The following is a 72089-nucleotide window of genomic DNA, read 5'->3' on the forward strand; positions in this document are numbered from 1 at the left end:
AACAGGAGGAGGGCACGGGCACAAGCAATTAAAATACGTTAAAAACTTTTGCTTCCATAAAATAAACAAAACGAAATAAAATCAATAAAAGGAATAAAATAAGGGAGAAAGGTTATGTTTAGGAGAGGGGGAGGGAAGAGGTTATGGTAAGGAACTGATGGAGTGGCTATGTTTTAGGACCGGGACGGATGGAGGGGCGAGACGGATCATCATTTAGGCCAAACAGGTTATGGTTAGGGTTAGGGTTAGGATTAGGATTAGGAATCCATAAAATGAATAAAATGAAATGAAATAAAAACAATAAAAGAAATAAAATATGGGAGAAAGGTTATGTTTAGGAGTGGGGGAGGGAAGAGGTTATGGTAAGGAACTGATGGAGTGGCTATGTTTTAGGACCGGGACGGATGGAGGGGCGAGACGGATCATAATTTAGGCCAAACGGGGCTGTGGAGGAGAGCCTAAAGATCCACTTTCTTTCTGCAGCTCTCCTCTGGACCAGGGACCAACCGACATTGGTCTCTAGACCGGACAATGAAAAGTTGTTGATATGATGTGAGATGAAGTGAGTATAGAGCCGTTTATCATTTGTTCCTTTCTGAATATGGTAAATGTGTTGGTATAACCTCTGTTTAATAGTAGCTCCCGTTTCACCCACATAGATGATCCTGCATAGTTTGCACTGGATGGCGTAGACGACATTGCAGGAGAGTAGTGTGAAGGTCTGCGAGATGGGGACACCGGCTCGACAGTTGAAGATGTACTTCAGGTGCTTTGTTGAGTGCCGTATGGACTAGCATGTCCTGCAGATTTTTATTACGGCGGAATGACATTAAAATTTTAAAAGAAGCGAGTGGGGCGGTTTGAGGTTTGGCAGAATTAAAATATTGTTTTATAGCTTGCTTGAGGGGGCCTAGTTGTCGCGAGAATGTTGTAATGAACGGAATTAACCTATGTTCCGTGTTCTTTTTAACAGGGAGAACGGGCCGGCCTGGCTGGAAGAGGGCGGTCACTTCCCCTTTAATAGTCAGAAGAAAACGTTTCGAATAGCCGCGAGGTCTAAGGGCCTTAAAGGACCCTGGTGGCCTCCTCTACGTGGTGGGGTAGAGAGCAGATGCGGTGGAAACGGATTAGTTGTGACTTGATGATGGAGCTGAAAGTATGCCGGGGATGGTAGCTGGTGTTAAATAATAAGGAATGCCTGTCAGTGTCTTTAAAATAAACCTTGGTGGCTAATGTTTTGTGTCTATCCTTTGTCTCTGTGAAAAAAACTATTGTGTCAAGGAAGGGGACCTGCTGAAGATGGAGGGTGTGTTTGAGTTTGATACGGGGGTGGTGTGAGTTGAGGATATGCATAAAGTGGTTGAATTCCGTTTCGGATTTGTCCCAGAGGCCAAAGATATCATCTAGATAGCGGAAATAAATTAAGGGGCGTGACGGGCATTTAAGAAACGCAGATTCCTCCCAGTCGGCCAGATAAATGTCCGCGTAGGCCGGTGAACATTTCCTCCCCATAGCGCAGCCGCATATCTGTAAAAAGAACGATTTGTCAAATAAAAAGTCGTTACTGGTAAGAGTGATTTCTAAAAACTTTAAAATAAATGTATCAGGACGAGATGGATCAGGTGACGAAGCCAATGCTTTTTTCACAGCCTCAAGGCCCAGGACAGTGTCGATGTTAGGGTTAGGGTTAGGTTTAACCTAAGGTTAGTATGGGTTAGTATGTGAGAAATTAATGAGGGGGACATAGATTGTGGCCTGCGGGTATTTTTCTAGGGTTTTACGGTGCAGTGCCTGGAGAAAGCCCGTTGTCGACTCAAACAGGTTCTCCCTGTGGTTGATGCCCAGAGATAGCACCACAACCTTTGTGAATTGGGGGGGATTTTATCTAAGATCCGTGTGATGTGTTGGTATTTGGCACTGGGGTAGCTGTCATTTTGGACGTCTATGTGTGTGTGTGTGTGTGTGTGTGTGGGAAGGGATCCGACTCAGGTTTGAGTCACCGATGATCACTACGGGCTTGATGGAATGAATTGTCCAATCCCTAACTTTATGCCCCGTAGGATCATGTCTGGTCATTTCGAATATCGTCTTGTTCGGTCGAGGCTTGGGGTCGGTAGTTACACTCGGCCGTCGGCGCTCGGGAGTGACGGTGAGGTGACTTAACGAGGCCGAATTAAGGACGCGGTGGAGTCTAAGCTGCACAGTGCGCTGTGAGGGTGTGCTCGTGGACTGGACGAACAGCGGAGGAGACTTGGTGTTTTTTTAGGTGGCTTCAGATTGGGATTGCTTTTTGGGGCACCTCCCTTTGCTTTGACCCATCATCATGGTGTTCTGTTCAGCCACCTCGTTGAGTCTCTCAGCTGTACCTGTACCAGTCCGGGTCTGTGGTGGGGGCCGCTGCGAGGTGGAATCTACAGGAGGGGGAGGAGGAGCAGAGTGAGTGGGGGATGGATCTAATTCTATTAAGGGGGAGGCTAAGGTGACTATGTGGCTGAGATTATGTGTGTTAATGTATGAGTGTGCAGGTGCCGGTGTTGCTGTCGCTGGGCTGGTGGTGGGCGAACGCTGTGAGGACAACGGGCTGCGCAGTCAGTGTGTGACCATATTGAGGACCCGGAATTTAAGTAACGACAGTCGATTAAGGTAGCCGGAACGGGAGTCGACGTCTTCAATGTTATCCCTAACGAAGGTGTTAAAGGCCTTAACGCAACGGAGTTGGCCGGCGGATCATTTAATAGACACGGTTAAAAGGGGAATAGCGATGCGAGCCTGGGGGAATTTACTTCTGGCTGTCCTAATTAGCCGTCGGGTGTCTTTAGTTATTGTAAGTGCCGTTTGCTCCCTAAGGCAGTTGTTTATACCAACCGATAAAACAATGAGTTTGGTGTCCTGTCTGGGAGACGTGTGTCTAAGTAGGACGGCTGTCATGTGCCTGGAAACATTGTATCTAGTCCAGTTTTACTTTTGGGATACGGGCTGAATTCGAATCGCCCATGATGATAATGGATTTTCTAATCGGGAGTGACCACATAGTGGCTATGCGATTCGTGTAGGGGTGTATGCGGGGCTGGTGATAAGAAGAACTGAGTAGTGAGGAAGAGGAGGGGGAAGGAGAAGATGGAGCCTGATGACTCGGATCTTCCCTTGCTAGGGCAGGTGTAACATCCGCAGGAGTGATCGGTGGAGGCGTGGGAGGGCAAGGGTGAATTTCAGCTTAAAAGGTGAATGGGTTTGCCTCTTCTCTTCCTAAACCTAACCCTTTTTTCTTCCTGCTTGAGTGTTTAAGATGTTTTTTAATATGCCCTGAAATCTGATCTGTAGCTGTGGAACACTGCCGTCTATGTCTGAATGTCACCCAGTGTTTTGGTGAAATAAATGAATCAAATAATAGCAAAGTAATGCATATTTATTACATTTTTTTTAAGTATTAAAACAAAACTTCTTGGCCTTGTTTATTTTGTCTGAAATAGAATGGCTAAAATGTTAACTGTGAGAGAAAAACACTCATATCTTTACACTATAAAGATTCTTAACCTTTAATAACAACAAAGAACAACCTTTTCAGCGTCCCTAGGGGTCATCTCATGGCTTAAAAACATCCAAATCCTAGAGAGTCCAATGTCCCTTTTTTTTGTCTTAAACACAGTGTACATGTCTAGCAGTGGTAATTTCAATGTGTTTGAACATGTGTGAGAAGGTGAAATCCTCCCCCTTCTCACAGTCTTGCATTAGAGAAATTATTATTATATTGTGTGTGTGTATATATATATTGTGTGTGTGTGTGTGTGTGTGTGTGTGTGTGTGTGTGTGTGTGTGTGTGTGTGTGTGTGTGTGTGTGTGTGTGTGTGTGTGTGTGTGTGTGTGTGTGTATATAATTGGGATGTAGGAAATTGGACTTCCGCCACGGTAGGGGGCAGTGTGGTAAGGGAAGCTCAGGATCATGACATCAGGGAATAGCCCAGGGGGTGTTGATAAAAACAGCTGTTTTTTAAATATCTGTAGGTTGTGCACAAGGTGTGGGTATATATGTATTTGGTGATTGTTTATTTAGTGTCATGTTTATTTTGTATTCACACAATGTACTTTCTGTTCAAATATGTAGGATTGGTAGCTCTAGCTAAAGAATGTTCCCCCAAATAGTGGTCTGGCCCATACGGCCTTGATTGGACCAATCATTCCCCTATTTAAGGGCTTCCTCATTTGGTGTTTGGGGGCTGAAGGTGGTGCTGGCTTGATGGGAAGCCAGTACTAGAGAGAAAATATAGATTCACTTTTCTTGTCCTGAAACAATTGCCCTCGTTTTTGCCCACACTCTCTGAATCTGGTTGGCCGTATCCCAGATACGTGGGGAGACCACGCCGGTCCCTCACAACATGTATTTGCCATTGGGAATGGAGAGTCATCCAGGAACTCTATTCTTGGTGATGGTTCCAATCCAGATGGGGGAAGTGAATTCAGTCCTTCCTCCACAGACACGCCAGCCTCACCTTCTGCAAAGAAAAAATGTTCAGCACCATGGCAATGTGTTTTCACAACTAGTTATGAAAAATAATAATTTACAAACCTTCACAGTCAAGGAGTTAGTCCGCCCAGTAGCTCAAAGTGTTACTTTATTTAAGTCTCCTGTTGCTCCGTGGTGGATTGAGGTCAGGTTGGAAGAGTCTCTCAGGTTCCAGAGCAGTCCGCCCCTTTTCAAAGTGGGTCAGGACAGGGGACAACAAAGCAGGGTGAGGCTGCACTGAACTGAAGGGCTGAAAGACCATCTCTGAATCTAAAGAGTGAACACAAACATTGGTTCATTTTGGTGCAGCGACAATCACATTTAAATTACCTAAAGAAAACTATAAAATATTCACTAAAATTACCATCCACCTAAACAAATATAAATTAGAATTTTTTTTTTTTGTGTTGATCTAAAGAATCCCATGTCTTGCTTTGCACATAGCAAGACTGGAATGACGCAGAGGGCAGGTGGCTTGAGCACTTTTAGAAGTGCACAAGACAGGGAAAGGAGAGACGGACATAAATTTGCTACTTTTACAAAAATTATTTAAACACGAGAAATATTGTACAGAGGAAAAACTGGAATGCCACAGGCAAGCTCAGTTAGTGTGTTGGTTAGTTGGTGTGTGTTGTAAACTCTTCAACTGCAACCAACTCCTCAGCCTCTTCCTCAACACATGGTTTGTACAGGTCTGTGTATTTACTGTTGAACAATTAACATTTGCATTTTAAAACCTCTTAAAAAAAATTATTTTTCTTTTCTGTGTAATCAATTAATTAAAATTAACCAAAAAAAAAGTATTTATCTGTCTGTCATGACTGGATTAGTTTCACATGGCCCCAGATCCTCACCATCAGATATTACTATCAGAAAAACAAATTAAAATGTCTAAAACAACACATTGAGAGCAAGAAACATTGCTGGAAACAGGCTGTCACAGTCTGCCTTGATACCTGTCTCGATTGAATTGTTCTTGAATTCCCAGGAAAGTCTCTGAAAACAATACAATTATTACCTTCATGTATATATGGAGATTGTAAACAATAATTTAAAAAAGACACACACAACACACAGAAACCAGTTATGTATTAAAGAAAAAAAAAAAAAACGGGCAAAGGAAACGCGCACACACTAGCCACCCGCCAACTTCCCAAAAAACTAAACACAACATCAGTAGTAGTTGATATTAAGTGCCGTTGGGGTCCATTCCTATCTGCACACACTTCCGGTTGGGGTGGGTGGGGGTGGAGGGGGGGATCCCTATTCACAGGGGCCACTTCCTGTTTATGTTTTATGACGGGTCGTAAACATAGTATAAAAAGGGGGCGACGGCTGCTGTAGGGTCCCCGCATTCATCAAGTTGTCTGCAGTGTTCTTTTCAATCAACATGGACTGCTCATCAGAAGAAACCCGTAGATCAGATAGTGCTATTTGGTTGTATAGGGGCCCTCGTACCCCTACACCATTGTCTTCTCCCGCCATGGACGACTCTGCGTCGAGCAATGAGGACATTGAAAACCAGATGCCTGATGGTATGTCCGTCTTTAGTACGCCTGTGTCTAACTATGTCAATAGTTGTGGAGATGCGGTACTGCTTAATGCTCCACTCAAAAGAACGAGGCCTGTTTTAGGCTTGAGAGACCGGAGGGCCGGGGATTCATTCACCCACGTTGGCGAATACGGCTTGGAGTATGTAATATCATGGGTCGATGGCTGTGTTATTTTGAATGTTAAAGATTGTGCTACAGAGTGGCGGTTGAACGTTCACGAATGGAATTTTTTCTTGGAGAATTTATGCCCCATGCTAGACGGCGTCCGGGGTACATGGCAGGCGGGAACCCATGTATTCCAATGGACCTTTCAGTATGAATCGAGGATTCATCGCATGGATGCAAACTATCATACGAAGAGACCACAGGAGTTCATTTTTTTCAGACGCTGTGTTGATACAGACGAACTACCACAGTGCTATGATATGCACTGCGTCGGTAGCTCTCCTCTACGCACCAGTGTTTTAGAAGCTGCTGATTATTTTGATAATGTCTTTTTCATGCAGTGGGCTGATTTGTCTGCACTACGTGGAATTTTTGCAGAGATTGATTCTATGGCTAAGACGAATGAAGAACCATGGAGCACAGCTGATGATGAATGCCGAATGTGCCTGTTTGAGTCGTCTGGGTTTGATGATGGGGTACATGGTGTGTTTGAGTATGTTTAGGGTTATGCTAGCGTTAGAAAATGTCAGCAATGTATAAGAAGGTGGGGTACATGCTAGTAGTGTTAAGGGATGGTTTATTTTCCTTTTTAAATGTGTTTTTTTGATAGACTATACCTTATATTAATATGTGGGTGTTGTGTGTTTTTTTTATTTTCATATTCTAATGGTATATTTTTGATATGCTATGCAGCACAGGTCAATGATGAACATGTGCAAGGTGGGGGTGTGGCTATGGAGACTGCTGATTTAAAGGCTGTACAACCCGGACCCCACTGGCTTCAAGAGTATGCCATCTATCTGACCGGATTGAATCTGACCTTCCTACACGTCGGAGAGGACAGTGAGCTGGAGGTGGACACTGCTATGAGAGACGACGGATGGCCTGTATCAATACAGATCCGTTTAAACCCTGCATCGCTGGCTGTTCTGCGATTTACCACGGGGCTCTGTGTGGTGGCCATCATCAACCATCAGAAGCAAGCGGACTGCTGGGGATGCCAGTGTGATTGCCCAAGTCAACGACGCCATTCATGCCTTCAGGGAGCGACACATCATCACTACGAATCCCACTACCATGACATTTGTGTCATCCTGGACAGACACCCCTTCCTGTTACTTTTAGAAACTGTTCTAAAGAAGACTACAGGGTTGACTGTGTCCCCCGGAAAAATCTATGGTGTGGTCGAATCTTATCTATGTGATTTAATATGCAATACCTATAATACCGAAAAACTGGATTTAATGACCACCGAAGGTGTGTCCGATGAACATCTGCTTCTGATACATGAAGCCATACAAATGTGGCGTCCTACATTGTCATTAGGCAAACCAAAGCCTGCTGGTGGGTGGCGTTTATAATGGGGGTGTTTTCTTATGCGTATGATGTGGATAGCAAGTATGTATCAGATAGACTATCCGTTTTGATGTATGCTGCCATAGAAAATGATACATATGTCCAGCATAATGCTTATATCAAATGCACGTATATGGGTTGGAATGATCTGGTCATGAAATTCTTGTGTGATAAACCTACTGATCAAATGTTAGCTGAAATATTTACCCATTTCCCCGATGGCGACTGTTTTACCATCGGACATGTCATGTGTATATGTGCTTTTGTATCGGATGTCTTGAAGTTGAATAATGCCTCAAACGCCGAGGGTATTAGAACTGCTAGAATGATGGCTTGTAAAATGGTGCAGAAAAATAAAACTGCATGTAGGCTTTATCTGAGAATTGTTTTGAGTGGACAGACATTTTAAATAAAAGGATGGATAACTCTGATCAGTGTTTCAGTATTCGTTTTTTGTCGCATGCATACGACATGGATAAACGGCTGCATAAGACTTATTATGATCCCTCCGGACCAGGGGGTTACGGCGGCATCAATAAACTAAGAACGGCCCTCGAGCATAGTGAGGGTGCAGTACCTCCACTAAAATATATCAAGAAATGGCTGCTGAAGCAGGATCCCTACACCCTTCATGTACCTGCACCGATACATTTCCGCAGAAATAGAGTATTGGTTAGTGGAATAGATAGACAGTTCCAGGCTGATTTAGTGGATATGGCAGAGTATGCATCCGAAAATGATGGTGTGCATTTTCTGTTGACGTGCATCGATGTATTCTCAAAACATGCATGGGTTCGTCCGTTACCTTCCAAGAGGGCTATCGACGTCGCTAAAGCTTGTGATGATATTCTTGGTGAAGGGCGGTCCCCCGATAAACTGCAGACTGACGCTGGCAAAGAATTTTATAACAAGATCTTTCAGCGTTTGATGGAGCGGTACAATGTCAAACATTTCTCTACATCTAACGAGACCAAGGCCAGTATAGTGGAACGCTTCAACAGGACTCTGAAAACCCGCATGTGGAGATATTTAACAGCTGCCAACTCCAAGCGATATGTGGATAAACTACAGGATATGGTCCATGCTTATAACCATTCATATCATAGATCGATAAAAATGACCCCGGCCAGTGTTGATAAAGATAATGAGAAAACAGTGTTTAATACGCTATACAAAACCACACAAGAGCCGATGGTGGTGTTTAGATACGATGTTGGTGACACGGTTAGAATTTCAAAAGTCAGAGCTACATTTCGAAAGGGGTATGAGCAGACATTTACAGATGAATATTTTGTAATATCGCAGCGCATTGCAAGGTGTCCTCCAGTCTATAAGCTGCAAGACTATGCAGGTGCCCCTGTCCATGGAACATTTTACGAGAAAGAGCTACAAAAAGTTATAGTGTCTAAAAACAAGGTGTATAAAATAGAAAAGATTATAGATAGAAAAAGGGAGGGGTCTAAGAATCTGCTATATGTCAAATGGCTGGGGTGGCCGGAGGCATTCAATTCATGGATAGCTGAAAAGACACTAGTCGATGCGTAAAGAGACATACAAGAGACATACAATCCATTATAACCAGAGTGTACGATGGATAAGGAGGTGTCTGGGGGTTTCTATGTGACTCTAGCGAGTAATGCATCGGCAGGGATCTACCCGCAAAATAAGATATGGAATTTTAGAACTAAATTAGCAAAATCTATACACACCAAGCAGCCCTATGAAGTAGGCCTAATTGAAGCTCAGTACCCATGCAGCTGGCATAGTTTTCCTACCGAGGACGCTACGATGACCGTTCACGATGGTAAAACGGGTCATAGGACATCATGTCTATTAGTTGGTGGGCTTTATGAGAGTATCGGATCGTTATTACTACAGATCAACAAGACTTGGACCAAATATAATCCTGGCAGTAAAGTTATACTACATCATGAAGGTATTAGAAACCGCATTTATGTAGAAGGAGACGATCACCTATCTATCGTCTTTAGAGGAAAACTGGCTGCTATGCTGGGTTTCGATGCAGGTGTCAAGCTACAGGCCCATAAATCGTATGCAGCATATGCCTCCCATCCCACCGATATTCACGGGGGGTGTTACAACATGTTCATATATAGCGACATTGTCGACCATCAGCTGGTCGGAGATAGTTATGTCCCCCTGCTAAGGAGTATTAATATAACCGACACTAGCAGGAGACACTGCATTCACATGTTCGACAAGCCGCATTACGTACACGTAGCCCGAGACCCTCTTGGAGATATTGAAATCGATCTAAAGTCTGACCAGAATACAAATATAAAATTCACATATGGTAAAGTGATACTCAAGCTGCATTTTAGACCTGTAAAACAGTAGAATTCATAGCCCCATCTATAGGGATGAGGGGGTATAGACCGCCTTACGACGAGAACAAATATGTTCAGTATTATTTAAACCAAGCAGGGAGTGGACTACCTGGCTATGAGGGTAGCAGCACACAATATGGTGCTGGCATCGGTGGGATGTTCCGTAGCCTCTTTAGAATGGCTATTCCGTTATTTAGGCGAGGGGTTAGCATAGCAAAGCCTCATCTGAAGACTGCTGCTAAACATATTATAGGCGACGTTATGACCAACATAGCCCATGCTGCATCTACGCCCAAACAGCAGGGGTCAGGCATGAGGGTATATGCCAGAAGAGCAACAAAGTATCCTCCTATAGGTTGTGGGCGTACCCGTGCACCAGCACGACGTAAACAGAATAAAAGATTGGCATCCATCAAAAAGAGAGCCAAACCTAAAAGGATCAGGAAGGGGGCAACCCGTCGTTTTAGAGGGGCGGCTAACGATATATTCATCTAGTATAGCAGGTGGGCTGAATAACAATGGCGTTGCTACATAACATGTCAGACGAATGCATTAAGAGCGAACTGGATCTCTTCTCCCTGCCGATGACGCAGACTTCGATAGAAAAAAGTACATATATTGAAATACCCCCGCTATCGGCGCTAACAGATGGTGGCCCCATAGAGTTCTTTGTATCGGCCAGTAGCGAAGACTATATAGATCTAAACAATACGTATTTACACCTGAGGATCAAGATTACTAATCCTGATGGAACAGACTTGGCGCCGGCGGCACCCGTTGGACTGATTAACTATCCAGGATGCACGTTATTCTCCCAAGTAGATATTACTCTGGGTGATAGGCTTATCACCCAGTCGTCAAACACATATCCGTACAGAGGCATAATAGAATGCCTGCTAAACTATGGAAACGGGACATTAGACACCCAATTTGGCTGTGGTCTATTCCAGAAAGACACACACGGACATATGGACGAGATTCTTCCTGGAGGTCTCAATCTAGGCTTAACGACAAGGAGTGAATATACGGGGCGAAGTCGTATAGCGGAGCTGATATCCCCTATACACGTCGATATGTTTTTTCAGGAGAAACTGATGATTAACGGAGTTGATCTCCGTATGAGATTCATTAGAGCAAAAAATGATTTCTGTCTCATGTCCGATGGTGCTGTGGAATACCGTGTCTCTATAGTGTCTGCAAATGTTTTCATTAAAAAGGTATCGGTAGCACCAGGCGTCAAGCTGGCACATGCCCGTGCGTTAAACCAGGCTAACGTTAAATACCCTGTTGATAGGGTATGTCTAAAGAATGTATCCATCGCTGCGGGCAGCCGTATATGTACACAGGATAATCTATTTCTAGGACAAATACCCAAGATGGTTATTATAGGTTTTGTGAATAACGAAGCATTCACAGGGAGCTATGCCAGGAATCCTTTCAGATTCCAACATTTCGGCATTGAGTTCTTATCCCTATATTGCGACGGCCAAGCATATCCCTCTAAACCCTTTCAGCCTGACTTTAGAAATGGCCTATATACTCGAGAATATTTCCAGCTCATTCAGGCTACAGGTCGTCAGCTCAAAGATAGAGAAATAGCTATTAATCATAAGGAATTCGGGGACGGGTATGCATTATTTTGTTTCAACCTTGAGGCAGATGAGGGCTGTGGACAACATGTATCGCTAGTCAGAACAGGGAATGTGAGGCTAGAGGCACGGTTCAGAGCAGCATTGGCTACAACGGTCAATTTGATATGTTATGCAGTTTATGATTCTGTTATAGAAATATCAAATAGACGACAGGTGCTGTTGGACTATTACTGAAAAAGGCGGTGCGACATGAATACTATAGAGCTAACAGCCGTGTGTCAGAAAATGGCACACAAGGCATATTTTCTCGGCGCGTTACCGTGTAATCACCTACCCCGGGAAATTCATCAGAGGCCTGCTATGATGGTGGTCAACACCGAACCTTCACATATGGCCGGTGCGCATTGGCTAGCCATCTATATTACTGATGAGAGACGGGGTTACTTTTTCGACTCCTACGGCAACCCACCCTCATACTCTGAGTTTCCTGAGACCATACAGCGTTTTCTCGATCAGCACTGTATAGATGTTGATCATTCTACACAACAGGTCCAGGATCCGTCAAGTACAGCATGTGGGCATCATTGTGTTTTTTTCTTGTTTAATATGCAAAAAGGGGTATCCTATCAAAAGTTTTTGAAAATGTATGGGGATAATTTACCCCGTAATGATGAAAAGGTTTATGACTTTGTTAACCGTGTACAACCTAATGTCTGTAATGAGCATGATATGATGTGTGTGCAGTCATGTGTATGCGGATGTAACATGTAGCATGTGTTGTTATGATTGTTTTCTGTATTGATAATAAAAGTACAATAATTTGATTACATTTTAGTAGTACTGTTTTTCTTTTATTTTTACGGATAAAACATACATTTAGATACATAATTTAAAATGGCAACCACTCAGCCACATGCATTCCAGGGGAAGTAATAGATGACAAGGGCTGCTTGCGTTTCCTCCTTTTATCGGATGAGCCAGGGGCGGAGGCCATCGCATTGGCGTCCGTAGTGCCGGGGCCATGCTTATACATGTCTACAGTTTGCCTGAGTTGTTTATTAGGGATAGCCGATAGGGGTATATTATTACTGGCTAAAGATTTCAGAAATACATTCCAGCCCAGTGGTCTGACAGATTCGACAACATTGTAAGGGGCGGTAACATTCTTTAACAAATCAAACATATGGGACCCCTTAATAGTTTCGCCATGTAATATGATCTCCCCCTTGTCCGACCATGAAACATTTTTAGATTTCTTTAAAGAGTCCAGGATATGTCGGGTATTGCTCTTGCTTCTGACGGGTATATGTTTCATTATATCCTTATAGATATGATCGCCGGTGCCATCATCGTCATCAGCACTATGTTGTGCCGCCATAGGCGTATGAACAGGGTCCCCCTCAGCAAGCGACAGAGTTAATTCTCCATGCTCGCGCTGCCCTTGCTTTACCATGGATAGATAACGCTGCAGGACAGCGCCGTACCTGGCCGCTTTTTCATATAGGTCTGTATCGGGAGTGTTCAACACCATCGTAATGGCTTTATCCAGCTCATTTTCAGCAGTCTGTCTAACAGAATCCCTGGGCGGGGTATGTTTTAAGGCATCGAGTTGATGTTGAGGAACTAGATACATCTTGTGCGTATGATCCATTATAATCACCCTCCTCTTGAGAACAGGCTTGTAAACAACGGTATGGCCACAGACAGCAGGGGTAGTAGAAATCCACCAGTCTGATTGATTAGTCTTTTCTTTCTAGATATTAGTACATTTTTATTGGCGAGTATTCTGAGGTCCTTCTTTCGTCTACGCAATTTCGTATGCTGGCGTGGAGTCAGAGGTATTTTGCCTTGTAAAATGTTCAAGGCTATTTCACACAGCGAGTTGATAAAAGTCGGTGTTGGCTGTCCTGAGGATAACTTTACGCTGGGCCGGAGGCGCGCTATATAGCTGCTTAAGACGCTCACGATTTCTACTTATACGTGAGGACATGGTCTTTTGGGCTAATCACTTTGGCTCTCTGAGTGTATACAACATGCCGGTCTGACAATATATCTGTTCTAAGTCTCATGTTGTCGGGGGTCATGGCTTTAAAGTCTACAAGTAGATAGCCGTAAGGCATGTCGGTAGCATCGTTAAAGGCTTCTAGAAAATATTTTGTCTTGCATGGAAACATCTGTTTGGCTATCAACATAATCTGATATTTGTCACGAGGGTTCTTAAACAAAACCATGTAATTGGTATTTAGACTAATTGTACGGCTGGTTTTACCCTGCATAAATAAATTCTGGACCAGATACATACAACTGAGATTACGATGGTGTACATATTTGGTAAAAACGTACTGAACCTCTATATTATTGCATGCATCGTTCATCAAGTCGTCAATAATGAGCAGATTTCTAGTATGGACTGGTAAGATTGCATCATCACATAGAGATTTGGGGATCCCTTCTACAAAGTGAATGTTCCTTATTTTAAGTAAATCATCATATATGGGCTGCCAGCATGAATAAACATATACTATATTCTCAATCTTTTCTGAGAATAACCGATCCATATTTTCAATTACTGTTTTGACAAAGTAGGTTTTGCCGCTGTTTGAAGGTCCCGATACTACCATGCTGAACGGGTGTTGAAGTCTAGGGTCGAACGTTGTGTGTACAGCAGCCATCTCTGCGGTCTGTGTGCATCCCCTCTGATGGACGGATGTATTGTGACCATAGAACCGTGAAACATTTGACAGTTAACATTCTTTATTAACACCGACATGATTATTAGCACAGTCATTCATCATTAATACATGATGCATAAAAAAAAAAATGATTAAAATAAAAAAAAAAGATGAAAGAAGAGAACATGGATCATTTGAAAACAATAAAAACAAAATAGCTAATAGCATGAACATGAAACAATTCTTAACACAATATGCATACCCCCCTCAAAAATATAAAATGAATAAAAACATGGATCATTTGAAAACAATATGTAAAAAGAAGAAGAAGAAAAAACATGGATCATGTGAAAAAGAGAAACAATAAACAAAATGGTTAATAGCCGTAAGGAAGCGTGGTGTAGTCGGGGAAGACCCTGCGTTTGTTGTAAACCACCCTAAGCCGTTTAACTACAGTAGCATTTTTAAGCAGAAACCTAGTCTTATCTCGCTGGATGGTATCTACGGTGGTGGTGATGTCGAGGGTTTGAGGCCGATGGTTGACAAAATCATCCAATAGACATTTCAGGGTCTGCTGGGTGACCACTTCAGCATTTGCTGCATTTAAAGTCACCCCTTTGCTTTTGACGACAGACTTGTGGTCACGGGTGTGGTATGCATAGCTTTTAGGACCTGTTGAGACATATTCGCTAATGTAATCCTCCTGTTCGGTACCATACAGATCACCATCATTTAGCTCGTCGGTCAAGTCGCCCAGATAAGGGCCTAAAGGGGGTACCCAATCACCCTCCTTAGAAACAAAAATGATGCTGTCTGTGTCACAATAGAGGACACGTTCCTGTAGTTTGTCTAGAAGATCGTAGAGCATGAGCCTGGCATGGGCGGTGGTCACAGCCCCCACAATCACGTTGACATCCCGCGCCCTCGCGAGACGTGCATCTACATGTTTCCATTGTACAAGGGCTACTTCATCAGAGATAAAGCAAAAGTGACTAATGTGATAGCTATCGCTAAACATGAGCTGAGTGAACCTTTCAGGGTCAGAAATTAGCTCACACGTGGGTAGGTCTGGGCGTAGTGAAAAGCGACCCCACAGACTGTTTAGAATCAACTTGTTGCAATTACGCATGGCCTTGTTCACACATATGTTGTTGTGATCCAACTGTATACCCTCCTTTGCCAGATAGTTTTGCACATACGCTCGCTGTTTCTCCGCAGTGTCCACTGTGCTGGGGTATCCTGAAGCCTCCTGTTTACGCTTGAGAAACGTTTTGACATACCCTTTAAACAGAGTCTCTGACCGTTTGGGGTAGTGCCACACCTCATGCATTTGGATTAACACGTAACCCATTTCGACCGCTTTTTGTAGCTCAAAAGTCACCCAGGTCCCTGTCAGAGCCCGTTCATCGTTGCAGTGATGACACGCGTCTGTCTGATTGAGCTCAGTGGCACATGTACCACAGAGGGGGAACATCAGCTTCCCATGACACCTGTAGGGGAGCACAGGATGGTAAAGACCTCTGGGGGGCAACACGGTGCATTTGATGATGCCGAAATACCCATCCAAAGGACCAAAATTCCTGAAAATGATCTGGGGGTGCTCTACAGGATAAGGACAGCGGGCCTGTACTGTGGGGTAGAGAGAGGTAAAGTCATAGTAGCGTATTTTCTCACCGGGCACGGCCTTGTGATACATTTTGATGGCGTTGGTGCGACCCCCATAGAGAGAGTCGTGAGGATCAATCCTAGGTTGTATTTTCAGAGTAGCCAAGAATGCCTGCACTGCAGCATTGGTCTTTTTCAGACGGTGCCACTCACACTCCCACATGACCACAACTCTTAAACCATGATCTCTTTTGAGAGCCTTGACTTTGAGGTGAAACTGCACCCACAATTCGCCATAGGTCTTCCTGAGGACAGGGTTCTGGTGGCCAGCGTTGTAGCACTGTTCACACCCATGATAAAAGCATCCTGCAAATTCATAGGCTGTGTTTATAGACGGTGCATGTCCGTCTAGGAAGAATGGTCCATATTTAGCCTCTCCATGGTTGAGAGCATGCCGAATCTCCATGTTATTGGAGTGGGATAGATATTCAAGCCACTGGATGGATGCGCATGAGAACGACTTTTGCTTTTTCTGATAGACACCCTCGTAGGTCAGTGCCAGGACGTTTTTCTTCAAGAACGACTTTTTGAAGGTGGCCATGCACGCCGAAGCCAGAGTGGCATAGGACAAGGGGTCTATAGTGGCACACTCTATGAAATTTTCCCTGTAGATCCTACACGCCTTGTATAGGATCCTCACGTCGTTGACACAGTAGAGACGCAGCTGTTTCTGAAAGTCAAATTTTTTGTGTCGTACAGATCTGTACCAAATAGCGAAATCTGTCTTTTGATCGCTAGTCATGGAATCATATCCATAATATGAGATCTCAGGGTAGGCACCGAAATAAGACTCGTTGGCCCGTGTGTTGAATTTATGCGGAAAATTACCTTTTGCCATATCGTCAAAATCCAACGCCGCCGGTGCATTAGCCAATCGCATGGGCAAGAAGCTAAATGAGTCGACCCATCTCTGATGGTAGGCGTCATCACGCATCAAAATGACTCTGCTACCCTTCATGACTAAAGTGGGTTTAATACCCTGCTTGGTCATGTAATCCAGGACGATATAGTTATCAAAGCCCGACGCGTTGTGTGCAACAAATGTATGCAACGAATACGCCCCTCTTCTGTAGCGTTTCACAAACTCGCTTACACAACCTAGACCTGTAGCATACCATTCTATGCCTTCAGACGTTGTAGCTGCCACACAGTTTGCTTCGTGACGACCATCATGCATGCGCGTTTCGAAATCATAGTATATGTATTTATTAGGCGGAGCGTCGTCATCAGAGTCATCCGATGGACCCCCGCGACCACCCCTGCGTTTCTTTTTCTTTTTCTTTTTGTATGGCTGGATATAGCAATCATCTATTCCATCATCGGGCCTCGGCTCCCCACAGTTACGACACTTTGCCTCGCTGCATACGTGACCATTATCGTCACCTTCCTCATCCTCCTCCTCCTCCTCCTCATCCCCCTCCCCCACCCCCTTCTTCTTCTTCTTCTTCTTCGATATGATATACTGTCTACAACAACGATCGCAGTATTTGAGCTTTTCACAAGGTATCATGTCATGTTTGGCAGAATGCTTCTTGTGTGTGTTGTAGCAGACCAGCGAGCGGCATATACGACTACAGTCCTTGCACTTTATCGTGCGACCTGATAGTCTATCGCACACTGTCAGACACACATTGCAATGGATCGGGCATTTGTGTAATAGAATTCCCTCATGGGCCTTGTAGCAATATTCACACACATATCCCGTAACAAAGAATGCCGTTCTGTTCTCTATGCAATGATAGTGGCTATCATGGAGGTATAGCCATACTGTTTTTGGATGTTGGTCCGTATGTGTCTGGAACATCTCCAGCTTCCTGAATGCATCATTATGATGAAATATCAGGATTTTAACATCTAGATGTCTCTCAAATTTGGAAACATCCGAGAAACCCACAGGGTGATCTGGGGCAAACCCCAGATCCCTGTGTAATTTGCGAGCCGCCTCCAAATTAGTCTCTTTGGCCGCTGTGTCGCCCCCGGTTACCCCCTCATGCAGAAAATGTGTCATGCATAGTGAGAAACACAAATTGTCGTGAGTATTACTCGGTGTGTAGAGACTTAGCTTCTTCTTGTGTATGATTTCATCATAGGGAATGTTTTTTAACTTCAAACGTGCCCCACCCCGTTTGTTGTGGACCCCTGTGACCATCAGCTCTAGCACATCATCCGTCAGACCTGTGTCGTTGCTCTGTATGACTTGGCTAATATGCTCCATAAACAAATCCTCATTGTAATCGTCACCCGTTACGAGCACAGCCTGTACATCAGAGGCCAATGAAGGACCTCTCAGCACCACGTTTAAGACACTACCATCGGCTGCACTTTGCGAGCAGCTTGTTATGACATCTGACAGCCTCTCCCTGATCAAATCAGGGACCTCCTGTAAATTTGCAAGGGATATACTTCTCAGGTCAATGGACTGTCTAACCTCAAAGCCGTTAAACCGGGGAAATAATCTGGTATGCAACTCGTCATTATCTTCCCCCGTTACAGCAGGCACCTGTGTACCATCATAAGCAGCACCATCACCAGCACCTCCATCCCCCACACCGCTACCGTCACCACTGCCATCATCGTCAACAACAGCATCGCCATCACCGCCACCACCACCACCCCCCACGCCACCACCACCGCCCTGTATATTCGACTCTATAGGGACCCCTGCCACAGCCGGGGGGTCCTGAAAACCCTCGCCAATCCCTTCATCACGTTGCGACCCATGCAATACATCGATCTGTGTGGATATGTATAGACTCTTGTGCACTATCCAACCGCCCCCCGACAGCGTTAAGTACATCTCGTGTGTTTGCCCCCGCATACAACACACCCCTTGTGTCTAAATCTCCTGGTGCCTCTAGCCCCACCACGTCATCTAGACATGGTTCGTTCGAAACATTTATCTGTGCTGCCTGATATAGAGCATTAGCCATGCTACGACCCCATGCATCAGCTGCAATTAACACCCGTCTAGTTCTATCTACGCCAACACATATTTCCCGCCTGTCTAAACAACCTTCTGCATACATGCCCCCACCCACCACATGGCCTACGCCCGACAAATGAGACGTATTGCCGGTTGCGTCATACCGCATTGTCATCTCTTCAAGTTCTAAATCCATAATGCTACCCCCACTATCAGATCTACGCCGTCTCTTGGGATTACCGTCTATAGATTTGAATTTCCTTTTTCTAGGGTTAATGGCGTTATGCATAGTGTACGGCTATAGTTTTTTTTAATGCCGATAGATAGAAAATAAAATAAAATTATATATATATATATATATATATATATATATAAAAATTATATTTAAAAAAAAAACGTTAATTAGTCAGATATTAAAAGAAAAAAAGTTTTATTACATGCAGTTTAAAACAAAAAAAAATACCCTCTCCACGAGATAAAAGAAAAAAACAAAAACACAAATCAAATAATAGCATTCACCGTAAGCTTTGCTAGTGTGTCATTCATCACAGACATCTCGGTACACATTGCCCGATAGGCATTGAGGTTAGCTTTGCAAGTAGATTCCATTAACCATAATTTTCGAGCGGTTTTAGAAGCTCTTAACACCTCTTCTGAGCTAATTCTCGCTATGCCCTGCGTGTTGCCACGCACAGCTGCCTCGGCCGCCAAATGCTTACGTTGAAGGACCACAATTGCACGTCCATTACTGGTCTCAGTGTTTGGGGATTCAGCAGTCATACGATCACGCGCATTTTCGAACCTGATAGCGATGAAGGACTGCTTCGTCTGCTCTTCGAGAGCCTGATATCTACTGTCACCACATTTACTCTGACGATCAATGGCTAAGGAGTTTACAGCCACCGTTGCAGTTAACACGGCTAATTTATCAGCAAATTCTTTACGCAATTTAGCATCTCGCAGCACAGCACGGTATTCACCATCAGCAATTGCGGGACCGGCTGGTAGCCGCAGCACCGCTACCTCATGAGCGATGGGACTCACGATACACGGAGAGTCGCAGATAGGGGCTTGAATGGTGTGTAGGGATCCAGATGCAGGACCTGCAGGCTGGTGGTGTTGTACAGGCTCTGCACTGGTGGTAGCCTCTACGGATGTAGCTGGAGAGTCGACCCACAGAGCTGGAGTGAAGTCGCTATGTTCCAGCAGCGATGAATTCCAGGACGCGTCCAGGATGTCGTCAAGACCAGCCCAATCATTGACGGTCAGCCCTGCTGGTGGCGCACACTGGGGATCTCCATGGGCTGTTTGTAATAGAAAAAAAGAAAAGAAATCAGTATCAATCCCATCATAATCATTACACTCTATAGAATATATACATGCTTTTTTTTTCATTGAATTTCCTACCGTGTTGTATAGTCCCATCCGGTTGCACGGTGACGGTCTCTGTAGGCGACTCAGACACATGCACCTCCACGTCCCCGATCACGCAGTGTTTGGCATCAGACCATGTCGCGCCATGTTGAGCGATTTGCGGATTTATGACTGCCTGTATAACCTGGGTAAAATTCTCCGGAGTTAAACCATTATGTGTGGCATCCTTGCGAGCCTTTTTATAAGGAATTTGTAGCTGTTCTATGGTCAGTGGTGGGCAGGGTATAGCCACCACTACCCCCGCCGATCTTTTCAAATTCTTCTTGGACAGTCGATTTGGTCCGGGGGTTCGCTGAATGACATTGGCCTCGATAGGTACTAAACGTGGATCAAAAACAAAATACAAGAGTATTCAGGGGTTAGGTTTGGTTGTTTTAGATGTTAAATTAATATATAATTTATTTTGGTAATACACCTATAGATATATTAATGGCGGACGTATTAACAACTTACCAAAACTACCGCTTGTCAGCACATTAGTCTGGTCTGCTAGAATCGGTCTTTGAATGTTGAGCCGAATATCAGGCAAACCTGTTACACATTGGGAAAACACAAATTTAATCTTTGTTCTACATGAATATACCATAACTAATAATAATAATGATAGAGAGAGTGTTATGGAACTATATATTACACGCTGCTATAAAAAACAAAACAAAAAACATACTTCCACGTGGACCCTGCTGCTGTTTCACGCTCTCGCCTCCGGCACCGCGAATCGCTGTAAAGTAATCGCAGCTACGGTCAGATATAAACAGCTGATTCACATAGAAATAGTCATAATATAATCATAATACACTCATATGAATACTTACAGTCAGTTGGCATAGTTGTGCAGGACGGATCGATGTTTTTTTTTTTTTCTTCCAACTGCTACGACGCGTTTACTATCTTAGAATAGCGTGTCTAACGTCAGGGTCGGAGGTCGTACGCTCCCGTATCAAGGGGCCCCGTATATTTATGCCTGATAGCAGCCCCTCTGTAGACATTCACACCTAAGGCCCCGACGTCATAGACGCCTGTCCAATAGGTACTGGACCCACGCACACGTAGGTACCAAGCCGTCCTCCCCTTTTTATACTATGTTTACGACCCGTCATAAAACATAAACAGGAAGTGGCCCCTGTGAATAGGGATCCCCCCCTCCACCCCCACCCTCCCCAACCGGAAGTGTGTTCAGATAGGAATGGAACCCAACGGCATATAATATCAACTACTATCAGTGACTCAGATCATGGGATCTGGGCCAGGCGCAGAACCCCACGCCGTCCACCGTCTCTACGTTGCCGCCGAAGGGGTGACCTCAATAAAAAAGAACATGACATTATCTTTGAGAGTGCGAGAGCGAAGCGGAGACAATTGTAGGATGATGGAGGAAGAAGAGAGCAAGAGAGCGTCCCTCTGGGAACTAGTTCAATGCAGGCACTGCTTCTCTCTAACACCGTTATGTGCATACTGTGTGGAAATAGGATTACTTACTGCTATACCTTGTGGAAATAGGAGTTTGGACATGCATGTTATTCTATCACGCGCACACAAAAAAAACACTGATTGTCAATGACTTACTCTGTAGTTTGAGGGGGTTCTCTGGGGGGTTCCCTTCACTGCAGGGGTTCCTGCGTGTGGTAATGCCAGAGATGATTTATAAATAACACAAGAAGCCATGTGCATTCCAGTGCAATCACCAGAGATGAAGCAAACCGGTTTCAGAAAACGACAGCACTGGTCCAACCTGCCAGTTCCCCCGCCGTCTCTCCCTGACTCCTGGTCACGGGTCCCCTCCTCGTCTGGGAGCACAGCATCATGCTCGTTAAATTCATGACATCACGTCAGGGACAACATGTTCAGGCACTGACTTACTCTTACATTTGAGCTTTTGTTGAGGGCCCTCAGGACTCCAGCCCCTCCCCAAGCCAACACCCCCTTCTAGGGCTTGAAGGGGGAAAAGAGTGCAGGGACACTCTCCCTAGTCCTACGAGGGTAAAAGAACACACTGATTATGCAACGCAGAAATCCATGAAATCATTGCTACCATCCCTGAGATTTACTGTACACCAAACAAAACCTAAATAGCTGTCGAGATGAAAGGCTTTTAACACTAGAAACGCCGGGCCATTTTTATTTACTTCTAGCGCCACAAGAGGGGTCAAATGACCCCTAAGTCATTTGAATGAGAGGCTGTGCATTTGCACATAATGATCACTAGGTGGCGCCAATGTGCTATTACCGCGCGAACGCCACATGTGTGTTTGCCACAAGCCTAGTCCTCACGATTTTGTCAAATTTACACATATGAAGTACAAACAGCCTATATTTTCACTAAGGGTTTAAGATTAAATAAAGTAATTAAATTAATTGAGATATGCCTATATTGTTATCGTGGATATTTTATCAAAATCACTCCATTCCTTTATCCTTATGAACCAACAGTTGGCTGAGTGGTTTAGCATCTGGCCTGCAATTCGGGCGACCCAGGTTCGCGTCCTGGGCACGTCATTTAATTCTTGCCGTTGGCTTATTTCTGTCATTTCCTTTATATCAGAGAAATTAGGCTTAACAATTTACTTTTTAGGTAATAAATATGTCTTACAGTATCCCTATAACCCAAATATACCTTGCAAAAACTCACGGTAAAGTTAATGTTAATATTAATGTTACTGATGAGCCTTTGTTACAAAGACACTGCATGGGAAATTGCAGCCACATGAATTCCATTCAGGTGAGTTTCGCGGCAGGCAGCCAAGAAACTCACCACTGACCACTTCTGTTGAGTATAAATACTATGGTCAGTCAATTTAGAATATTCAAATAAATGGAAAATAAATGACATGAATAGTTTTTTTTTTATTTCTCCAGTATTCCTTCCTAAAACGCTGATTCGGTGGGGATTGAACCCCGGACGAACGGGTGTTAGAATAATTTGCGTCTCTCTCATAGATCGCACAATCTTTCAACGTCTTTGTTTAATACGACTGCATCACCTTCTCTCTCACATTTCACTTTATCAAGTTAGAAGTCAACTGCTCATGATCATATCGCTGCGTTATCTCTGTGGCATATCCATGTAGCTTACTAATGAATAAAATGCATACAAAAAACGTTGACATATGACCCACTATGTTCTGCTCCATATGCCCATTGTTGACATCGTCCCAGCCAAAGAGTATTGGTATTAATACGTCATTCATTGTCCAAAATAATCCATAATAATTCAAATCGGGTTTTGTTGTGGGTACAAAATAAATCTTGAAGAAAACTCGTCCTAAGCGTCCCCGGCGAAATTATCGTCTATGATTTGATGACTGATTTCAACGATCAATGATAGTAACCCACCACAAACTGTTCACAAGAAGTCACAAATATATAGTACTTAACTTTGCCCTTATCAGATAAAGATTATTGGTGGCAAAGTGCCTGACTTTAGCGTCCTTCACCCATCCAGCCACAGTATATTGGTGGGCATCAGTGCTCTTGAACGCTTTCAAGATATCTCCACTGTATGGGGAGGGGTTGTGGACTAAATAAATATATATTTCATGAAGATTGATTTGAGGCAAGCATACTAATGGACTAAAAAAAAAATAGGGATAACAAATATGGATCGGAGCCTAAAATCGATAATATCTCTGTCTCTCTCTAACATTCAGATGAGCGGTGTGGGCGGTCATACTTGGCGAGATCGGTCGTGCAAATGGCGGCGTTCCAGAAAACGTGACGTAGATGAACCATATGAATACTTTTCCCTGGATTTTGAATGTTACAAACGTGCAAAAACAAATATATATTTATGTGGCATTCAGTGCAATGCTGTTTGTCCCTATAAAACAATAATAGTAAAAAAATAAATACAAAACATGAGGATAACTCTACAATTAAACCATGCAATCCGAAGGCTCTTCTTCACCACTCCCCCTTCTCACTTCCACAAATGCATAGCAAATAGAAGTGAGTAGGGGATTGAGGGCGTAGCCTAACTAGTTTGTGAACGACCCAGAGAAACGCAACGCAAATTCGATGTGAAAATGTTTCAGGCCTTAATAAAATCCCGGACAATTTTGAAATTCCGCCCGGACACATTTTTAGGTCTCAAAAAGAGGACAGGTCAGAACGTCTGGTCACCCTACTGTACGAGGAACCCACTTGAATCCTACCTGTTGTACTGTTATAAAAAAAATAGCGGCGCAACTTGGTGGGCGTTATACTATTAAATGCAAATTGTTGATAAGTAAGTACCCTAGCATAGACAATAGACACTGTGGGTGTGGCTGTTATTATAATTGCAGGTCTCTGCCTTGCATAATTTTTTTTACAATGCATCCTGGAGGCAGAGGCATACGGAGGCACTGGACGCCAGGGCAATTATTGGCCGAGGTACAGAGTATTTCAGAGGGGGAATCTGATGGAGAAGCAGAGGAACTGGCATGCGAGCTAGAGAGTGATGAGAGAGCTGATGATGGAAGTGGCGCTGTTATAGAATCTGATTCAGGTTCAGAATTAGAACCTTAGGCGACCACATCCATGGAAGAGACATCAGCATCCATGCAAGAGATAGCACGAGATGGTACCATATGGATTGAACAACCCCCTGGCCGTTCGAGAGGCAGAGCAACAGAGGCCAATGTCATGAGAGAACCTCCAGGGCCCACACCTCGCGCCAAGGAAAATATCACAGATCCACTGAGCAGTTTACTCTGTTTGCTTGACACGGAAATGTGGGAACAGATTCTAAAGTATACTCAGGCCGAAGCTGACCGAAACAATGCTGATATGTTCAATGCGACAATGGACCAACTAAAAGCATTTGTGGGTCTCGTTTATTTGAGAGGTATTGCCGGCGGGAAAAGCCAGAAACTGGAGGACTTCTGGTCTGCTGAAATGGGAAATCCGGTTTTCAAGGAAACGATGTTTCGCCAGAATTTCAGAGATATCATGTGCTATCTGCGCTTTGTTGACAAGAGCACAAGGGCTGCCTGCCTTCTGGAGGACAAATTTGCAATGATATCGGAGACATTTGATCGATTTGTGAAAAACAGCACTGCTTCTTACATGCCTGGGGAGAACATAACAGTTGGCTGAACAATTGTTCCCCACCAAGGCGCGCTGTCGTTTCACACAGTACATGGCAAGTAAACCGGATAAATGTGGCATGAAATTCTGGGTAGCCGCTGATGTTGAAACCAAATACATGTTGAATGCCCATCCCTATCTAGGGAAAGAGAACAGTAGGCCGTCCGGACAGCGCTTATCAGACAATGTTGTGCCTCGTCTGATGGAGCCATTCCTGGAGAAATGAAGAAATGTAACGACAGACAATTTCTTTACCTCGTTACCACTGGCAAACACTCTTTTGGCGCCCAGAACCACCATTGTTGGCACAATGAATATAATCAGATGAGATGCCCCCATGTACAAAGGCACAGATGGAAAGATTCTCCTCCAAGGTGCTGAGGGCTGGGGAAGCCACACTCACCATTTACCAGGGAAAACCACGCAAAAACGTCAGCCTCCTCAGCACAATGCACCAGACAGTTTAAATTGACAATGGCCCCAAGAAAATGCCCGAAACTGTTTCCCACTACAACAGCACTAAATATGGCGTTGGTGTTATAATAATAATAATGATAATACATTTAATTTAGAGGCGCCTTTCAAGACACCCAAGGTCACCTTACAGAGCATATAGTCATCATAAATCGGAAAAAATAAATAAAAACATAATAAATAAAAAAATAAATAAAACAAAAACAAGACAAAACAAAACAAACAAACAAAACAGTGATCAGTTAGATGTTGTGTGCGAGTTTGAACAGGTGAGTTTTGAGTTGTGACTTGAAGGTTGTAATGGTGTCTGACTATTTTATGTGTGGGGGGGAGGGAGTTCCAGAGCCTGGGTGCTGAACAGCTGAATGACCGGGCACCCATTGTAGTGAGTCGTGATGTGGGGATACATAGTAGTCCAGCGGAGGGAGCGGGAGGGAGTGTATTCTTGGAGGAGGTCGCAGAGGTAACTGGGGGCTAGGTTGTGGAGAGCTTTGTAGGTGAGGAGTAGGGTTTTGTATTGGATGCGGTAGTGTACTGGGAGCCAGTGAAGTTGGATGAGGACAGGGGTGATGTGGTCAGATGATTTGGTGCGGGTGATGATCCGGGCGGCTGAGTTCTGAATAATCTGCAGTCATGGACCAGATGGCAGGCTTGTGTTCAGTAAAGGGAGGGACCAGGCGTTGGCCTGTAGCTGTGTTCTACAACATCCTAGACCTGGCTGCAATCAATGCACACATTCTGTACAAACAGTGCATGGACGTCAACATGACCAGAAAGAGATTAATTCTGGAGCTTGTGAAACAGCTGTGTGCGCCTCAGTGAATGGCCAGGACTGTGTCATCAGGGGCAGCATCAGTGGCACATAGGAGACTTCTGATTGAAACTCCTCCCCCACCTACCAAAAGGAAACGGTGTCAAGTGGCCTGATGTAGTGGGAACGAAACTAGTGACGTCTGTGATTCATGTAGGTGACTTGTCTGTGGGAAATGCTCAGCCTGCTAAAATAATCCGCTGTGAATGTTGAGACTGCTGTCCCGAAAGACATTTATTTTTCATCCAGTTCCTAGTTCATTCAAAGTCAGCCGTATTTTTTTGTTTTCTTTTTTTACTGACTTACTGAATGTCAATGTACTCTATACTCTAATAAACTTGAATACACTCATCTAAAACCCAAGTCATTTGGTTATTTGCAGTGTTGGGCAGTAACGCATTACAAAAGTAATGCATTACTGTAATGCATAGAGCTGCGACGACTAGTCGACCTCAAAAATTCGTCGCCATGAATAATTTGCGTCCCCCCTCCCCCCGCACTTATTTTTGTTGAAGCCCCGTTCTAAACAGCCTACTAGATGAACCCTCACTCCAGTCCAGTGGTATTGGTAAATATGCACCAGAACCAGGGACGGCTGGTATAAATGGGCTAACAGGGCTAAGCCCTCCCTACCTTTTACAGTAAAAATGAAAAAATATTATTAAAAACCTTAGAACATATGCTTTTAAATCTTGGTTAACCTAAAGCAGCAACGGCACCAAAAAGTGACAGAAAAACCCAGGATATATGACATATCTTCGGTTAAATGTATTCAGCCCGAGCGGAGTAGCGTAAGCTTCCATTGAATTTTGATTGACGGGTATCGTGACACGGCCCCTTCATATGCTTCCCATTTGGGCTAGTCATTCAGCCCAAGCACAGTAGCGTAGGCGGACATTTTATTGTGATTGACAGGTGTCGTGACACGCCCCCATTTGGGCTAATTTCATTTAGCCCAAGCGCAGTAGCGTAAGCTTCCATTGACGTTTGATTGACAGGTGCCCTGTCACGCCCCCTTCATATGCTTCCCATTTGGGCTAAAATAGTTTAGCCCGAAGGCTGACCTAGCACAGTAGCTACAGTACAGTGACCTTCGACCAATCACAGCACAGTAGCGCAAGTGCAGTATGGCGGGCGTTAGCATGAAAATTAACAAAGTGGATTATTTACTTTCTAATCGGTTTTCTTTAATGACTTTGGAGAAAAAAATTGGAAGTGAAGAGATTGGGGACACATCAACCAAACGATGTACAGATTTACTGTCAGGAGTGCGGTCAGAATATGGCCGGTAATAGTGCATTTGTAAGCGGGTCAAGAACGTTTCGTATCGAAACATTAAAAAAGCTGTCTAAATAACCCAACATGACGTGACAAGTGTGTAGAGAAAATGGCCCCTCTCCCAGCTGCATTTCAGCGACAGGCAGTAACAATAAGGTTCACTAAGGAATCGGAAATGATGTAATTTAATGTTGCATACAACATTGCCAAAGAGGAGTTGCCATTCACTTAATTTAAATCCGAAATTATTCTCATGAAGAAAAATTGATTAAACGTCAACCCGACGTATAGCAATGGGATGGCATGTGCACAATTCATTGCAGTAATAGGGGACACCTTAAAGCAAAAGACGGCTGCGGACGTCGGAAACGCCACATAGGCCTACATGTCCTTCATGATTGACGGCAACAGAGACGTCTCTACCAAAGAGTGTGTGATCGTCTACAGCCGCAATTTGCGCAAAGGGAGACCGGTCAACATTTTAATTGTGTAATACTTGAAACACAAAGTTTTCTTTTGCTTAATGGTTTAGTTCGAAATGTTCAATTTCAGCTCAGTGAAGCACTTTAAACACCTTATTTCTTTTTATTTGTAAAATTACAAAACGACAAATAAAAAACAAACAAATCGGGACCTCGGTAAGGCCGGCAGGCTTGCCTGGACCTGCGGTGCCGGCAGGCTGGCCTGGACCTGCTGCAGGCTGGACTGGACCTGCGGCAGGCTGCAAAGAGTTAAACTCTTTTAGTACAATTCAGGAGAAGATGGAGGGTTTTTATGGTTGATTTAGGGTGTGCTGGGGAATTTAACACTACTATACTTTTCCAGGCTGGACCCCTGCATGAGCAGCTTCGTCCTCCCGGCCTGCATGGCGCGGCGCTCTGACGCCTGCCGCTCCAGCTCCTTGCCCATCTGCGCCCTGTCCGCGGCGCCCCGGACAGGGCTCCAGAGTGCGACCTATTGGGTTGCATATGAGACATAATTTCGTAAGGTGCAAGTAAAAATTGAAGGAGGTCGCTCCGGTGCTACTTGCAGGAGGACGATTGAAAAAAAAAAAAAAAACATTTGTTTTTCTCTCCCCACTCCCGCGGTTGTGGTTGATAATAAAATCTTACTTTCTGGCTCATTCCTGCGAGTCCAATACTCTCTCTCGCTCCCTGTCTCTGCCTGCCTGTCTGCACCTTTTACAGTCTATGGTCTGCACACTACACGTGCACAGTCTTGCTGCGCACGCAGCACGCACAAAAAAGTAAACAAAGCAGATACAATATGAAGCGGTCGATAGTCGATTATTTTAAGAAAAAAAATGTGCCAGAGGAAACAAATGAGGCTGTTGTTTAGTGGTGCAACGGTTCACGGGTTTCCCGTGATCCGTACGGATCAACCCTTACGGTTCGGGACGCAATTGATCCGCGGATCGGCTGATAAAAAAATAAGCTAATTTTTGCACCGGAAGCGGTCATATTTATGTTTGGTTGGGGTCTTTTCGCTCTGTTCTCCGTCAACGGTAGGGCTAGAACCGAGCGAAATGACCCTTGCAATGAGCAATGAGTCTTCCAACCAAAATCAATGGATTTACAAAATGCCAAATAAAACACCACAAACTGTATTTCGCTACCATACTTGATGAAAAAAAAAAGATGATGAGGATGTCTGCATTATCTTGGGAGAGTGTAGACTCTAAACTCTCCCCAGGCAATGCAGACATCCTGAATTTAAAGTTGTAAATCCAGAGTTAGGGATTATTTACTATCCATGTTAAAAAGAAGAAGGAATAATGCCTCAGATTGCAATTTTTTTAAATATTGACTATGCTTAAAGGAAGCAGGATTATTACCAATTTTTTTACTTTATTTTGTTTTTACACATTTGAAGATTTTATTTAAAGTCACATTTGTCCCGTTATCTTTTTTGCTGTTGTTGATCCGAAAATGATCCGACCCGTGACTCAAAACCGTGACACGATCCGAACCGCGAGTTTTGTGATCCATTGCACCCCTACTGTTGGTGGTGGTGGAGAAGGGTTAGCAGAGAAAGCGACAAGAATCTCAGATTCTTCTTCTGAAGACGACAGTGACAGGTTGGCGAAAAAGGCGGGGGGCTGTGGGGAGAACAACAACAATGGCTGGTGCAGTTCCCGTGGTTACGATATGAGGGACAAGCCATGGTGTGTGTGTGTACTGCAGGACATGTGGCCTGTCCGTGCAGGCAGGACACATTTTGTAAATGGATCTACACAATTCAAAGTTCAGTCATTAAAATTACACAACGAAAGCCAAAAGCACAAGACGTGCAGGGACCGCTGCATCACACGAAGCTCCCAGCCCCTCCCCACCTCATTTAATAGGATAGATGAGAGCAATCGCTCGGCGGAGAATGTAGAAATGATCATCAAGTTTAACACCGCCTACAACATCACTAAAGAGGAACTCCCGTTCACAAAAATAAATAAATGGTGCTACCTAATTAGGGGTCCAAGCCAACAGGTTGGAACCCTATTGTTTTTGTAAGGATTTTTTTTATTAGGGGTCCAAGCCAACAGGTTGGATCCCTATTGTTTTTGTAAGGATTATTTCCTATTATTATTCTTACCTCCCTCAAAGTGGGACCACAGCCCAAACCGTAAATGGTGCCGACACGCGAATTGCATGACTAGATCCAGATCTCTTCGGACTACGCAGACGACAAAATCCAGACACGCCGGTCACTAGGTGGCGCTATAGCAAGGGAAAACTCCTCTATGAATGATAAACAAACGCAATAACTTTAAGTTCATTCATTCTTTACTTTCAACTTTTTTAGCAAACATGAATTAAACATGTACATTTAATGTACTTTACGTGCAAACAATGCAAAGTTATAACAAATGTAAATTAACTTGCACATTAGGCAAACATTTAAACAATATGTAATTGAACTCAAGTGCAAATAATGGAAATTCACCAAAAATAGATCAAACACAATCACATTCCGCACTATATCTAAATAGTTCACAACAAAATAAATTCAATGGGCAAAGGAATAAGTGCAATTGTAAATCATTTTCGGTCGAAAAACTAATTAAACAGTCCGTTAACAATGAACATACTGTAAAGACACAATAGCACCTTTCTTTACAGTTAGAACACATGTACATTCACTTGCACATTAATCAAACATAAAAAATCTGGATAAGTGCAAATAATGCCCACTTAACAAATAAAAAATACATTCACTTATCTTCACTATAATATAGGTCACTGCAACACAATTAAATGGGAAAACATACTGTATAGGGACAATAACACCCTTCTTTGCATTTAGATAACAAAATAATGCATGGCTATGGCTAATTTATGATCAGAACCAACACAACCCTGACTTTGGTCAACACTGGCCTACTGTTTCAATCCTATGGCAACTCCTTCAGCTCCTTAATCTTATCTCCTAACTGACTCTCCAGAGTCTCAAGAGACCTCTCTTTTTCTTTTGCAGCCCTCCGAAGTCCATTCGACTTGGAAACAAAGCTAAGGTTTCCAAGTGTCTCTGCTTTTTCTGCATTGCGATCAGCAGACGTGCTCAGAACCTGAATGTCTTCCACCAACCGCTTTTTCTTTGCTTTTAATGCTGCTATCTCCTCCATTACTCCTTTCCTTTTTTCCAACTTTTTCTCATCCCTCTGTAACATTTTCTTTTCGTCCAGATAAAGCTGATACTTCTGTCTAGCAGAAGCTGCTGAAAGTAGTAGTTCTTTAGTGTAGGCTATGTTCTGCAATCCCCCAACACTCTTCACATGGTCAAGAATGACACGTTGGGCCACGAGGGAGTGCTCTTGCATGTTCTCCACCACCACTACTTTATTCACTGAAAAACCTCTTTCAACAGAGGCTTGGCCATGTGAAAGGATCAATAGATCCCTCACTGTCTTCCACAGATGGCACCACTCTGTTTTGGTGGACAACATCTCATGGAAGAACTCATCCAACCTCTCACTCTGTGGGTTGAAGCTCCTGAAACAATCAGACTTCAGACTGTGGTCATAGAACTGACTGAACTCCTTCAGAACCTCATCACATGTTTTTTCATGGATGCGTCCAGCTTCCACAAGAATTTGAAGAACACAGGTGAGCTTCCTTGTGCTCGTTTCCTTGTTTTTGATGAGCACCCTTGGGTCCAGAACAGAAAGATGTCTCACAAGAGGATACTTGATTGGAGCCTTCTCAAATAGCTTGGAGACCATCTTCATCAAAAACAGCTTACAGTTCTGTCTGAACTCCAGCCTCAGCCTCTGAGCATTTGGGTGCTTCTTTCTGTGCTCTTCTAGTGCTCTCTCCGTCACAAATCCAGCTTTGATTTTTGTTACTTCAACATGGTTCTCTGCATTTTCATACTCAACCTGTAAGAGTTTCAGTGTGTTGGTAGCACTCTGTATGACAAGACTTGGCTTTATGAATTTTTCGAGTAATCCTCTCAGCAGACTGGCAAGGTCCTCATTCATGAATGGGAGCATGGGTTTATCAGACTGGTACGACTTCAGGAATGGAGTCATTTCCCGTGCAACCATGAGAAAAAAGTTGAGTTTTGCCGGGAAGAGGTCATCTCCAACAATTTTTTCTGCAGTCTTGAACGACTTGGTGGATGGCTCTGCTACAGTTCCCTGTTTTGCAGCACTTATGTATGTATTCAGGAAGGGCAAGATCTGTAGTGCACGCTCCGCCACCTCAACATTTTCTAGCCAACGATGACTACAGAAATTAAGGGGGAAAGATGAGGAACCAGTTACCTCTGTATAGTCCTCCCTGCGTGCTGGGACATCCTTAAATAACCACTTGAGGCTAGACAAGGCATTTCCAAGCTCCCATTCAGTTGCTGCACAGCCTGCTCTGAAGGAATTGTGCAGTATGTGTAAACCACAGCTTCCAACATCCACCATGTTCTTTCCTGTTTGATCTTTAATGTTTTGTTGCAACAGTCTCAAAAGCTTTAAGTTCACATTGGGCCCATCCATTGAAAGCTGCATGAGGTTGTGGAACCCAATTTCTGAACAAACAGTATCCAGTTTTTCGTACATTTGTACCGCAGTGTGATGACCCATGAAAACCGAACTTAGATATCTTGTTTTAACATGGTTATCTTGCCAGAACCGCACGTGCACATCAAGCTGGCTTTTCCTCATTTCCCTGTTCAAGCTTTCATCAAAGAGAAGCACGTATTGATCTTTCTTGACTTTTTCTTTCATCAGGGACAGGAAATGAGGGGCTATCCCAAACGTGGAAAGATATGCTGCTTTCTTCTCCCCACAAGCAAACTGTTTTGCAACCTCACTGTCAGGAAACATGGTTTTGAAAACCGCTCCAATATTCTCACATGACTTGTAGGAATAATGGCTGGTTATCATTTTTGTCGTCCAACAAATCTCAGCCATCAGAGCTGGGTTTGTGCTAATGAAAGGTCTCATGGTGTTTGCTGAGGTGTCCTTTTCACAACTGGCTGTTGCTGTAGTAGCTTGGGTTGCACCGTTTGATGTTGAAGTTGAGCAGGTCACGTCTCCATTGCTAGATGCAGTATGTGGCTGTTGGAAATAAGCCCCCAGGGAAGGACCGGACCTATGCTTTAAATGGTCTTGATGTTTCCTGCCTGAGAAAAGGGAAAAACAAATCAAATGTTATTGAGAGAAGCAAATTCAAGAGTATGGCCCTCAACAGGCCTTTATCAGTTTAGTTCATATGAGCAAAATTACCATCTATCAGGTTAATAACAACATGACTATACCTATACCACTCATAATCAATAGCTCTAGATGTATGCAATACTATATCAATGCCATACTCATAATCAATAGTTGTAGGCAATAACTTATTTCTCTCACACACACACACACATTGAACTTTGGTGCTCATGTTTATTAATGTGTGCTGTCCTTTCTAAATAAAGAAATCTAAAAACAAAACAAAAATACACACACACACACACACACACACACAGTGTGAGTGTGTGTTTGTGTGAGTCACACTTCAAGAATAACTAGGGGCAAATAAAGCCTTGGCACAGAGTCCCTCTTCTCCCGGCTGAATAATTGCATGTAAAAAAAGTATATGTAAAAATTACAAGAGCTACAAGTAGCTCTTGTACCATAAACTCCTAATAGTGCTAGGTTGCTAGGTTATAGTTTGTGTATGTCGGTGTATTGCCAAAAAGTGATCCTCTTCCAAAAAGGTATTTTAGCCATAATACGTCCATGATTTCAGTACGTACAAGGGACTAATGGCGCATTTCCGATAGCACGGCAGGACACAACACGACACGGCACGGTAGTTTTCGGGTGTGTTTCCATTACAACGGAGTACTCCCGAGTGCCTCCTCGACGTGGGCGGGGTCGTCATAATACGGCTGCGCGAAAGCCACGCACAAAACCGGAAGACCAGAACAACAACAACACTCTCTTCGGCCACCAAAGAGAGGAACGTCTGGACCTCCTCGACCGACCATGGCGTGTTTTTTTTCTGCGACATCTCGTATAGAAGCGGGGTTTTAAAAAGTGGTGTGGTCGAGTCTCGTGTTTATTTATTTAGTCTAGTCGGTTGTCGCGCGCTTATGACGCTTCCAGTGACGACACTCGTCGGCCAATCAGTGGAAGGCAGTCGGCTGACGTCACGTTTTAGTATCGCTTCGGCTGGCTTGGAACCGCGGCTGAGGTGATACCAAAATAGTACCTGGTACTACGTGCTAGTGGAAACACGCAAATACCGTGCCGTGTCGTGTAGTGCCGCGCTAGTGGAAATGCGCCATAAGTGGGCTCTGGTCCAATAAAGCATCGGTACACATAACTGGGCCCGACATAGCGTTAACATGGTGCTGGGACCGTGGACTGAATTCACTTTTTGGCAGCACGCCGCAACGTCTCAGCCAGCAAATACCGTTCTCGACTTCGACAACTTCACAAAATTAACATTTTGGATCTTGGTTCTGCAACTAATGTTACCAACCGCATTGTCCGGGGAACATGGGACCCTTTTTCTGAAAAAGGGACCTATGTTCCCCGAGCGGGGAACATAGACCAGCTAATTGCTAACGGATTAGAGCGTCAATTTAGCAAGCTATTTCTTTGTATCGACAAGTCAATAACACACATAAACTCGGAATTTGGTGTAACTTACAAAGGAGAACATGAATGAACAGTCAACCAAAGTGAAATTGTCCGATATGATTGAACGAAAACTTTGTCTCAACTGACTTACCTTTCGCATGACTTGTAAGTGCCGATTCCCCCATTGTATACAGCTTGATGTCTTTTTTGCAGACCGTACAGTATCCCTGCCGGTCATTTGGTCCTCGTCGTAACCAATTTTTATATTTATCATTTTCAAGCCAGTGAGCATTGAAACGGCAACCTGGCATGGTGGTTTCGGGAGCGATAGGTCCTTGTGAGCAGCGACGTGGTTCTGGATAATTGCTGAAGTGATCGCCATGTGAGGCGCATGCGCATGGAAAGAAAACACGGGGAGCAGACGGCGGAGAAAAAAACATTCCGACTTAATTTTTAAAAAATGTACAGAATAAAAATATTTTGTAGCCTATTTGTTAAAATACAACACTGATCAATATAGAGAAAATCAAGCATTTTCCAGCAGTGTTCAAATTTCAAGCACATTTCAAACCTTGAAAACACTATGGTTAAAATCAAGCATTTTCCCGACTTTCAAGCATCTGTACGAACCCTGGTATTCACACGGCAAGCAACCCTACATATAAACAATCAGTTGCTTAAACAAATTATATAAAGCAAAACCCCTCTTTCATTTTAAAATAGTGTGTAAATAATAGGCCTCCATCTGTGTTATTCTTTTAAAATGTCCACCCCTCTTTAATTTTAAAATAGTATGTAAATAATAGGCCTCCATCTTTGTTATACTTTTAAAATGTCCCTATATAGCCTATGCGAAATGCATCCTGGGATATTTGACGGTTCCAGCACAGGCACACAAGTACAGAAAAGAACACGAATTGTGAAACATTCCTTTTTGCATGGGCAATTTGTGTAAATATGAAACAATATCAGATGTTTGAGTTTTTGTTGGAGTATACAAATAAAAAAAACACACTATTTACAACACCACACTATATAAAAAAAATCACACTATTTACAATATCTTCGTTTTACAGGGGCCTGGAGTGTTTTCAGGGGCCTGGTAGTGCAAAATGTATCTGCAAAATGTAAAGAAAAAAGTATTGGTTTTCCGAGCACATGGACATAAAGCCTGCATGTATTTTTATAACCACGACATTTGAAAGATGAAGGTGTACCTCCGTTCCCGTTCTCGTCCATGTCGTCAATCATTGTCGAACACAATGGCTGGGACGAATCCGTATCTGATGGGAGGAAAGATCGTTTCCATTATTTTTTACATTTGGCTAATAGGTGTTATACATGACAGATCAAATCCATATTTGAAGACAATCTCTGATGGGAGGATGAGGAATCAGTATCCGATGACAAATCAAATCCATATTAACACCATGTATAGTCATACCTTGGGAGGCGGTTGTGCGGTTCTGGTTGTCGTGTTCTAGAAATGAAAGCAAATGTTAATATTAATTAGTAATTTGGATGGGTATGCATTTGTTTGCTTGTGTACGCTAGGTTAATTTGTAGAGTATAGTCTAATAGGTAAAATAAGACTAGAAATCTCTAACCAAATTAAAACACATGTTGTTGGGTAATTTGCATTACCTTGGGAGGCGTTGATAAGTTGGAGGTCATCCAGTTCTAGATATGAAGGAAAGAAATGTTAATATTCCATTTGTAATCATCCTTTGGATTGGGATGCACATTTTGTAAGCTAGGTTAATAAATGAGTCGGTTGGTTGCGTTGGTAATAAATGAGTTTTCACATGTTGGGTAATCTGCATTTTTTTTTAACATTTTGTGTGGCGTCCAGATTTGTCTGCGAGGCAGACAAGCTGGCCTCGGATGCCGCCAGGTCCAGTTCCAATTGGTGGATAATTTTGCCACGTCTTTCAACCTCCCTCCGAAGGAATTCCACTTGTTTTCTGTGTGCCTTCTCCCGCTCGGTGTAGTGGATGGTCTTTTCGCACACCAGCGTACCGAACCTGTACGCATGGTCCACCTTCTGTTCCCTGGTGTAGATTTCGTCTACACAGATGTGCTATTACAAAAAAAAAAACTAAGTTAGTATTAAATGGAATTTTCTTCATTTAGGTTTGCAAAGACGCAAATGTTGATAACTTACATAGTTCATGCTTGCTTCAGCCTTCATGGCAATTGTCTCGGGGTGGTCCGATGCTGGAAGGTCCGCTTGGGACTTTCCGGCCATTTTCTGTATTAAAGAAACATTACAATTAGATGTTAACGCTGGTATACATACAGCGTTACGCTGTATTTATAATATATAACGCGCGAAGATAAATACAAATCCTTTCTGTACGGATTTCGAGTGTGCGGGAGCGATGCATGTAGGGAAATGTATTTTCAATTATACGCCCGCCAGTTCCGCTCTCGTGAGCCCAACGGCAAAGAAAGAAATGTTAAGCTTGCTGGTAGTTCTACCATGAGGACTCAAAATCACGCGCGGCTGGCCACCAATCACCAATCACCAGCTACCAATCACCTGCCTACACCTGCTCTATAAAGAGTAGTCTAACATGTTTTTGCTGCTCAGGTCTTCGTTCGACGCATGCTGCTGCTTTACTGTGCTTCTGATTATCTCGCATTTCTCGTCGCTTAGTTGCTACGTCGGTTAATACACACCAAGAGGTCATAACTTTGGATTCGTGCTGGTCGGCCTACTACTTCTGGTCCGGGCAAGTGAGCGCAGAAAGCCGTTCATTTCGGTCCCCGGTATCCTCAACAACACCACCAACAAGTTCCCAACACGGACATCCGCCTGGTTCTACAAACCCTCGCCGAGTTGGTGCAAAGCATTGGCGCCAGGATGGACGCCGTCGAAACACCATGCGGAACTCCCGGACGGGTCCAGGCCCCCAACCCGCTGTCGTCAGTCGCCACGGCGCCTTTCTACTTCCAGCAACCATCAGGCTCGGCTTCCTCCGCCTTCACAGGCTACGCACCTGGCACTTGCCCTGCTACCATGGCTACTGCAGTCCCCGCGTTAGCCCCCGCGTTAGCCCCCGCAGCGTATTCTCTCTCACAGCTCTACCAATCCAGCTTCAGGATGCGGCTCCCTCGGTCGGGTTAGGGGGTTTCTTCCAAGGGCAATGGTTTGCTGAGATGGCCAGTCGAAGCTGGCACGTTTGCCCTCGGGTCAGAGTCGTCTGCGCTGTTCGAGCTTTACCCTATCGTAGCAGCTAGCGTTCTGTGGGGCAAAGCATGGCGGCGTTAACGTCTAACCATGTTTTGCGATAACAAAGCAGCGTCAAAACGGCTGGGAAGGTGGTCTTCCACAGCATACGGATTTTATGTCCGGTTGAATTCGGTGAGTTCATTGCACACGTCGGTGTGGTACAACACAGAACTCTAGGTTCGCAATCAAAGGTTCATAATTATCTTTATACTGTGTACTAAAATGTGTACGTTTTCTCTTCATAACGCCACCTCAAGCGTTTTATTAGCCGTTTTCTGTTATTACTTTTTGCTGGAGAAGGAGGGGTGGGCAGCTGAAAGGAGTCGTAGCGAGACATGTTGTTTCGGCCTGGCATTCGAGAGGGCCTAGTGCACTGTTCGGTTAACTTCTTGTGTCTGAGGTTTTTCTTTTCACTTTAACATGAATGAAGTTGATGGGTTTTAGGCACTGTGGTAACTGAATATCACTAAGGTTTTTATTGACGAAGGGACTTTTAGATTGGTTCAGCTGCTGCTCACTAACTCTCACGTTCCTCTGCTCGCGATGCGATTCACATATCGATCAATTTATTGATTTATTTATAAATAAAAGATCCAAAGACAAAGAACAGGTACATTATGGTATCATTTTATATTATTACTTAGTCTTATTGTTAATGGCTTCAGTCGCGTTGGTATTTAATTTTTCATTTGCTCGTTTATGTATGACAGTTAACAATGTTGGTGTATTACAATTATTTACGCGTGTAGGCCACTCCAACTCTCTATTTCAAATAGATTAGTGTGCTCTCTCAGAGCTGGGAGATTTCATCCTTATTTTAACATATTACTCGAGACGGTGTTTCTCACAGCGTTCTCGGGTTCATGCGTTCTCGGGTTCATGCGTTCATGCGTCCATGCATACACGTCTCCTACTCAGACTTTTCCCCTACACGGGGTATTTAATTTTTCATTTGCTTGTTTAGCTATGTATGACAGTTAACAATTTTGGTGTATTACAATTATTTATGTGTGTTGGCCACTCCAACTCACACTCGATATTTTGAATAGATTAGTGTGCTCCCTCAGGGCTGGGAGATTTCATCCTTATTTTAACATATTACTCGAGTCAGTGTTTCTCACAGCGTTCTACGGGTTCATGCGTTCTACGGGTTCATGCGTTCTACGGGTTCATGCGTTCTACGGGTTCATGCGTTCTACGGGTTCACGCGTTCTTGGGTTTATGCGTTCTTGCGCAAAGGCGTACACGTCTCCTACTCAGACTTTTTCCCCTACACGGGGCCTGACTTTCGCCGATGTCACCTTCTCTTTCTTGCAAGGCATTTTTCCATCTAAAAGCGATAGCCTAGGAGCAGCTGTTACTATTATCATTTCAAGAATCAACAACTCCCTGTCCTTACGCTTCCATGTTCCTTTATCTCAAGCTTCGGCAACGCACGTCCCCGAATCACCTGTTTATTTGCGGCCTGCCAATGCCTAAAGGGTGGTTCAGAGTCCATCTCGCGATGGTGGTAGAAGGGTGCGGCCTACCATCTCCCCTCTACACTGGCCACTCCTCCCGGATTGGAGCGGCAACCACAGCCGCTGAACAAGGGTTGCCGGTCGCGTCTATCAAACGGCTGGGAAGGCGGTCTTCCACAGCTTACGAATCCTACATCCGGTTGAATTCATGGTTCTTCCTTCAAGCGCACACGATGCTCTAACGTCGGTTAAGGCAGGTTCATCACGTTTGCTACTACAGCTGTTTTTGGCGGCCTGTTTCCATTCTAGTTTTAGTCTTGGTGTCAAGGTGTCATTTTTGTGTTTATTAGTTTAGTCACGTTCATACTCTTTCCAGTGATATCGAAATTCCGTTTAGGTATTATCAAAGATACAAGTGCGTAGATTTGTTAAATAAGGTAAACGGTCGAAAATTGACGTAGTTATGTCTCAACAGTTGAAGTTCCAGTTGGACAAAATAACGTTATTAGTTTATCGCCTAGTTTAGGTCAACGGAAATTAAGACATTTTAGAAGTCTTATTTTGTAAAACACTTTCAGTCTCGTTTGTATTCGCCAACAACATTGCACTACATATTTAATCATAGTTATTGTCATATGACCAGCATTGTTCTCCTCACGCGATAAAGGTTCGTTGATGACGACATTTAGTCATAATTTTCGGTGTCAAAAGCAACACTATTTGCAACTACTGGTGGTGGTGGTGGTTTATCAGGTACTAAACTCATAAAGCAAAATTTGGCTATATAACTCAAGGTTAACCTGCAGCAACCCCGGCAAGTTTGACCACGTCGGTGGATCATCTAGAAAACACTCTTGAGTTCGGTGTCACGTTGGTGGCATATCATGGAAAAAATAGAAATAAAAAATAAAACTCCCCGGTGAGTGCGTTGGCCAAAGCGCAGCGGTAACAACTCGGGCACTCGTAACTATGACCACGTCGGTGGCACGTTATCTATTACTCATGGTTGACTGCAGTAACCCCGGTGAGTGCGTTGACCATGTCAACGCACAATTGGGGCACAACTCAGGCACTCGTGAGTTTGTTGCACACGTCGGTGCGGTACAACACAGTACTCAACGTCCTACATCCGGTCGAGTTCTAGGTTCTTTCTTCAAGCGCACACGATGCTCTCTAACGTCGGTTAAGACAGGTTTTACACGTTTGCAACCATAGCTGTTTATGGCGGCCTGTTCCTTTCTAGTGTTAGTCTAGTCTTGTGTCAAGCTGTCATTTTAGTTTTTATTAGTTTTAGTTACATTCATACTCTTTCCAGTGTTATCGTAATTCCATTTAGATATTATCGAAGTTACAAGTGCGTAGTTTTGTTAAATAAGGTAAACGGTTGAAAATTGATGTTATGTCTGGAACAGTTGAAGTTCCAGGTGAACAAAATAATGTTATAAGTCTTTATCGCCTAGTTTAGGTCAACGAAAATGAAGAGACATTTTAGCAGTCTTATTTTCGTAAAACACTTTTTAGTCTTGTTTTATTCGCCAACTATATTGTACTATGCATTTAATCACAGCTATTGTCACACACCCAGCATCCACGTTGCGTCCAGTCTCGTTTTTCTCACGCGATAAAGGTTTGTTGATGACGACTTAGTCATAATTTTCATTGCCAAAAGCAACACTATTCGCAACTACCGGCGGTGGTGGTTATCAGGTACTAAATTCATAAAGCAAAATTCGGTTTCATAACTCAGGTTAACCTGCAGCAACCCCGGCGAGTGTGACCACGTCGGTGGATCATCTAGAAAACACTCTTGAGTTCGCTGTCACGTCAGTGGCGTAACATAGGAAAATAAAACTCAAGGTTGCAGCGGCAACCCCGGTGAGTGCGTGACCACGTCGGTGGCACATCAAGGGCACTCGTGAGTATGACCACGTCGGTGGCACGTTATCTAGTACCCATGGTTTGACTGCAGTAACCCCGGTGAGTGCGTTGCCCACGTCGGTGGGAACAACTCAAGCACTCGTGAGTTCGTTGCGCACGTCGGTGCGGTACAACACAGAACTCTACGTTCGTTGCAGCAAATCCGGTGAGTGCGTTGCCCACGTCGGTGGGAACAACTCAAGCACTCGTGAGTTCGTTGCGCACGTCGGTGCGGTACAACACAGAACTCCACGTTCGCTGCAGCAACCCTGGTAGTGCGTTGACCACGTCGGTGGGCACTACTCAGGCACATGCAAATTTAATTACCACGTCGGTGGCATAATATCAAAAGCTCAAGTGCAGGGCACTCGGAGTTCATTGACCACGTCGGTGTTTAACACGGAAGTTCACAATATTTGCTGCAGCAACACCGGTGAGTGCGTGACCACGTCGGTGGCACAGCAAGGGCACTCGTGATTTCGTTGACCACGTCGGTGTTTAACACGGAAGTTCACAATATTTGCTGCAGCAACACCGGTGAGTGCGTGACCACGTCGGTGGCACATCAAGGGCACTCGTGAGTTCGTTGACCACATCGGTGGTTCAACGCGAAAGCACTCGGGTCACGCAGCGACCCCGGAGAGTGAATCGACCACGGCAGTTGGTACAGCACGAAAGCACTCGTGGCTCGCTGCGTAACAGCTGCAGAGTGCTCTAGATTTAAATTGATCTCGCTGATGGTATTTTTAAGCTCAATTGCTTTTACGTGATTCATCGATCCCGCTGACGGTTTTTAAGCTTATCGTTTTACGGGATTTATGATTGACTCTTAATATGTTGTATATTGGGTATGCCTTTTTATTATCTTCCAGAAGCAGTATAGATCCTTGTCCACTTCTTCTACGGCGGGTATGTATGCTCTCATTACCCCCTTTCGCTATTCTATTTTTGGGGTCGGCTCCGCCCCTGCCAGTCCCGGCAGGACATGCCGAGTTATCACCTATTTCCGGCGTAGGCCTACGTCCTCTCTTTTGGGGAAGGCTCCGCCCCTGCTATTCCTGGCAGGATACGCCGAGTCCGCACGTCACCCTGGATCAGTGACGGGGCTCATGCCAAAGATTTACCATGCAAAATATTCCCATGTCGTTATTTAAATAAATCCTGTTCATACTTATCGGTGATCGAGTCTTTATGGGAGAAATGTTAAGCTTGCTGGTAGTTCTACCATGAGGACTCAAAATCACGCGCGGCTGGCCACCAATCACCAATCACCAGCTACCAATCACCTGCCTACACCTGCTCTATAAAGAGTAGTCTAACATGTTTTTGCTGCTCAGGTCTTCGTTCGACGCACCTCCATCCACCCCACCACCACCAGGTCGGCCTCAGTCTACTTGTCCAGGGGAAGGCTCCGCCCCTGCTATTCCTGGCAGGATACGCCGAGTCCGCACGTCACCCTGGATCAGTGACGGGGCTCATGCCAAAGATTTACCATGCAAAATATTCCCATGTCGTTATTTAAATAAATCCTGTTCATACTTATCGGTGATCGAGTCTTTATGGGAGAACTGAACATAGATGAACATTGAACGTAGATGATCGCTAGGCTAGCTATTATTCAAAGCCACAATCCAAGTTATTATTACACAATCCAAACATTGACGGATGTCCAAAACGGGAAGACTGAATTGCTTGTTGCAAGACAGTTGCATGTTTTGTTTGCGTTTGATAGAACCGTCAAATATATATGCCGGGAAAAAGGGACGCGATTTCAAATAAAACCATACACGGAGTTCTCTGCCTCTCTGTACATGGTTTGATTTGAAATTCGCGGGCTTTTCCCGGCATTCATTGCGGTTGTATCACATTTTCACGCAAACAAAACAAACCAACTGTATTATTCAGTCTTCCCGTTTTGGACATCCGCCAATTCGTTTATTTCAATTCTTACAGAAATTGCAATCTTACCTTTTGAACTTTGAGAACAAAAAAGCTGAGACGAGGCGGGTCGAGACGAGACGAGGCGGGACGAGGCAAGAAGAGTGTAGGGGTGTTGTCCAGAAGATTGCTCAGGGCAAGTGATGTTTTACACAGTGGTCTCCTGACTGTATCTGTTCAGGTGTGGGCGTTGTTCAGGTGTGGGCGTGGTGTACGCCCTTGAGTGCGTGACGAGGTACACACTGTAGGCTAGCTATTATTCAAAGCCACAATCCAAATCATGCAATTAAGGTATTTCCGAATCCGTGCATGGTTTGTTACATTGGAATAGTCATATGGAATGCCAACTGTATTATTCAGTCTTCCCGTTTTGGACATACGTCAAACTTATCTTATTTATTATCTTTTTTTATTTTCAAATAGGAATGCGAAATGCAGAGCCGGACAGTAACGGAGTACATTTACTTGAGTACAGTACTTAAGTACAATTTTGAGGGATCTGTACTTTACTCGAGTATCATTTTTTGGGAGTACTCATGACTTTACTCAAGTACATTTGAGAGGCAAATATTGTACTCTTTACTCCGTTACATTTCTATCCATAACCGTGAGTACCCGTTACTCCTTCTGAAAAATAAAAAATAAAAGGAGAAAAGAAAAATCACGGAAACCCTCAATTTGTTTTTTCCCTCTCAAACGTGATTCCCTCTCAAACTGATTAGGACAGCCTTCAGCCTATCAGCAATCACCTTTGCTTTCCGCCAAAGCCAACTCCATGGTCAGAATTAGATGAGAGACGATTGTTGATTTGATTGATAAAAAAACGGAGAAACTCACACATACATAGAATTGTTAGCTGAATTTTCTTTTCTGATATTGCATATTTATGTAAGCTGAGCAATTGTTTTTATGTTCTTGAGTATACTGTTATACTGTATACTATTGTGCTATTGCCATGGTAAAACATGAAAATTACTTGATTTTACTTTCAATTCCTTTTACATTCTCCAAGGTGTTAACATTTTTCATAACTCCATGTAGGACGTTTCTATACATAAATGTAAGCACTGTGGCAGTAGTAATGCAATATTTAGAAAACATACTCTTGTACTCTTGATACTCAAGTACTTTTAAAAACAAGTACTTCAGTACTTTTACTTAAGTAGACATCTGACTGTAGTACTTTTACTTGTACTTGAGTAAAATTTAGCAAGGGGTATCTGTACTTTTACTCAAGTAAGGAAGCTGTGTACTCTGTCCGCCTCTGGCGAAATGTATCTTGGGATATTTGACGGTCCCAACGCAGGCACACCAGTACAGAAAAGAACGCGAATTGAGAAACACAATCCAAATCATGAAATAAAAGCTTTTTCCGAATCCGTGTATGGTTTGTTAAATTGGAATATTCAATGAACGAACCATACACGAAGTTCTCTGCCTCTCTGTCCATTGTTTGATTTGAATTTCCGGGCTTTTCCCGGCATTCATTGCGGTTGTATCCATTTTCACGCAAACAAAACCAACCAACTGTATTATTCAGTCTTCCCGTTTTGGACATCCGTCAATCTTATCTTTTTTACTTTGGCGAGCAAGAAGTCAGGAGATGTTGTCCAGAGAAACACATCTACAACATCTGTACAGGTGTGGGCGTGGCATACTCCCATGGTGCTTCGCGAGTTGCACACAGGGAATGACTCTCGTCAGCAACGACGCACTCCAGCGATTTATACAATATAAACACATTATATAAAGCAAAACCCCTCTTTCATTTTAAAATAGTATGTAAATAATAGGCCTCCATCTTTGTTATACTTTTAAAATGTCCCTATATAGCCTATTTTATAGCTTTTACACTGATATTATCAAACAGGAATGCGAAATGCATCCTGGGATATTTGACGGTCCCAACGCAGGCACACCAGTACAGAAAAGAACGCGAATTGAGAAACATTCCTTTTTGCATGGGCAATTTGTGTAAATATGAAACAATATCAGATGTTTTTGAGTTTGCGATGGGTTTCCTCCAGCAATTAATACAATATAAACACATTATATAAAGCAAAACCCCTCTTTCATTTTAAAATAGTATGTAAATAATAGGCCTCCATCTTTGTTATACTTTTAAAATGTCCCTATATAGCCTCCTCCATCTTTGTTATACTTTTAAAATGTCCCTATATAGCCTATTTTATAGCTTTTACACTGATATTTTAAAACTTTGGCGAGCAAGAAGTCAGGAGATGATGTCCGGTATGAAGAGCAGAGAAACACATCTACAACATGTGTACAGGTGTGGGCGTGGCATACTCCCATGGTGCTTCGCGAGTTGAATGACTATCGTCAGCGACGCACGGCACGGCTCACTCTCTGATCGGATTTTCTCTGCTTGAGACATCTTTGTTCAGATAGACCCTTTTGCTCTCCTTTCCACGGATTAATATTGTGAGCGGATTCATTCGAGTACGTTCTGTCTTTCAACTTTGCGGTTCAACCAAAGAACTTCGTTGTCAAGGTAAGTCCTTATGAAATGGATAATTATGTTTATTGTATTAATTTAGCATGGTTGCTTTGGCGGTTTGTTGATGCAGTTATGGCTTAAGCTTTCTTCGTGAGTGCCCGGTTTGTTGATATGATGTGGTGATGGCGGCGTCTAGGCGGCCATTTTACCACAGAAAGGCTTTCTTTGTCTAAGTCAGTGAAAAACAACGTAATCGTGCAGCTTAGTTGTGTATCACGGGTAGGCTACTAGCTACCCAGTTTATTGTATTAAGTTGGCATGGTTGCTTGGGCGGTTTGTTGATGCAGTTATGGCATAAGCTTTCTTCTTTCTTCGTGAGTGCCCGGTTTGTTGACATGATGTGGTGATGGCAGCGTCTAGGCGGCCATTTTACCACAGAAAAGCTTTCTTTGTCAGTGAAAAACAACGTAATCGTGCAGCTTAGTTGTGTATCACGGGTAGGCTACTAGCTACCCAGTTTATTGTATTAAGTTGGCATGGTTGCTTTGGCGGTTTGTTGATGCAGTTATGGCATAAGCTTTCTTCTTTCTTCGTCAGTACCACAGAAAAGCTTTCTGGTGGATTCTGTCCATACAATGCAATGTGTTTTAAATGCTGAAATGTCACGTTACATTCACTTTTAACACGCACACATCCACCCTACAGTCTAAACTCTACCTCTGTCCACCATATGCAATGTGTTTTAAATGCTGTGCTGTTGGTCATGAAACGGGAGATCGTCCGCCGTTCAACTCAAGGTGAGGTGCTAGTTATATTACTAATGCTGGTTTTGACTGCATTTGCATTTTAGTTTTCCATCAATACATTTTTTTGGAAAATGGTTAGGGTGTGTGTCTGTGTGTGTGTCTGTCTGTGTGTGTGTGTGTGTGTGTGTGTGTGTGTGTGTGTGTGTCTGTGTGTCTGTGTGTCTGTGTGTCTGTGTGTCTGTCTGTCTGTCTGTCTGTCTGTCTGTCTGTCTGTCTGTGTCTGTGTCTGTGTCTGTCTGTCTGTGGGGCTGTGTCTTGTGTGGCTGTATACTGATTTTCAGATTGTCCAAGCAAGGTAGGTCTGTTGGTCATGTGTTGAAAGGAGAAACAGGAGATCGTCCGCCGTTCAACTCAAGGTGAGGTGCTGGTTATATTACTTGGTGTTGGTTGGGTTTTCACTGAATTAGCATTTTAGTTTTCTATTAATAGATTTTTTTGGGAAAATGGTTTCTGTACTGCCTATGTCATTCAATTTGGCTTTAAATTTGTTCTTTGATGAAAGCTTTATAAGTTGGCTGTGATTCGGAAATTTTAAATGCTGAAATGTCGTGTTACATTTCCTTTTTACACGCACACATCCGCCCAACAGTCTAAATTCTACCTCTGTCCACCATATGCAATGTGTTTTAAATGCTGTGCTTTAGCCCATATATTGATTTCACATGAACACCTTGTGCATGTGTGTTTTTATTGCACATATCTGTTCTGTTTAATGTTCATTTCATATGAAAACACATGGTTATAATTACATAAATACATCTCTGTACATGCAGCCTTTCTTGATGTATATTTGTAAAGGGAAATCTTGTACCTATTTTGAAACATTCTATTTTTCTTATTGTGAAATCATTAGATGCCTCGTGCCTCGCGCGCTTCGTCTGCAGCCAAGATGAGGTGGAAAGGGATTCTTCCCATGGCAACGACTCTGGCCAGAGGCTTCGAGCCTGGTATGTAGTCGTAAAGATACAATGATGCATGTTTTCAACTCATTTATATTCCTCAGAATTCTATTGCATGAATGTGTGATGTTTGACTTTTAGATCAACAGCTCGAGATAAGTTATTCATTTTAGTTTTGCGTTGAATTTGTCTCTTTATTAGTGCATGGCACTGGAGCACGTCACCGTGTCAAGCCTTGGCCTGTCTCTGCCCACACTGGGAAGTTCAACCGATTGGATCTCCCTCCTGAGTCTCCAGATAAGCAGGTAAACTTGTCAAAGACCTTTCAGAAAATAATGTATAATTTAGCTGTGGAATATGTTTGGAGTGGAATGACAACTTTTTATTTGTCCTTATTTATAGTTTGTGCTGTTTGTGGGCGACTCGCATCTGCGTGCGTTGGTTGACTGAACGCAGACATCCCCAGAACCCCCGACATCGTTTGCTTGCTGGCTCCAAGCAACAACCTCACGGCGACGCCCGGCATCGAAGCGGCTGGAGTTGCCTTCGATGGACTTCTGAGAGCTGCCCGCAGTCGATGGCCTAAGGTAGTTTTTGTGTTACAAAATAAAGTGTATTTTCAAGGCAGACTATTGAACAGAATTGTATAGTGTGTAATCCAAAACTTTTGTGTGGATCAGGTGTTTGTGCTCGATTTCCCTCCCCGGCTGGCGAGTGAATTGGCACCGCAACAATTCCTTCGAGAGGAATTTCGTCGCGTTGCAGCAAAGAACGGTATGTAAAAATGATTAAGAGATAATGTCAGTATAGAATATCTTTGTAGGAAAGCTTTTAGTGTATCAACACCACCTCTTGGTACCACGTGTAAAATATGTATATAGTGTATGGTTTAATATTTGTTTTCTTCTGCAGATGTAAAGTACTGCGTCACAGCTGACCGCTTTCCGCTGGACTCACGTGCCTTGTGGAGTCGTGATGGGGTAAGTCGTGTTATACCTTGGCACGTGAGAAATTCATGTAATGTCATTTTTATATGGCAAAAGCAGTTTATTTCAATAATAACCCGTGCTTCTCATTATAATAGATCCACCTGAGTGACGATCTGGGGATGCCGCTTCTCGCGAAGCTTCTGTGGCACTTCTCCTTTCAGCAGCTACAGTCACCTCTGCCTGTTACACCTCCGCCTGTGTCTCCTCCCAAGTCACCCCCGACTGTGAGACCCTTTGCTACCACCGTGGTTGTGAAGGGAGAGGTTTCACGTCCACGTCCCCTTGACCCCTTCAAGGAAACTGTCGTCGGACGTCGCGGAAAGGTAAAAGTTATACAATTTTGAAGAGCTTTAGTTTTAGTTAGGCCACATTTATTGAATACTAATTCCCCCTATGTGTTTATAGCGCAGCCAACCTGAGTCCTGGGATGCGCCTGAGGACTGGGATCAGTCTTCCGTGCGGATCCTTCCTCATGAGGTTTGTACATTGGTATGATAGCTGATAGGAAATTAAACCGTAATGATGCGTACATTTGTTGTTTCATTTAAATGCTATTCCTATAAGGCAAATGGTCAATGGCTCAATTCTGGGTTTTTTTCTAGGTTTGTGTGCCTCCTCTGGTCCTGAGGGAGTGCTTTGTCGTGCTAAACCCTATCCGGTTTAGCACTGACAAGTTGGCTGCAATGGATCGCATTGTTCCATCCAACCTTGACGTCCCCATGGGGAATCGCTCAAAGGTAATTTGTGTGATTTTAATATTAACTGTTTGTGAGTGCATACATATTAATAGCGCCTGTAATCCTATATGACAAGCTTTACATTGTATGGTACAGATAGTTGCATTGATAACAAATGTGTTATATTTCATTAACTGTTGTCATTTCCGTTCTCTTCCATTATGATAGAAACGGAAGGTGGCACATGGAACCACGGCTGTGGTCTCCAAAGGAAAGAAGGCCCGCCTTGAGGTTGGTAATTTCTCATTGAAATATGTACTTTTTTTTGGTTGAAACACAGGAACAACTATTTTTTGATTTCGCCTTTACTACAAGAGATAGTCCAACATTCTCTGTGTAGGTATTGTTTTGCCAATGATTTACAATTATTTTCCAGGCACTTCAAACTCCAGCAAGGATTGCTAAACCTTCGAAGCTGGTACCTCCCCCTCGACCTGTGCCAGAAGCTGCTGTGCCAGCCACTCTGGAGGGCGTACCTCCTCCTCGACCTGTTCCAGAAGCTGCTGTGCCAGCCACTCTGGAGGGCAGCGTCTTTGTGCCTTCGAGCAAGGTAATTTGCATACAACATGTGATGATTACACACATTCAGTGAATAGAGTGCGGTTCTCTATTCTTTTGATATTTTCTCTAAGTTCCCTTTAAGAAAATGTAGTTTTGTGTTTCCATTTCTCAATTGTATTGTACATATAATTCTTACTATGTCATTACAGTTTGCTCAACCGGAGGGGGATGACAAGACTCTGTGTGATGAGTGGCCGTTTCTTCAAACAGACTTTTGTGAGGTAAAGGAATGGGGCAAAAAAAGAGCATCTTGTAATATTTGGGTTTTGTTGTTAAATTTGTATGTAGCGCCACAAAATACAGGCATGCACAACACTGTTTGTTACTGTTTTAAATAAACTACATTAGCAGTAAGTTCTTTGAACTGCACACTTTTCAATTTTCATACAATTGTATCTCTCATGATAATTTTGCCTCCTTACCTCATTGTAGAAGGTGAACCAGCCAACTGCTCGGGTTGTCTCTGGACAGAGAAAACAAGAGGAGCCAACACCTTGGGGTCCAAAAGTTGTGATGGCCCAGGCTGATAAACCAACAGCCAATGAGACCAGCTTCTTGGGGTGTTCAACCAAGGTAATGACAACAATATAAAAAATGATTTGCAAATAAGCAATCAATCTGTTCCAGGATCAGTATCTAGTAACATTTACATTATTACTTCATAATTACAATCAACATAGTTTAACTGTTTTTAACATGTTCTTGGTAATATCTACACACTATGAATTGGAAATGTCAAGAAGGTTGGCTGATGAACTTGTTGTGCTCATTTTAATTATTTAAACTGAACTGAAATAAAAGTTTTCTTTGTCCTTAATTCTGTTCACCACAATACACTAAATGTCCCCTTTTCTATGGCTAATGAGTTTGCATGTAGGGGTAAACCTCAATTTTTTAACATTCGTAATGTTTGTGATTGCAGATGACACACATTGAGGACCACGAGCCGTGGTCCTCAACGAGCCGTTTGAACCAGCACCTGAGGTCACTGCGAGCAGTCAGCAGGTATGTAATTACTAGTGGAAAAATTGTATACCAACGGGAAAAGCCACAGCTTAAGAGACCCATTTTGTTTTGATGTGTTTATTCTTTTAAAACATTGATATGGTGTAAGTGTGCAGTTCTGACTAATTTGCCTATACTATGTACATTTTCAAATTACTTACTGGGAACCAACATGCTTTTAAAAACACTGAATTGTCATTTCAGCAGAGCCCGCCTGAGGACAATGGCCAGCTTGAAGATCCTCATGTAACACTTGGCAATCAGAAGGTACTTATTTTTAACATGTTATTCCCTGTTCCTTGTGAGTTTTCCTGCCATTTATTAGATCTGGGAAATTAGTTAAAGTAATGTTCATATCATGTACAATTCCATTTTCCCATTATACACAGCCATGAACTACAGCTGATTGATTCCTAGCCTTTTTTATGAATTCCTTGTTAATTTCGATATAAACTATTGGTTACACTCCTTTTTGATTGAACTACTGATGTGTTTTTAGGCACCCTGTGATTTTGCACCTGCCGGAGCTGCTACATCAAGTCATGTGACTTATGACAACCCTGGGTGTCTTCAAGGATCGTTTGACCAGAGCAGCCACATATTCGGGGAAAATGCAGGTAAGCAGTGTGCTACAAATGGCATAGCGGCGATTATGACCCACACCACCCATAGCGTTCTCAAATGGAAAAAAAAGAACATTCATCATATTCTAAAACTAGGCAATGGCTTAGTGTGTGTACACATCTATGCTAGAAAATAAGGAAATCAGTTCAGCCAAAACCAGTGGCCATATTTTCATTTCCGAGTTACCCAGACACTGCAAATTACACAATAAATTATTTAGTTTGGAATATTTTGATACACTCACTGGAAGTCTTGATCAAAAGGATGATTATGACGCTTCTTTGCAAAACATAGCCATGCCTTTAGAAGAGGCTATTCAGAAGACACTGCTGCAGACAGACACATGCTTGCTCAACATCCAAGAAAGTGTCTGTGCCGTTTTCAAGGTCGAAACTGCTTTTGCAGTTTTCGATCCTCATTCTCGTAGTACTTGGGGTTCGGTTGCACCGGATGGAACCAGCATAGTAGCGCACTATGCTACTGTGTATGAGTTATTTCACCATATTGAGAACCTTGTCAATTCCTTATACCAAAATCATCCACATGCTTTTGATATCCCAAACAAGGTGTTTGAAGTCACTGGTGTGAAAGCTGTTGAGGTAAACTCACCATTTACTGCTTTAACTGCACAGCCTGAAGCCAGCACTTCGGCACATGACGGTACTTTGGACACTGACAGTGACTCTGATCTCTGTGTCCTTTCGGTAACGGATAGAAATTCCTGTAAATTCCAGCCTGTAGCAAACACTTCTACATGTGACACAACTGTAAACATTGACAGTGATCCTCCAATTCACACAGAGGGTGCATCAGATGTCTGTTTAATTTCTGTAATGGATGGCCCCAATATAATGTTTACGGGATTGACATTAAGGGAAAAAAACAGGATCTGCAACAAACTGAATATCGTACCAAGTTTAGATCAAGATATTGCTGTACAAACCTTCGATATGGCACATCCTGAACCATGCCGAACAACATCCATTGAAGGTGACGGTAATTGTTTCTTTCGTTCTCTTTCGTCAGTATTGAGTGGCTGCGAGTCACATCACAAGGCCTTTCGTAAGGCTGTAGTGAATCACATCTCAAATAATCCACTTCATTACATTACTTGTCTAAGACGGCAATTTGCTTCTGTGGAGCAATATCTCATGGACTCAAAAATGAAATATGTTGGATCTTGGGCAACAGAGTTGGAAATACAAGCTTCAGCAGATTTTCTCTGTGTTGATATTTACACATACAGTCAACAGAAATGGCTTACGTTTACGGCAAACATTGAACCAATTTCAAGAAAAGGTATATATCTGAAACACTGCAATGAATGCCATTATGAACCAATTGCATGTGTCAAAGAAAAAACCTCTCTATCATGCTTTTGTTTAACTAGCTTCTGTGAAATGTCGCACAAAATGTCCAATGCAGACCTCATTTCACCGCGTAAAAAATGTAGTGATAAAGTAAAAGATCTAAGGAAAAGGAAAACGTATGCTATAGACACAGAATATAGGCAAGTTCAAAAGCTAAAAACACGACAAAGATATAATTGTGATGAACAGTATCAAGCAAAAGTAAAAAACAGCAGTATCAAACGATATGCTAATAATGAACTGTTCAAAGAACAATTAAAAAACAGCAGTATCCAAAAATATGCTAATAATGAACCATTCAAAGAACAAGTAATAAACAGCGGTATCGAAAAATATGCTAATAATCCTGCCTATCGTAACCAGTTGAAACAAAGAATTGTCATCAAATACAGAGAAGATCCGGCTTATAAGCCCTCTTTAATTGAAAGCAACTGTCAAAAGAAACTAGAAACAAGAAGAGGTCAAACATGGACCAGAACATGTTTGTTGTGTATGTCACAGATTATTGTTCCGTAAGCAAGTTCGATTATGTGACCTAACTTCATATGAATCCAAGGCTTCAACTGTGTCAGCAATTGCAAAACAATGCATTACTACAACATATCTCCATCAATGTGATAACGCATGTTTAACGCCATGCACACTAAAACAGACAGTTGCTGGGAAATTGTGGATATGTTTCAGTTGCAACTCCAAGATACTCAGTGGTAAGGTTCCCCAGCTGTTAACAATATGGCATTGGATCCAATTCCTGACGAATTAGGCACACTGAACTCATTAGAACAACACCTGTGCGCATTGAATATTCCCTTTATGCGACTTGTGGCATTGCCACGAGGTTCTCAGAATTCTGTCCATGGGCCGGTGACTTGCGTTCCATCAAACAGCGATGTAGTCACTTCGGTTCTCCCTAGGCTAGAAAATCAAGATTTAATGATCCAAATAAAACTGAAAAGAAAACTTACTTATAAGGGGCATTATCAGTATCAATATGTGCACACTCAAAAAATCCAAAATGCGATTGCATGTTTAAAGGACATGAATAAATGGTATAAGGACATAGACTTTAACGCAGAATGGGAAAATCCCTTGCCAGAAGATGCGTGTTCTGTTTTGAAAGAATGCAACCCAGTTAATGACACTCCATCTGCACCTGAAAGCAGTGACATTACAACTCAATCAGACCAGGTGTCGGATGTTGAAGAAGCTGACCACATATATGAAACTGAAACACACAGGTTACTCTTGGTCACATGTTTGCAACCAATTGATATCGCACAAGAAATATTTGATCAGCATTTCGAAAGTGTTTTATCAATAGCTCCAGCTGAGGGCAACAGTCCTGTTAGGCTGCTGACAGATAAGGGCAATGAAGCAAAATGTTTTCCAACCCTTTTCGGGTTCCCCCTTTTGGTGTCCCGACTTGATTCTGTTCATTTTCATGTGCTGATTTACGCTGGACTGAACTCATCGATGTTTTCATGAGACTACAGAAAATACAGGGAAATGTCAACGACCTGGACTGGTCACAGAGGTGCAATTTACTCAAAACGAATCCGGTTACCGCGGCAAGAATGTACCAACACAGGTTTCAGACTTTACTAAATGACGTCATCAAGTCACCAGCTAACCCCATTGGTAAAGTTATCGAGACATTTTTTAGAGTTGAATTCCAACAACGCGGCTCACCCCATACTCATTGTCTGTTCTGGGTAGAAAATGCACCGAAAATAGGCAAAAACACAGACCAAGAAGTCACACAATTTATTGATAAATACATCAGTTGTGTACTCCCGCCAGCAACCGACGCATTGCATGAAGTTGTTTCCAGCGTTCAAAAACACAGCTCCAAGCACTCAAAGAGTTGTAGGAAAAAAGGCACAACATGCAGATTTAACTTTCCACGTCCTCCAAGCAACCACACCTTTCTTTGTAGAAGTAAAACAGACGAGAACCAGGAGGTTACAGACGCCGATCCGATAGACGTCTCTATATTAGAAATGCGAAAAGAAAAAGAGGTGGCTAAAAGTGTCATGACAAGGGTCAAACATGCTCTTTCAAGTCCAGACCTAACCTTCGACACTGTGGATCAGCTATTTGCTTCCATTAACATCACCCAGGAAATGTTTGAAAATGCCTACCGATTGACAACCAATAAAAACGCGGTTGTACACAAACGCAACCCATCAGATGTTTACGTTAATCAATACAACAAAGACCTTTTGCGTTGCTGGGATGCCAACATGGAGAGTTCTGTACGGGAAAGAGCAGCACAGCAAGGGCTCTGTTAAACTGGAAAATAAAACTGGCTTTGTTAAGATGAGAACTAGGGGATCTGATGCTGTTGCTAGATACGCTCGTTTCTCACAAACCAAATATCCAGAAAAACACTACCAAAGTTTGCTACAATTGTTTTTGCCTCATTATTCAGTTAAAAAAATCATGGCAGTTGGTGACTTCTTCCAGCTCGGCCCTGTAAAGGGAACACCTCTTTACCACGAGCAATTGGTGACTGATCTGTGGAACAATAGAGTTAAAACCTCCACCGTACAACAGTTATGAGCAGTTTTACAGGACCGGTTCCATCACTAACAGCAGCAATACAACGCAAAGTGTTAAGGAAGTTGTAGATTTGAACAGATCCCTGTTTGAAGTAGATGCAGATGAGCTCGACAGATGGCAAGAGGTTGCAGGGCACCACGGGGCTCACGACGAGGCAGACCTTTGCCCTGAATCTGAGTTGGAGCGATTAGAATGTCAGGAGGAGATGTCTAACAACAACGACACAAATCAAAATGAAAGAGAAGCCATACCGGACTTGCAGTCGGACACAAAGGCAACACTGTCTAAAGAATTTCCCACACACTCGATACAAAGAGCTGAAGGTCTGTCCATTATGCGCACGTTAAACGAACAACAGACTGAAATTTTTTACAAAATCCGCGCATGGTGCCTTGACAAAGTCAATGGCAAAAACCCTGACCCGTTTCGCGTATTCATTTCAGGAGGAGCAGGCACGGGAAAGTCCCACCTGATTAAAGCTGTGTACTACGAGTCATGCAGAATCTTTGCAAGAATGTCCATTAATCCAGACGACACTCATGTTTTGCTAGCTGCTCCTACAGGAGTAGCAGCATATAATATCAACGGAAGCACAATACACAGCACCTTTGCTATTACTACCACTGCCAAACTGCCATATCAACCTCTAGGAGATGAAAGAATCAATTCGTTGAGAGCCACCATGAAAGACTTACAAATACTCATTTTGGACGAGGTGAGTATGGTTGATCATAAAATCCTGACGTATGTCCATGGCAGACTACGACAAATAAAGCAACAAGGAGATTATGCATTGTTTGGGAATGTATCAATCATGGCAGTTGGTGACTTCTTCCAGCTCGGCCCTGTAAAGGGAACACCTCTTTACCACGAGCAATTGGTGACTGATCTGTGGAACAATCATTTCACTCACATTGAGTTGACAAAGATAATGCGATAAAAAAACAACGAGTTTGCTGAAACGTTAAATCGTCTTAGAAAACACAGAAAAGGAGAAAATCTTTACCAGCGAGATGAAGTCTTGCTAAGACAACGCGAGACCGGCGAGGGGGAACTGACACAGGACCTTCACATTTTCCCCAGAAACGATGAAGTGGCAGCCCATAACATCGCCATGTTACACAAGACGTGTACGGATTTGGTGCAAATTAAAGCTCAAGATACTCAGAGAAACCCTACCACAGGACAAGTAACAAGAAAAAATAATCCAAAAATTGATAGTCAGACATGCTTAAGCAGAACGTTAATCGTTGGTCCATCAGCTCGCGTAATGCTCATCAAAAATATAGATCTGTCAGATGGATTGGTCAATGGTGTATTCGGTACAGTTTGCAAAATCACCTTTGAAGGGAACGTTCAGTTTCCCAAAACCATTTTGGTTAACTTTGACAATGACACAATCGGCAGGAAACTGAGGAGTAGGTCTATATGCTTTGAGCCTCAATTTCAACAAGCAACACCCATAGATGCTGTGGAAGACAAAGTAATGACTGGTGGATCTAGACGCCAATTCCCGTTACGCCTAGCATGGGCCTGTACCATACACAAAGTTCAAGGTTTAACTTTAGAAAGAGCTGTAGTGTCCCTTAAAAGGATATTTGCAGCTGGCCAAGCATATGTAGCATTAAGCCGAGTAACGTGTGAGGAAAACCTGATCATTCAAGACTACTCAGCCAAAGCCTTCTATTCGAAACCAGACATCGACATTTCCCTGCAAAAAATGGAACCATTCATTGCAACTCCACCAGCAGAAATAACTTCAACCCTCAAAATATGCCTCCACAACATTCAAGGTCTATGTCAACACATGGAAGACCTTAAACATGACCAGAGAATCTTGAGTGCTGACATCATTTGCGTGACAGAAACATGGCTGGAACAAAACACCTCAGTCGATTCCATTGAAATGCCAGGTTGGACTTTTAATCACAAACTCCGGTCCCAATCCTACCATAACATGACCCAATTCCAAGACTTGGTAAACAAACGGCACGGTGGAGTGGGCTACTACCACAAAGACCACATCACTTGTAACATTATACACATGCCATGCAGTGACTTGGAAGCCATCATGTTTAATGTTCAGCCTTTGAATTACAATTACATTGTGCTGTACAAACCGCCATCATATAAACTCACCTTATTCAAACAAAATCTCGCTTTGGTGATGCAACACTTTAACCAACTTTCAGGAGGAAAGGTAATTATGGGTGACTTCAACGACAATGCCCTTGTTTCTAAATCTGCAGAAAATTTCATGCAACAGCAAGGTTACACCCAAATTGTCTCTTCGCCAACAACAGAAAATGACACAACAATTGATCACGTATACATTCGTGACATTAATCCCACTGATATAAAAGTGTGAATTCTGTCCACGTACTACTCCGATCATGAGTGCCTCTGTTTAGATTTCCTTCTGTAACTGGTTAGCTCGTTTGGCTCGCAGGTTTTAGCACTACCCAATCATTTGAATGTTTTGTCTGTCTTTTCTATTTTTTCAAATAAATAATAAATATTAAATATATATTTTTAATTTTCTATTTTTTCTAACAAATAATGAATTTTCTCCCCATTTTTTTTATGGATTTGCCCCTCTAAACAAAGCCATAGTTATGGGGTTTTTTTTAGCACTACCCAATGTTTTAAATGTTTTGTCTTCGTCTTTTCTATTTTTTCTAATAAATAACAAATATTATCCATTTTTAACTTTTGGATTTTTACTTAAAATTTTCTCCCCATTTTTATTTTTTTATTTTTTTTATTTGCCCCTCTAATAAAAGCCATAGATATTTTGTCCCTTTTCAGCATTTTTTCCCTATTCATCTACAACTTACAATTTACAATAAGGGTACATTGATAAACTATTTGTTAATGCTTAGTTAATAACTCATAGCTAACTAACCATTTCTAAATACTTGCGTAATGCTTGATAAGCATTAACTAAGTCAAACTAACTGTTATCCTTAGTTAATGCTAATCTAAGCATCAACCAAGTGAAACTAACTGTAATGCTTAGTTAATACTTATCTTAGCATTTACTAAGCATTACAGTTAGTTTTACTTAGTTAATGCTAAGATAAGTATCAACTAAGTACAACTAACTGTTATGCTTAGTTAATGCTATAGTAAGTATAGTTAACTAAGTATACTTAATGCCTAACCAATCATTACTCAACATTAAATAGTGTTAAATACGCATTAACAAACCATTGATAACATTACGTAAGTATTAATCCACAGATATATGATGTACCCTCATTGTAGTATGTTAGCCATGGATTTAGGTTACCTTTTTATTCAATCTTTAAAATACCATTTGGATTTTTTGGATTTTTTCAAAAAAAATGTGCCTCTCAAAACCCAACCCCTCGTCCACGTTGTGAGAGGCGGAAACAGTGTGTCTGTATTCCAGGTCCATCCAAGACGCTGTCTGAATGGACCTGGAAACATGCTGGCCAACGGGGCTCTGGTAAAGCAAACCAATCGAAACGATAGCGGACAAGGCGTTTGGGGCTATAACTCCCACACCGAACCTCCCACAGTCGAAACCTTTGTATCCACAGGTTCGCGGTAGCGTTTTGAACACATGCTTCGCGTTCTGCCGGCGAAATGCACATTTCTTGTCGCGTTGTGCCGGCGAAATGCACACTTCTTGGACCCCTGCATAACTGCTTGCAGTTCTAGTTAGGGGTCCAAGCCAACAGGTTGGATCCCTATTGTTTTTGTAAGGATTTTTTTTATTATTAGGGGTCCAAGCCAACAGGTTGGATCCCTATTGTTTTTGTAAGGATTTTTATTAACCCCCGTAAAAGTGCGACCACAGCCCAAACCGTAAATGGTGCCGACACGCGAATTGCATGACTAGATCCAGATCTGTTTGGACTACGCAGACGACCAAATCCAGACATGCCGGCCACTAGGTGGCGCTATACCAAGGAATACGCATTTGGGGCTATAACTCCCACACCGAACCTCCCACAGTCAAAAACTTGTACCCACATATTCACTGGAGTCTGCTGCATCTTTTGGCCTAGGCCACGCCCATTTGCGTCAATAATTTTTTTTCGCAAAATCGCGAAAACCGCTAAACTGTTTTTTCGCTACTCCTCCCACATTTCTTGACCAATCAACACCAAACCTTGCACACGACATCTTCAGAGGCAAACGAAAAGAATCCATGGAACACATTTTTGATCCGACCGTCGATGACGAAACGGTAGCATTTTGAATATTTGTTTATTAGCTACGTTTTAAGTCAAAAATCAAAAATCCAGAAAAAAAACAAAATTAGACATCGGATCGAGTCCAAACTTTACACACATGTTGGTGCTAACCTTAACGGCGTTCGATAAAAAATTCGGAAAATTACGCCCTCAGGGGGCGCAATAAACGAGGAAATTGTATATCTTCTAATTGGCCGAAGGAATGTTCTTCAAACTCAAGGGAAAACATCAAGGGGCAAACCCGAGTCTATATAGAAAATATGGCCAAGAATTATTAATGTGGGCGGGAGTTATTTGGCAAAGGAAAATTGTTTTTGGAAAATTTCGCCACAGGGCAGCGCCAAAAAACCGACGACATTGTCTATCTCCTATTTGGCCAATGGAATGTTCTGAAAACGCGTTTTAGGCTATAACTCCCACACCGAAGCTCCCACAGTCAAAACCTTTGTATCCACATGTTGTTCACGGTAGCGTTTTGAATACTTGCTTCGCGTTGTGCCGCTGAAATGCACATTTCTTGTCGCGTTGTGCCGGCGAAATGCACACTTCTTGTTATTAGGGGTCCAAGCCAACAGGTTGGATCCCTATTGTTTTTGTAAGGATTTTTATTATACTAACCCCCCTAAAAGTGGTACCACAGCCCAAACCGTAAATGGTGCAGACACGCCAATTGCATGACTAGATCCAGGTCTCTTCGGACTACGCAGACGACAAAATGCAGACACGCCGGTCACTAGGTGGCGCTATACCTAAGAAAACGTATTTGGGGCTATAACTCCCACACCGAACCTCCCACAGTCAAAAACTTGTACCCACATATGCACTGGAGTCTACTGCATCTTTTGGCCTAGGCCACGCCCATTTGCGTCTATAATTTATTTTCGCAAAATCACGAAATCCGCAAAACTGTTTTTTCGCTACTCCTCCCACATTTTTGACCAATTGACACAAAACTTTGCACACGGCATCTTCCGACCTACACGAAAAGAAATCCTGCATTACTTTTTTGATCCGACCTTCGACGACGAAACGGTAGCGTTTTGAATATTGGTTTATTAGCTAAATTAGACATGGAATATCAAAAATCCAAAGAAATCCAAAATTAGACATCGGATCGAGTCCAAATTTTACACACATGTTAGTGTTAACCTTAACGTTGTTCGATAAAAAAATCGAAAAAATTCGCCATTAGGGGGCGCAATAAACGAGGAAATTGTATATCGTCTACAAAATTTCACCGCGAAAACGCTACACTGACTTCTCGCTACTCCTACCACAGTCAAATCCTTTGTATCCACAGGTTCAGGGTAGCACTTTGAACACATGCTTCGCGTTGTGCCGGCGAAACGCACATTTCTTGTCGCGTTGTGCCGGCGAAATGCACACTTCTTGGACCCCTGCATAACTGCTTGCAGCTCTAGTTCTTATACTTCCTTCCGTAGAAGTGGTACCACAGCCCAAACCATAAATGGTGCCGACATGCGAATTGCATGACTAGATCCAGGTCCGTGAGTACTACGCAGACGACCAAATCCAGACACACCGGCCACTAGGTGGCGCTATACCAAGGAATACGCGTTTGGGGCTATAACTCCCACACCGAACCTCCCACAGTCAAAAACTTGTACCCACATATGCACTGGAGTCTGCTGCATCTTTTGGCATATTTTTTTTCGCAAAATGGCGAAAACCGCAAAACTGCCTTTTCCCTACTCCTCCCACATTTCTTCCCCAATTGACACAAAACTTTGCACACGAAAAGAATCCATTGAACACTTTTTTGATCCGACCTTCGACGACGAAACGGTAGCGTTTTGAATATTGGTTTATTAGCTAAATTAGACGTGGAAAATAAAAAATCCAAAAAAATCAAAAATTAGACATCGGATCAAGTCCAAATTTTAGACACATGTCGGTGCTACCCTTAATGGCGTTCAATAAAAAAATCGGAATACCTCACCATTAGGGGGCGCAATAAACGAGGAAATTGTATATCTTCTAATTGACCAAAGGAATGTTCTTCAAACTATAAGGAAACCATCAAGGGGCAAACCCGAGTCTATATAAAAAATATGGCCAAGAATTATTAATGTGGGCGGGAGTTACTTGGAAAAGGAAAATTCTCTTCGGAAAATTTCGCCACAAGGCGGCGCCAAAAACGACGACATTGTATATCTCCTAATTGGCCAATGGAATGTCCTGAAAACGCGTTTTGGGCTATAAATCCCACACCGAAGTTCCCAGAGTCAAAAAGGTTATACGCACAGATTCACTGGAGTCAGCTGCATCTTTTGGCATAGGCCACGCCCATTTGCGTCAGTATTTTCTTTATGCAAAATCGCGAAAGCAGCTAAACTGACTTTTCGCTACTCCTCCCACATTTCTGGCCTAATTGACACCAAACTTTGCACATGACACCTTCAGACGCACACGACAAGAAATCAGAAAAACTATTTTGGGCCGATCATCGTTGACGAAACGGTAGCGTTTTGAATATATGTTTAAAACAGAAATGCGAAATGCATCCTGGGATATTGGATGGTCCCAAGTCCACACAAGCCACATAATATGCAGGCTCAGTTGCGATGGGTTTCCTCCAGCGATTTATACAAATTATATAAAGCAAAACCCCTCTTTCATTTTAAAATAGTATGTAAATAATAGGCCTCCATCTTTGTTATACTTTTAAAATGTCCCTATATAGCCTATTTTATAGCTTTTATACTGATATTTTAAAACAGGAATGCGAAATGCATCCTGGGATATTTGACGGTCCCAACGCAGGCACACAAGTACAGAAAAGAACGCGAATTGAGAAACAGGAATGCGAAATGCATCCTGGGATATTTGATGGTCCCAAGTCCACACAATATGCAGGCTCAGTTGCGATGGGTTTCCTCCAGCGATTTATACAATATAAAAACATTATATAAAGCAAAACCCCTCTTTCATTTTAAAATAGTATGTAAACTAGAACTGCAAGCAGTTATGCAGGGGTCCAAGAAGTGTGCATTTAACCGGCACAACGCGACAAGAAATGTGCGTTTCGCCGGCACAACGCGAAGCATGTGTTCAAACGCTACCCTGAACCTGTGGATACAAAGGATTTGACTGTGGTAGGAGTAGCGAGAAGTCAGTGTAGCGTTTTCGCGGCTAAATTTTGTAGAAGATATACAATTTCCTCGTTTATGGCACCCCCTAATGGCGAAATTTTCCGAAATTTTTATCGTACGACATTAAGGTTAGCACCAACATGTGTGTACAATTTGGACTCGTTCCGATGTCTAATTTTGGATTTCTTTGGATTTTTGATTTTCCACGTCTAATTTAGCTAATAAACCAATATTCAAAACGCTACCGTTTCGTCGTCAAAGGTCGCATCAAAAAAGTGTTTCATGCATTCTTTGCGCGTGCGTCTGAAGATGTCGTGTGCAAAGTTTGGTGTCGATTGGTAAAGAAATGTGGGAGGAGTAGGGAAAAAGCAGTTTTGCGGTTTTCGCGATTTTGCGAAAAAAAATTCTAGACGCAAATGGGCGTGGCCTATGCCAAAAGATGCAGCAGACTCCAGTGAATCTGTGCGTACAAGTTTTTGAATGTGGGAGATTCGGTGTGGGAGTTATAGCCCCAAACGCGTCTGTCCTTGGTATAGCGCCACCTAGTGGCCGGCGTGTCTGGATTTGGTTATCTGAGTAGCGGTGCCGGACCTGGATCTAGTCATGCAATTGGCGCGTGTGCACCATTTACGGTTTGGGCTGTAGTCCCACAAGTACGGGGGGAAGTATAACTAGAACTGCAAGCAGTTATGCAGGAGTCCAAGAAGTGTGCATTTCGCCGGCACAACGCGACAAGAAATGTGCGTTTCGCCGGCACAACGCGAAGCATGTGTTCAAAACGCTACCCTGAACCTGTGGATACAAAGGATTTGACTCTGGTAGGAGTAGCGAGAAGTCAGTGTGGCGTTTTCGCGGCGAAATTTTGCATTAGATATACAATTTCCTCGTTTATTGCGCCCCCTAATGGCGAAATTTTCCGATTTTTTTATCGAACGACATTAAGGTTAGCACCAACATGTGTGTACAATTTGGACTCGATCCGATGTCTGATTTTTTATTATTTTGGATTTTGGATTTTTCACGTCTAATTTAGCTAATAAACCAATATTCAAAACGCTACCGTTTCGTCGTCGAAGGTCGGATCAAAGAAAAGTTTCTTTGCGTATGCGAATGAAGATGCCGTGTGCAAAGTTTGGTGTTGATTGGTCAAGAAATGTGGGAGGAGTAGCGAAAATACAGTTTTGCGGTTTTCGCGATTTAGCGAAAAATATTCCTAGACGCAAATGGGCGTGGCCTAGGCCAAAAGATGCAGCAGACTCCAGTGCATCTGTGTGTACAAGTTTTTGGACTCTGGGAGGTTCGGTGTGGGAGTTATAGCCGCAAACGCGTATTCCTTGGTATAGCGCCACCTAGTGGCCGGCGTGTCTGGATTTTGTTATCTGAGTAGCGGTGCCGATTCTGGATCTAGTCATGCAATTGGCGCGTGTGCACCATTTACGGTTTGGGCTGTAGTCCCACAAGTACGGGGGGAAGTATAAAAAAAATCCTTACAAAAACAATAGGGATCCAACCTGTTGGCTTGGACCCCTAATAATAAAAATCCTTACAAAAACAATAGGGATCCAACCTGTTGGCTTGGACCCCTAACTAGAACTGCAAGCAGTTATGCAGGGGTCCAAGAAGTGTGCATTTCGCCGGCACAACGCAACAAGAAATGTGCGTTTCGCCGGCACAAAGCGAAGCATGTGTTCAAAACGCTACCCTGAACCTGTGGATACAAAGGATTTGACTGTGGTAGGAGTAGCGAGAAGTCAGTGTAGCGTTTTCGCGGCGAAATTTTGTAGAAGATATACAATTTCCTCGTTTATTGCGCCCCCTAATGGCGAAATATTCCGAATTTTTTATCGAACGTCATTAAGGTTAGCACCAACATGTGTGTAGAATTTGGACTCGATCCGATGTCTAATTTTGGATCTTTTTGGATTTTTAATTTTCCACGTCTAATTTAGCTAATAAACAAATATTCAAAACTCTAACGTTTCGTCGTCGAAGGTTGGATCAAATAACTGTCTACCATTTCTTTGCGTGTGCATCTGAAGATGCCGTGTGCAAAGTTTGGTGTCAATTGGTCGAGAAATGTGGGAGGAGTAGCGAAAGAACAGTTTTGCGGTTTTCGCGATTTTGCGAAAAAAAATTCTAGACGCAAATGGGCGTGGCCTATGCCAAAAGATGCAACAGACTCCAGTGCATCTGTGTGTACAAGTTTTTGACTGTGGGATGTTCGGTGTGGGAGTTATAGCCCCAAACGCGTCTTTCCTTGGTATAGCGCCACCTAGTGGCCGGCGTGTCTGGATTTTGTCGTCTGCCTAGAACTCAGGGACCTGGATCTAGTCATGCAATTGGCGTGTCGGCACCATTTACGGTTTGGGCTGTGGACCCACTTCTAGGGGGGAAAAATAATAATAGGAAAAATCCTTACAAAAACAATAGGGATCCAACCTGTTGGCTTGGACCCCTAATAATAATCCTTACAAAAACAATAGGGATCCAACCTGTTGGCTTGGACCCCTAATAATGGGAAAAATCCTTACAAAAACAATAGGGATCCAACTTGTTGGCTTGGACCCCTAATAATAATAGGAAAAATCCTTACAAAAACAATAGGGATCCAACCTGTTGGCTTGGACCCCTAATAATAGGCCTCCATCTTTGTTATACTTTTAAAATGTCCCTATATAGCCTATTTTATAGCTTTTACACTGATATTTTAAAACAGGAATGCGAAATGCATCCTGGGATATTTGACGGTCCCAACGCAGGCACACAAGTACAGAAAAGAACGCGAATTGAGAAACATTCTTTTTTGCATGGGAAATTTGTGTAAATATGAAACAATATCAGATATTTGATTTTTTATTGGAGTTTACAACTGAAAAAAAAACACACTATATAAAAAAATCACACTATTTACAATATCAGGATGAGGAGGAAACAACTACACTATGTAGTCGTTTTGGAGGGGCCTGGTGTGTTTTCAGGGGCCTGGTAGTGGATCTGCAAAATGTAAAGAAAAAAGTATCAGTTTTCCGAGCACATGGACATAAAGCCTGCATGTATTTTTATAACCACGACAGTCATTTGAAAGATGAAGGTGTACCTCCGTTCCCGTTCTCGTCCATGTCATCGACCATCGTCGAACACAATCTCGGATGGGCCGAATCAGTATCTGATGGGAGGAAAGATCGTTTCCATTATTTTTCACATTTGGCTAATAGGTGTTATACATGACAATTCAAATCCATATTTGAAGACCATCTCTGATGGGGGAATCAGTATCTGATGACAAATCAAATCCATATTAACACCATGTATAGTCATACCTTGGGAGGCGGTCGTACAATTCAGGTTGTCGTGTTCTAGAAATGAAAGCAAATGTTAATATTAATTAGTAATTTGGATTGGTATGCATTTTTGTTTACTTGTGTAAGCTAGGTTAATTTGTAGAGTATAGTCAAATAGGTAAAATCATAAGACTTGAAATCTCTAACCAAATTAAAACACATGTTGTTGGGTAATTTGCATTACCTTGGGAGGCGTTGATGAGTTGGAGGTCATCCAGTTCTAGATATGAATGAAAGAAATTGTATTATTCCATTTGTAATCGTCCTTTGGATTGGGATGCACATTTTGTAAGCTAGGTTAATAAATTAGTTGGTAGTTGGTTGAGTTGGTAATAAATGATTTTTCACATGTTGGGTAATCTGCATTTTTTTTTTTTACCGTTTTGTGTGGCGTCCAGATTTGTCTGCAAAGCAGACAAGTTGGCCTGGGATGCCGCCAGGTCCAGTTCCAATTGGTGGATGATTTTGCCACGTCTTTCCACCTCCCTCCGCTGGAATTCGACTTGTTTTGTATGTACCTTCTCCCGCTCGGTGTAGTGGATGGTCTGTTTGCACACCAGCGTACCAAACCTGTACGCATGGTCCATCTTCTGGACCCTGGTGTAGATGTCGTCTACACAGATGTGCTATTACAAAAAAAAAATCTATGTTAGTATTGAATGGAATTTTCTTCATTTAGGTTTGCAAAGACGCAAATGTTGATAACTTACATAGTTCTTGCTGGCTTCATCCCTCATCGCAATTGTCTCGGGGTGGTCCGATGATGGAAGGTCCGCTGGGGATTTTCCGGCCATTTTTCTGTAGAAAAGAAACATTAAAATTAGATGTTAACGCTGGTATACATACAGCGTTACGCTGTATGTATAATATATAACGTGCAAAGATAAATACAAATCCTTTCTGTACGGCTTTCGAGTGTGCGGGAGCGATGCATGTAGGGAAATGTATTTTCAATTATACGCCCGCCAGTCCCGCTCTACTACTGAAGAACTACAGTTCCCGAACATTCGCTGTTGCGATCAGCTGCTCGGCTCGTGAGCCCAACGGCAAAGACAGAACTGATCATAGATGAACATTGAACGTAGATGATCGCTAGGCTAGCCTTACTTCTCGAATCCTTAAATAATGATTGAGTAATCCATTTTGAGTAATCGACGTTCGGAAGACCGTTCTTACTTAACCACCTCAGATGACGTGAATCAAATGACGTGTCAATAACTATTATAAATAAATATATAAACGTCACATTTAACGTCACAGTACATCTTCAACCTAAGGATTTGCGGTGATATATTAAAAACAATTATTAAACAATTATTAAAAGCACTGCTGCTGCGGCTCCCCGTTTAGCGCCATTGCTTCCATTGTTCTTTTGAATAGACGCAGTGCATTCTGGGGCGGTTTGATAAAACCGCAATGTATGCCGGGAAGAAAGGACGCGAATTCAAATTAAACGATGGACAAAGAGGCAGGCACGGAGTTGGGACTCGAACGGATCATACGACCAGAGCTCAAGGGTAAGTTGTCTTGCCATATATAGGATAGAGTCGTTTGATCTGTTCTTGCCCCGTCTGAAACACTCGGCAGCAGGTAAAGTGTCTCTTCGATCAAACGAACCAAAATTATAGATAAATGAGCGAGTGAGAGATACGGGGGCTCCGGGAGAGATTGACGTGCGCGCGCACATATGCCATAACGCGTTCTGTGGTTCTAAATGACCAAGACGCTTTGTGGCTCCCTATTTTGACACGAGTTGTTGTTATTGGTGTTTTGGTGTTTTGTTCAAATAGGCCTTCTGTAAAGTCCTGTGGCTGTCTTCTGAAGGAAGGAAGGACAGTGCAGTGTTTTGTTTAAATAGGCCTTCTGTAAAGTCCTGTGGCTGTCTTCTGAAGGAAGGAAGGACAGTGCAGTGTTTTGTTTAAATAGGCCTTCTGTAAATTCCTGTGGCTGTCTTCTGCAAGAAGGAAGGACAGTGCAGGTCCGCAGGTCGGTTGAAGTAGGCCTACCTGTTGGATGACTGAGAGTATCCCAGAAAGCTGGGTTGGAATTCATTGCCGTTGATGAATTCATTTTTATTTGAGAAGGGCTTCCGTGGGATACCGACGGGTGAATTTTAGATTCTTTGCTTGGACCAGTTGGACTGCAGAAAAGGGGGGATTTTTAGATTCTTTGCTTGGACCAGTTGGACTGCAGAAAAGGGGGGATTTCTAATTCCGGTCTTGGTATCTTGAGAAAACGGGCTTCTCGCACTTTTGAATAGATACGTTTCTTGGTTGGAGTACCGCATGAGTTGGTATTTTGAGGAGTTTCTTGTTTGTTCGTGATCTGGTCGAGTGTGTATGTGATTAGCCATTATTTTGAAGGAATAGACTAGTTGTGCGAAGCATCGTTTGTATGGGTTCAATGCCCTAAACGTGATTCAATTAAGCTGCAGATATTGGATCTGGAGGTGGGGCTAGTCTTTAATTCTGATCTTGGTGCTTTGTGGCAATCATTCTTGTTTGAAATTCTGGTTGATTCATTATCCATCCGACTGTTCATGTTTTAATCAAAAGGCCAGTTTCGGCACTCAGTCAACTTTTTCTTTGTAATTAATTACAAACAATTCGGACATTTTTCAATATAATATTAAAATTGTATGAATCGGTTTATTGTCTGTATTTAAGTCGTGTTAGGATTAAGTTACCTCGGAGGTTTTTACGACCCGGTTCATTTTTTGTTGTTGATTCTGTCATAAATAAATTAGGCGGACAGAGAATAGTTAATTTGTTTAAAGTAGTTGATAATCATAAATAAATTAGACGGATAGAGAATAGTTAATTTGTTGAAGTACTGAATAAATGTGTAAATCTTCTTTGACTTAAACATCATCTCGCTGACTCTAACTGCACGTGCACGAGCAAACACACAGGGTACGAGCAGGAGCCTGCAGGCCAGGGTTAAAGATAACAGTGAAGGGTGGGGGCCAAATTCCAACCGTCGGGAGGGAGACGAGCGCTTGGGAAGAGTTCACATTTGTAGCTTAGAGATAGTAAAGTATAGAAAATAACTAGTAGAATAAACTCAAATAAATTTTATTAATAAATAGTGTACTTCAGAATAGATAAATAAAGTAATAATTAAAAATGGCACCAACAGTGGTAGAGATTTTGAGTAGAGACCGTCTATTGCTCAAAGGTGAGATGAAAAAGATCTCTGAGAATTGGGAAGAAAGGACAGAAGGATCAGGCACTATATGGCCCATGGAAGGGACTTTTGATCCAATAATGTATAGGGACATGGAGGTAGTAATAAGGAATTACATAGATAACAGAAGTGGAAAAACGGCCTTAGCGAAGAAAGACAGGGAAAGGTTAGTGCTAGCTTTGTTCGAAGAGGAGGGAGAGAGGTGGCGCGCATTACGAGTGGCCAGAAAAATAATCACAAAGGAAGAAGAGGCTCAACCTTTGCCTCTGAAGCTTGAGCCACCGCCGTACAAACCAACCAACATGTATCCACTGGTAACAGGCAACGTGGAATTTAAAGGGGAAGTCACACTAGATGAAGGAGATAATAAATGTAGTGAGGGTGAAAACGAGAATGAAGGAGAGGAGGAGGGTGACATTGAGCATGTTGGTGAAGGGTCATCACAACCATGTGTAAAACACATTACTAAGAATGCTAAAAGGAAATTAAAGAAGCGGAACGAAAGAAAGGAGGAGTGGTCTAGTGGGACACAAGGGGCAGAGGAGCCTGGCTGCAGTACAGCAGTACTAAGCCCCGCACCACTCGAGTTAGATGAGAAACTAAGGAAATCACAAAGAGGAAAAAAGGCACCCGACACCGTCCCAGGAATTTTTCCTATTTTAGTCAAAGGACAACAGGTCCACTATCGACCGTGGGGCTCACAGGACTTGGAGGGAGTCATTTCTAAACTCCCTAACATACATAACGGGGCGTCTAAATGGATTAGAACATTTGAGGAGCTCACAGTGGGAAAGCTAATTGCAGTGGGAGACCTGAAAGCTCTGTTGGCAAGAGTATTGGGGTTATCCAAGATGGAGCTTGTACTGAGGAATGGAGGGTTGAATATACTGGATGGAAAGTATGATGAGACTACACTTGATCATTACAGAGGGGCGTTGTGGGCCACACTCAGGAGGGAGTTTCCGGTCCGCATGGATCCTAAAAACATGAGAGGTCTCCCCATTGGTGACACAGAGAACCCTGCATCCTACCTGCAGGCCCAAGTAGACAGATGGCGCATGGAGATGGATGAGGATCCTGAGATCCATCCGGTGTTCTCTGTCATGTTTAGAAACTCTGTGATAGAGACACTACCCAGCCAAATCAAAGCCAAGCTAGAGGATGTGGTTGGACTGTCTACATCAGGATCTCATAGAGATTTGAATGACCATTTAGTTCATGCAGTTGATGAATATCGTCAGAATAAACAAAGAATACAGAAACAAAGCAAAGAGGTCAAGAGGAAGCTATATCAGCTTCAGCTGGAAGATCTCACAAGGAAGGAAAGAGATAAGAGACAGGCAGGTGTTTTAGAACCAGCTGCCGCAATATCGCAAGCCGCCCAGCAGGGCGCACTTCAAAACCAATATCCACGATTGGCATTTTCTCTCCCAGTACAACAGCCTCAGAGCCAACTGTCACCTACTCCACCTGTTACACATGTACACATCCATAATTATGGGAACCCCACAAATAAAAATAGACAGAATCAGCAACAGGGGTCCCAAGGACAGAATATAAATAATCAACAGCAAGGATTCCAAGGACAACGCAGAGGTCCTTTAATATGTTATGGGTGCAACCAGGAAGGACATACTAAGAGAAATTGTTTTACTAACCCTTTTCCATCCCAGCAAGAACAGGGCAACGGTTATCAGGGGAGGCAAGATCAAGGGAACTACAACCAGGGACAGCAGGGTCCCTTCATGGGTCAGGGATACTAGGGGTGCCCAGAGAATCCACAGGGGGAGGGTCAGCTTGTAGCAATCACAAAACAAGCTGATGAGGAACCAATACTGCAGGTTCTGATAAATTATAGAGGCATGCCAATGATGGCCCACACTGGAGCCACTAACACTTGCGTAGGTCCAAATTATGCCTCTCACCTCCCCATGGCAGGAAAATTCACCAAAACTTTAGGATTCTCGGAACACACGCAGTTAATACCTATGACAGCTCCAAGTCATAGGTATAGCTCCATTCTTATTTTAAGTTGTATATGTGAGCGAATGAGTGAGGAGTGAGTGAGTGAGTGAGAAAGAGTTACATTGAGTTGAGTTAGAGGGGTCAGATGAAGTGATTTGTGAAGAGTGAGAGAGAAGAGGAAGAGTGTGTGGATTGGCAACGAGAAGTGGCGATGAGATTGGAGAAGGCTTTCCGGTTAGAATTTTCTTTGGGAGAATGATATCTTTCGATGGTCTTTTAAGATTAATAATCTAGCTTTGGAGTGGGTCCAAAAACGAATAAACCAGAAAGGAAAGGAAAGGATTACTGAAAGTGAAAATGGTTATGGAGATTTGTGGAAGCAAAGGAAGTAGATAAGAGAGGTAAAGAGAGTTAGAGAGAAGGAACGTAAGTGAGGAAAATCCGCCGGTGGGGGCTGGACAGAGAGAGAACAGAGAGAAAGAGACTGAATTTGCATTGTACTGAATAGATTATTTGTGTGCTTGGATGTACTCTGTATTTGGTCCCTGAATGTAACCTATGTCCACTGTTTTAGAGAAAACATAGAACCACCACTGGGATTGGTGATTCTGTGGCTCTTGGAGACTCTCCAACGCGTCGGAACACCATGTGGTATACAGGTGCTGGTCAAATTATTAGAATATCATGAAAAAGTTGATTTATTTCAGTAATTATATTCAGAACGTGAAACTTACATATTATATCAATTCATTACACACAGAGTGATATATTTGAAATGTTTATTTCTTTTAATTT

At 42.9% G+C, this 72089-nt stretch overlaps 1 protein-coding gene and 3 long non-coding RNA genes across 5 annotated transcripts; 1 reads left to right on the forward strand and 3 right to left on the reverse strand.

Annotated features, from left to right (window-relative positions):
• Positions 1-20313: 20313 nt before the first annotated feature.
• Positions 20314-20967, reverse strand: LOC115547627 (uncharacterized). The gene is made up of 3 exons (XR_003977395.1): positions 20877-20967; positions 20663-20740; positions 20314-20527 (listed from the first exon to the last, which is right to left on the reverse strand). It is a non-coding gene; the product is annotated as an uncharacterized LOC115547627 (long non-coding RNA).
• A 15152-nt stretch (positions 20968-36119) lies between these two features.
• LOC115548010 (uncharacterized) lies at positions 36120-36688 on the reverse strand. The gene is made up of 3 exons (XR_003977460.1): positions 36547-36688; positions 36347-36382; positions 36120-36185 (listed from the first exon to the last, which is right to left on the reverse strand). It is a non-coding gene; the product is annotated as an uncharacterized LOC115548010 (long non-coding RNA).
• A 55-nt stretch (positions 36689-36743) lies between these two features.
• Positions 36744-49778, reverse strand: LOC115548009 (uncharacterized). Its single transcript, XR_003977459.1, has 5 exons — positions 49749-49778; positions 49020-49102; positions 48706-48904; positions 37067-37153; positions 36744-36982 (listed from the first exon to the last, which is right to left on the reverse strand). It is a non-coding gene; the product is annotated as an uncharacterized LOC115548009 (long non-coding RNA).
• LOC115548008 (uncharacterized) lies at positions 48372-49960 on the forward strand. 2 transcript variants are annotated; one of them, XM_030362568.1, is made up of 6 exons: positions 48372-48595; positions 48700-48927; positions 49010-49081; positions 49207-49341; positions 49510-49572; positions 49718-49960. In XM_030362568.1, the coding sequence occupies exons 2-6, from the start codon at positions 48724-48726 to the stop codon at positions 49931-49933; spliced, it is 690 nt and encodes a 229-aa protein (XP_030218428.1). In that variant the 5' UTR covers positions 48372-48595; positions 48700-48723; the 3' UTR covers positions 49934-49960. The 2 variants fall into 2 exon arrangements, with proteins under 2 accessions (XP_030218428.1, XP_030218429.1); XM_030362569.1 differs by lacking the exon at positions 48372-48595 and having other exon boundaries at positions 48626-48927.
• The last annotated feature ends 22129 nt before the right edge of the window (positions 49961-72089 follow it).

This window comes from Gadus morhua, chromosome 7, assembly GCF_902167405.1.
Source record: "Gadus morhua chromosome 7, gadMor3.0, whole genome shotgun sequence".
NCBI lineage: Eukaryota > Metazoa > Chordata > Actinopteri > Gadiformes > Gadidae > Gadus > Gadus morhua.

What these genes read in the sequence shown, in the direction of transcription:
- LOC115548008 (XM_030362568.1), top strand. Translation starts at nt 48,724, where the DNA reads ATGCCGCTTCTCGCGAAGCTTCTGTGGCACTTCTCCTTTCAGCAGCTA. An exon ending in TGCGGATCCTTCCTCATGAG is followed by an intron (nt 49,082 to 49,206) that starts GTTTGTACATTG and finishes GTTTTTTTCTAG; the next exon opens with GTTTGTGTGCCTCCTCTGGT. An exon ending in CCATGGGGAATCGCTCAAAG is followed by an intron (nt 49,342 to 49,509) that starts GTAATTTGTGTG and finishes CCATTATGATAG; the next exon opens with AAACGGAAGGTGGCACATGG.